Raw genomic sequence first — 71643 nt, forward strand, 5'->3', positions numbered from 1 at the left:
TAATTTCAGATATTATTGCTGAGCTGTTGAAAATGCACAGGGTCTGAAAAATAAATAAATTTGGTAACTGATTATGAGGTTAGAAAATCACTTTACACAGTTAATTTTGGAAGTGAGGACTGCTTGTAGTTTCTCTCATTCTTGTTTTCCTCACTACTGCTGTAGTTGTAGGACAAAAAAAATCCTTGTGCTCCCATGTTCAAAGCCTCACAACTAAAACTCTCTGCTGTCCTCCATGCCTACTTAACAAAATGTATTCATTTTTTCTGAAGAAATTGCCTTGTTGGACAGGAAAGTGGAAAAGGCGCAATAAAGTAAAAAAAAAATCAAAGAAACGAAGAGTGAGAATAGCAAGAATGTGAACCTGCTTCTTGGAACATCCATAGGAATTGCTTCAGGAATTAACCTCTGTAGTTAACAGGCATACTTGGACATTTCACTCAATAGTGCCTATGTTATTCTTTAAAATTGTTTTGGTTTGAGGGTAAGTTTCAGCTTAGGAGCTCTAATATTTAAATGCTTTGAGTGTTGCAGATGCTACACCAGCAATACAGTCCTGAAGCAGCCTGCAAAAGCATCAGGAGAGCTGAAGACCCTGCTAGCCACCAGCTGCCAGTTCAGGCCTTGAAGTTGGCATTTGTGCACAAAAGCAGCGTTTCCAACCCAAGTGTCTGTGAGAGCAGGGCAAGAGAGAGCCCCTGGGCACTGCACAGCTGGTGCAGCTCAGTTCTGGACTTTCACAAGCATTTTCCTTTCCATCAGCCAATGTCCGAGCAAAGCCTCTGGGGGTAGGAGAAGTCTTGACCACATCTGTCACTTTGAAAGCAGTATTTTGGGTAGCTCTCAGCTCTGTTTTCTCTCTGGGGACAAAGCTTGCATTTTCTAAGAAGAGTCTAAAATTGAAACTAGCCTTCAAGAGGCCATGGAAAATAACAAGAAAATGCACTAATTTCTAGTCCAAGTCTGGGCTTGCACTTGCAGGTATGAGCTGTGTTTATATGACAGTCCCCTCAACCCATTTCCCTCCTACTTTAGAAATCTGTCTTTGCCAGCTATTTCCTTTCCTTTCACTGTTGCATATTTACAGGGTTCTTTCACCAATTCTTTTCATTCTTCCCTGCTACTGTTTACTTGTACATTTGATAACAAAATGCTTCTTAGGATTCCTCTTGGACACTCTCTCCTCTTTATGACCATTGGTTTCCACCTAACAGTGCTGTTTCATGACCTGTGTATTTTCTCTGGTGAAAGCAGCTGCTTCTGGCTGTGATTTCTCAAAGCACTGGGTATGTACGTGACCATCAGATTTTACTCTCAATTCTAGGGGCTGAGGCTTTGTTTGATTTCCATTCCATCCCTGGGAGCCATGACATCATCTCCATGGTATTCTGAAATTATACCCAATGGTCCTGTTTTTTTCCTCTCAGACTTTATTAAAGAAATCTGTGATGGTACTAAGTGTGTTCTACGTGTCTTTAGTGATTTATTCTCAATGGGGTTTTTTTTTTCAGCTTTGCAATTACACTTTCTATCTTTCAGTACAAGTGTTACCATTAAGCTGTACTGGATCTGAGGTGAGATTTGATCTGTTGAGGACCTCTTTTGAAATGCTTATTTAAACTGTTTTCTACCTTAAACCTACAGCTGTGATAGATTAGCTATTTTTTCCATCTTCTTTTTCCATTAGCCAAATTTCTTGAACTAGTTTATTGAAAAACCAAATCTGAAGATAGATGTACTTGCAGGATCATCCCAGTCATGGCATTGCTCATTTCCAGCTAATGTGGTGAGATGATCAGCAGCAGTGGTGCTGCTTCTTGGAGGAGTGAGCAGAGGCTGTTCATGGATGTGTGCAGTAATGTGGTCATGCTGTCTGCATTCACAACATATTTGTTCTCTGGTGCGCCTGGAAGAGGTGGGAGGAAAAAGTACATAATGAGTAATTTCCCAGCAACTGGAGGATCGTTTTTGTTTCTCCATCAATTACATAATTACATTTTTAGTTCTCAGCTGCTGCTTTCATGAGCCTCTACATTGCAGAAGTTCCTTCAGACCAAAGACCCAGTCCTTTTATTTGGTTTGCTCTTCATCTCTGCTGTCTGTGCAGTCTGATCCAGAAAGAATGAGCTCTTCCAATTCACCATAAAGACATCTGGGAGAATAATGCAGGTTCTGGTTCGTGCCCTGGGTTCCAAATAACAGCACACACTTAGAGCCGTAGTAGCCCAGGTCAAGTTTCCCCTTTCTTTCCCCCTTTTTTTCCTGTTCTCTGTAGGTCCAAAAAAGAACATCTGTTAAGTCCATAGAGACATTTAGGATAAAAAATGAGGTGTCTATTTGATGGTTATATATGTGGAACTCAAATACATGAATCTTACTTTCACCACTAATTTTTGTTTTGGATTATGCCTTTGGTCTTCAAATAGTATTTCCAAGGTGTAAATCTACACTGATTCCAATAGGTTGACATCTGCTTTTAAAATTTTATGGCATTTATGCAGCTTTTAAACATTTATGGCATTGAATATGCTTTGTATGTCACTTTTTATCATTTATGGTATTGAATATGCTTTGTATGTCACTTTTAAACATTTATGGTATTGAATATGCTTTTTTATGCCACTTTTAAACATTTTTGGTATTTACTTGAATATGCTTTGTATCACTGTAAGAAAAAGAGTGAAGGTGGACCAGTACACTTTTTCATCACCGAGCTTGCCTGCAGTGATTTTTTTTTTTGCTATTATTTAATGGAAAAAAAATGTAGCAGTCTTGTGTGCTTTGATTAGACAAACGAACCAAGTCAGCTGCGGTGATGGAGGTTTTGACGGACGCGTCCTTCTCAAGCAGAGCGATGGGCAGCGCGCTCCCGATGCCATCAGGGCACACCGGCGGAACGGTCGCGTCGCTTCTATGGGCTCACGGCGTGGCGGCTTCAGGTACTCACCCTCTCCCAACAAAACCACACGTTTGGGAATGCGTTTATAGACACATAATGGCCAGTGAAAGCGCTGAGCAAGTGTCTGGCGGGGCAGGCGAGCGTAGCCGCTGGCACAGCAAGCAGCACCGGGCGGGCACGGCCGAGCCCCGCTCCCATCCCCATCGCCGGGGCCGCGCCTGTGCAGCGCCCGCGGCGGGGCCGAGGCGGGGCTTGGCCGCTCGCCCCTCCCCGGCGGCGGCACCGTGACCGACAGCGGCTCCTGTAGCGCCGCCGGTGCCCCGGCCCTCCCACCGCCGGATAAAGCCCGGCGCGGGGGGAGCGCCCGCGGCTGCCGCCCGCCGCGGAGCAGGAGCTGGAGCGGTGTGTGCCCGCCGCCGTCCCCAGGAGCCTTACCCCGCTCCTTATCCACGCCCGCCCCTCTCCCCGCTGCCGGGGGCTGCTGGCGCGGCCAGGCCGGCGGTGCGGAGGGCGAAGATGGCGAGGAGCGGTGCCCGGTGGCCGCGGCTGCTGCTGCCGGCGCTGCTGGCCCTGGCGCTGCCCGCGGCGGCGGAGCGGAGCCCCGGGCCCGCAGGTGAGCGCGGTGCGGGGGCCGGGATGCGGAGCGGGGGTGGGTTGGGTTGGGATGCGGTGCGGGGGCTGGCATGCGGTGGCCGTGCCCGTGGGAGGTGTGTGCGGGCGGCGGGGATGCGCTGCTGGCCGTGCGGCATCGGTCCCTTTGTGCCTGGCGGCTCGGCAACATCCGCCAGGAAGGGAACGCTGGGACCCGCCGCTTGGCCGGGTTATTTTGGTATTTATTTATTTATTTATTTATTCCCCACCGGCCCGTCCCTGCCCCGCACGGTAACGCGGAGCGGCTCGGCGCTGCGGGAAGGCGCCGCCGGGTTGTTGTCGAGACGAACCGCTCGGCTGAAAGTGTCTTAACCCGCCCAGGAGTTCGTAGATGCCTAATTCCACTTAAGGAAAAAAACAAAAAAAAAAAAACCAAAAAAAAAAAAAACAAAAAAAACCAAAAAAAAAAACCAAAAAAAGGATTCCTTAAGGGGAATTGAGACTCCTAAACTTTCTCATTGCCAGCTCCCCCGCCCTTTTTCTTCCATCTCCACGAGACAAGGTGTTGATGAACATATTTTTCCAGTGCTCGGAAAAGAAATAGCATCAGTCACTACTTCTCTGAACTTGAGCAAGCGCTGATGAGGTTTCTTACTTAGTGTAAAAGTCATGCAGAGACTCCAGTGCCCCTGCAGAGCATTCCCTGCCTTTCACTCGTGTAGTGGTGTTTGCTTCAAGAAGCCAGGATGTAGAAAGGAATTTTATCTTCAGCATGTAAAATAATATATACAGGAAATTCCCTCAGATGGAGGGGTCCAAACACATGTATGTCCAACAATATGCCAAAACCTCTTTTTGGCTCTAATACTGTTTAGAGTCTGTACTTCTGATTTCTATTCTAGGCATACAAAGGTATTTCATCCCACTGCATTATTATAACATGAAATCCAAAATAATTTCATTTCTTGGCTTGTTTTCTCAAGAGTTATCAAGTTATTTTTAATATCTAGCTTAATTTCTTCTGGGCTGAACAAGGAGGCTTTTTTGTTTGAGCAGCAAGTTTTGTTGGCTGGTTCTAACTTTGATATTAAAACTGCTACTTTAGCTGATAAGTAGTATAAAAAGTTAAAATAATTAAAAAAAAAAAAAAACCTGTTGAAGAATACCAGACCATTTGAAGAAGTTCTAACTTCCAGTTTTTGTAATACTTGGCTACTTTTGGCCATTCAGAGTATTTCTCTGAAGGCTACGGTTTGGTTGCTGTGTGTTGGGGGGTGTGAGCATTGCCCTTCAGCCTTTGCTGCCCCTCGGAATGCACCCCTGGGGACAGGTTTGAGCAACAAGTTGAGCTCCTATTTTCAGGGCAGTGAAATTGTAAGTTGAACTTCTTTGGAAATTAGTTATGGCAAACAGTTATCCCCCCAAACATATCTGTTCAAATAATGTTTGGTTTTAACTGCACTTTAAATGTGGGCTCTCAGGCTGGTGTAAACTAATAGCTGGCATGGTAAGGATTCTTCTTTAATCCTTCTGCTTTTCAAATGTGTGCAAGGCAGAGTCTCTATTCCAGACAGCAATGTATGATTCAGCAGCCCAAAAATAGACTGCTTTGTCTGTATCAATAATAAAAATTATTCTACACAAGTTACAGTGCAAGAAAGTACTGGTGGGTTTATATAAGGTATTCATGCAGGAAGATCTTAATTCTTTTTAATTTAGACACGAGCAGCCTGAGTTGTAGCAATCTCTGCTGAACTGAAACCACTCTGAGAGCAGTTTCTTGACCTCAGACACTGCCTGCTGTGTTACTTGTTTTTATTCCAGTTTTAACCCTTAAATGTTTTCCCTAAGTCTGTGCTGAATTACTTGAAGAAGTAATACAGTAAACAGACGTTATGGTGCCTCTATTTCTAGAAATCTGTCTTTCAATTTCTAGTCTATTGATACTTTGTACAATTCAGTGTAAAACAGCCGGTGAAGGTGCAATTTATATGTCAGTTTTTACTGCAGTCCATTAGTGTTGCTTACTTGTAACTAAAGCTCTAACAAGACTGTCTGGAACCAGCTGCCAAGCTGCATATTTATTTCTTAATCAGACCTTCCTCAGAAAGGCTTGGAAAAGTGATTTTGGGAGAGCTGCCTGTTGCACAGCACTGCTTACAGGGAGCAATCAGTGCGGCCCTGTGGCAAAGCGTGTTTGCAGAAATCCCTCTGCTCCTTCCTTGGCCGCAGGGTTATGTTTCAGGCAGTCACAGAGAAGAGCACTGTTGAGCTCTGAAACACTGGCTCCTGTGTGCTGGAGATGCAAAAGTTTCTGTGTTGAAACATCAGCGCTGAAATATTTTCATTGCAGCACACTTGCTGCTCGCAGATTGCTTATTGTGACACGCAGAAAGTCAGTGGGAACGACGTTTGTGATTGTGTGAGAGGCAGACACTCTCTTGGCAGCAGATGTAAATGATGTTCTCACCTAGGATGTTTTATCAATCAGCTGTTTGCAGGAAAATGCCTTTGCAGCCTGTGAGTCTGTTCCCCGGCGCGGCTGTGGCGGCTCGGCCGGGCCGCGCTGAGGCCTCGGGGCCCAGGTTGTGATGGTGGCTGTCAGGCAGGGGTTGAAATGGGCCCCATGGTTTGTGGCTGTCTGTGTGCCCTCCCAAAGCAGGACGGGTGGCCTGGGGGGCTCCAGCAGTGTGGGTGGCTTCCCAGAGCAGCTGGGCTGGGAGGTGTGATGGCTCAGCTGGCTGTGGAGCCCTGAGCCACTGGGCTCTCCTCCACCCCTGCATCCCCAAGTGCTGGTCACAGATGATTCAGGCAGTAACTGCTGGCTGGTGTAGCTCTGCAAGGAGTTACAGCCAGCATGTACTGCTTTTTGGGATACAGCATGTACTGCTGCCATTTCTGTTAATTTGGGCTCAGCCCGAGTGCTCTGAGTGACAGCGATCAATAGGCCTTTCCTTCTGGGTCACCTGGGATGCCCAAACAAGAAAACTTAGTCATTCAACCATCCTGATGTACTTATTAGAAGTACTGACAGACTCGGCATGCTTGGGGAAGGAGAGGCCATAAGCATAGCTCTCTGTGCCTGCCTCTGTCTCTCTGCCCTGTTTTCTGTCTCTTGTCTCTTTACTGGTGCTACTTCTGTCACCCCTTGTCACCACAGTACCTAGATCTGCTACATAAGCTTGTGTTGTGGAAAAACCTCCTCCAGATCTCTTGGGAGTTTTGTACCCTTTTTGTGAGAGCTGTATGAAAAAGCTGCTCCATAGAGGAGAAGGGGAAAAGCAGAGGGTGATGAAAGCAGAACTGACTGTGCAGTAGGCAGTGCTTGGGTTACCTGTGTCTGTGTCTACCATCACTGTGCACCACTTAGATGGGAATTACCTACTTATGGAGATACCTTTAGCTTCCAGCTTTGAAATAAATAGTGAATGACAAATGAAACAGTGTGTAGTGGAAGGTGTGGTGTTTGGAAGTTAGTTAAAAATAAGCAAACATTGCATTAGAAGTGCAGAGCAGTAAAGTTGTGCTTTCACCATGTATTTTTTCCTGAAAAATACTCATCCTTGAAGATACCCAAGGTTTGCAGTCTGGATTCTCTGCAGCACTTGGGTTAGAGGCTGCACAATGCCAGTCTCTTTAGCAAAAAATGAACGAAATAAACAAACAAAAAACCCTGTAGATTTATTTGGTCGGGCTTTTCTTTCTTTTCTTAGGTGAAGATAATAATTAAACTGTGGAATAATTAAGCTGTGGAATTGCTTAATTAATTAATCCAGGGTTGTATGTGTCATTGCTTTGCTCTGATATATGGTGGGGTTACTGCAACTTTGATTGTATAATGCATTTTCAGTTAAAGCAAGAAGTGAAGCTGTTGTGACCTTTATCATCAGCACTGGATGCTGTAAATTGCACTGAAGGGGCACAGGGAATGACCGCTATATTTATCTGAGCCAGGGGTGGTTTGTGTTAAATGTATTTCTGTCAAGCATCTAAACTAACATTATTTCTCAGGGTTTTCTTTAGGTTGGTGATATATTCTCAGGAGTTATCATTTATGGGCAAGTTTTTAGCTTTTTCCTTCACTGCTGCTTAGTTAAACATAAGTGACTTTGTCTTTTCATGGGGAAATGTTTAGTTTGTCTATTGAATTAGCACTATTGCACTGTGTAATCAAAAGCAGTATCTTTCCATTTGTGTAGAGCTGCCAGTCTGAATTACAAATTAATTGACACGCTGTTTAAGTGAATTCCCTTGTCATGGGGAGTAAGCATGGTTGCAGTAAGGGCAGTTTTGTTTTTGTTTGTAGTGGGGCTTTTTTATACTTTTTGTGGGACCAGTTGCAAACAGGTTGGAAAGGGAAGAATATTTTTGATCCCTCTTAATTTAAACAGTAGCAGGGTTCTCTCCAGCAAAAAATACAGCTTGACGAGACTAGCAGCAGGTTTGTGTCTCGTGTGTAGTAATGTAGCTCTAGAGAATAAATTATACTTAACTCTCAAGGAATACATGCTTGCAAGCACGGCCTGATACTACAAGTAGCTTTAGGATTAATAGAACTGCTTCTCGATTTTTTCTTTAGGTGCATTTGATTTTAAAAATATGGATTTTACTGGTGATAAGGAGACTAAATACATAAAGTTGCAGTTTTATCCCAAATATCTATTTTTGTAAGGAAAGAGCAAGCATTTTTTTAAAGCAGCGGTGTTTTTAATTAATAAAAACATACTGTAAGGAAACAAAGACAAAAAAATACTTAACAAAAATAGACTTGTTATTTAAGTGCCACTCCTCTGAGAATGAATTCTGTATCTGTGGTTCTGTGTTAATGTGCTGAATTAGCCCATTCTTGCTGAAATCAGCTGTGTAGAAACTAATTGACATCTGATAGCATTGCTCTTTTAATTTTTTCTTCTGTGTAAATTAAAAATAGATTAACTTTTTAAATTCACATAAATCTTTAATACAGTGTCTTTGTAAGTATTTTACTTAATTCTGCCTTACTTCACTGTAAAGCCATTGTGTTGGGTCAGAACCAGGCCCATAACTTTAATACTCGAAGCTGCTGGGTGAAATGTATGATGCTAAAAACACCTTTAAGTATACATCATACATGCCATGTTGTTGTGTCTTGTGTCTCAAGCAGGACAGAATTTTTATTTCACAGTTTGAAGGACTGAGTTGTGCAGGACAAGGCACAAGTGTGGAGTTTGAATTTCTGGTTCACACAGAAAAGGGAACTTTGAAAAGTATAGGATTTTTTAAAATTATTTCTGAGATAGTGTCACTTGTGTGTGAAGAATTTTGTGTCCAGTGTTCGGACGCAGGGCCAGATGTGGAGCTGTAGGGCAGCTTTTTCAAATGAACTGACTGATCTGGGTGGTAGCATCTGCTCACAACATGAACCGCAGCGCAGGCACGAAGGACAGCGAGGGACAGCTGTGGGTGTTCAGGATGGCCCCACTTCCAGACTTCCAGCTCAGTTCCTCTCTGTTTTCTTTTTTTTAAAGACTAGTTGAAGGAGAAACTATGATTGCAAATCTTAACTGCCGAGTTTCATCGATGGATTGATTAACTGTCAAAAGATTGACTTCAGAATGCCTGGTGCTGTGTGCGACCGCTTCTGTTTAAACAGCTGGGTTTGTTAAACAACAGTCCAAGAAGGAACATGCTCTTCTGCAGATACATATTTATGAGGGAGACAAGAGAGGGCAAGGCTGCAAAAAAGCAGAAGCTGAGTAAACTTTCTCACTTAGCCAGCTGATGCTAATTGTGTCCTGCTCTCAGCTGCACAGCCCTGATGACAGTTTATAGTGTGCTGTCCAAGCTGTGCGCTCAGGCAAGACACAGCCTGTGCCATGACTCCATCCACTCCCTCTCAAGATGCTTGTGGTTTCATTTCTATTTGGGCACCCATAAACAGCTGCAACCTGATCTGTTCCCCATTTGTCAGGAAGTTAGGCAGCTAGGAGTTCCTTCATGCATAGCAATGATGTCATTTACAAACAGTGGATTTTAATTTTTTTCTTAGTTTGGGAGCTAAGGAACACATCTTATCTTTGCTTTACTGCAGAATAGCTGACTCAGTATGCAGAGTCTCATCCAAGTCCTCTGAAGCTGATGGAAAAGCACTTTACTGCTGCTTGTATTTGGCTTTGTTTAACTATCAAAACAAGGAAATCTTGCATTAGAGTGAGTGCAGGCCTGAGCACTGGCCAGTGCTGCACTCGGGGCTGACGTGCGTGATTGATGAGTGCACATACAGTTCTTAATGAGCTCTTGTTGACTATATATTCAATACTACTGAATTAAAAGAAAGTAAGTTAAGAGCTGAGATATAATCAGATAATCAGCTTTCAAATGTTTCCTGAAATCAGTCAGTTGTATATTGGGAGTTCCTGCTAACCTTTGAAAGTGCGTGTAGGTAGGGATAGAAATACACAGCTGTGATTTGTGTGTCACAAATTTTTATTTAGTTGGTTTTGAACTGGCTCTGTTCAACATTTGATCATTTTAATGTAACTGTTTTAGCTGCTGTTTTGGTGTGACATCAGAAGCACCAGTGAAAGACAGCAGTGAGCAGCAGCTCCGTACACTTGCCATTTGAGTCACTCTGCACGGGAGAGGAAAGTGGCTGTTCACACCACTGCGTGCTGTGAATTACAGCCTGAGGGAATTTCAGTTTGTAGAAAAAAAAAAAAGGGAAAAAAACCCTCCATAGTATCCTGTCCAGGGGCTGTGTGTCTGTGTGTTAGCAAGTGCTAATCTAACATAGATTCCCTACTGTGAGAAAATTGAGAGCAGCTCCTGCTTAGTGCAAGGATGCGTTTTTGCTAGCTCAGCTTCTCTGTTCCTGTGGAATGCATGAGAAGAGGGAGAGCCCTGTAACAGGCAGCAGTACTGTGGCTGGGGAAGTTGCAACAGTACAGTTATTTGAAACTGGGAAATGATACCTTGTATATTTCTTTCCCTAGAGAGCTCCTGAAAGCTTCTTGCCTTTATTAGGCCTATTCCCTATCTTGGGACAGTGTTGGGAGCTTCAACACCAGCTGCTATTGCTCAGTAACCTCAGCAAGATTTACAGATAACGTGGAAGAGCACAGGAAGGATTATCCATAGACAGCCCATGCATTGAGCGATCCTGATAAATGCCAATAATAATCATAAACACCAATTGTGGCTATAAACTGTTTGCAACAGCTTAAAGACAGAAGTACCTTAGAAGAACCTCCTAAGTTTTTGGAAATTACAAAGGTAATGTTTGTGCACTATCTGTATTTTGCAGTAAGACCTGTATGCATAGAAGTGCAGTGATTAAAGGGAAGTTTGTCATAGAGAGGAAAACAGATTCTGAGGTCTGTACAGTAAGGTCAGTTTCTTCAAATTCTGGTCTTTAAAGACATTCCTAGAAAACCTCCTCTCTCACACCAGAATTGTATTGGTATAGAAAATCAGTATGTACTAGGTGTTTGGCAATCCATGATTGCTCTTAACTTGCTATATTTTAATTCTAATTTTATAATTTATTTTAACTTGTACCACTTTCTGATCTCTCATGAGCTTTTCAAGCATATTTTGTCTCTCATCCAAGGATAGTTTTTAGCACCAATCCAACCATACTACTGAACTGCAGAGAATCCAATCTTATTATGTGATCATGGCTATGGTTAGTGGGACTTTAAAGCCAGTCTGCCTCTTGGGGAAGCAGTGAAGTGTGGGATGAGTGGAGGCATGCAGCAGTGTTCTGAACTGAGCACTGTATAAAGATCAGATTAAAAAAACTTCAGGACTCCCAAGTATGAAGTAGTATTGTTTTATGCCCCAGTCATCTTTCCCCCTCCTGCAGTGTAATGCACATTTATTTCCTGAGAAAAGAAGATGATCATGTTTGCTATTTCAGCACATTGTTGTGTTTCTAAAGAATCCTAAGGGGGAAAATAAACAGCTGTTGGATGGCTCTGTCTTTTCTCTCTTTATGCCAAAAGTTTTATTTGACCAGAAACTCTTCTGTTGGCTTACTGCTTTATTTGAGCACATGTACATCACAAGCTCTCACTGGATGTGTATATGCAAATATACACATATAGTTTGTGTTTTTCTCATTGGGTACTTAAGATCTTTGTTTGCTGCTGGATTACAGTAACCAAGCACGTGTCTGTAGGTATAACTTATAATCATGGTTACATTGTATATGATGGGTTTTTCCCATCTCCAGCTGTTTGACATCTTTTCAGAGTATGCGGATTTTCTAATATTTTGACACAGAATCCTAAGTTTAGGCAAAAACTCCTATTCACAATGGAAAATCTAAATTCCTTTTTGTGAAGTCTAATATTGCCTTCGTCAGTGATAAGTGTAAGATTGTGTTATGCTGAAAGATCTGGATTTTGAAAGAGCTCTGCGGTATTTTGGCTGTCTTAATGGTTCTTGGGGTTTTGGGCATACGGTCTGAGCCCATATAAATGGGGAAATTGCTGTTGGCACCATGGTGATTCTCTAGTTATCTGCAGAGCCTCAGCTTGCCATGAAAGCATGTGGAGGATTGGATTTTGTGCTCTTTAAGTTCAAGAGGAATCCATACTGAAAACATTTTTCAGTTGTGTTGAGCTTTAGTGCATTTTTCCAATGATAGAGAAGCATGCTTCTGTGAGGTGTCAAGGCATGCTGAATCAAGCCCCTGCTTTGCTTGGAGTTTGTTTGAGGTTTTTTCCTTCCTTTTTTTTTCTTTTTCGTTTTTTGGTTTTTTTGTGGGAAACTATATTCTGTTGGTTTCCCACATTACCAGAGATTCAGAAGACATAGTAGATAATTACACAGCTTTATCAATGAGCTTGGATGCATCCATGTGCTTCTTCCAGGTTTCTGTTCTGCCTATGCTTTAGTGCTACCTGACGTTTTTTTTCCATTTTGTGTGGGTGTTTTTTTTCCTTAAACCAGTAGAAGTATTCCTAGTATCCTTCCAGTTTCTAAGCTTTTTCTATGATATCTAGCAACTAATTTATTAGCTTGCTGTTGATTTATTTTGCATATTGTAATAACTGACTTTGGGTATCAGTCCTTCAATTAAATGAGCAATCATTCCTGTGTTGAGCAGCTCAGGGTGGGATGAAATCTGAAAACAGGGAAGTAAGCTGTTTAATGTAGACACTAAAATATGGATAAAAATGTATTACAAGTACCAAACATCATTTGTTTACTATTATAAGCCACTAGTTTTAAAGATAGGATAGATTTTAATGTCATAATGTGGTACCCTGAACAGATGTCCTTTGATCTTGCAGCTCACTTCTACTCCAGAGGTCTGTAGTAGAATCCAAGGACTAAATGTCAGCTTCTGTGTGGCTGTGAGCAATATCCTCAGTTTTGGCTGCTCTGAAGCTACTATACCAGTGCCCACAACCCCTGGTAGAAATTATGTAGTAATCTCTGAGAGTGTTCATTCAAGATAAATAAGAACCATGTGGGTGTGTGAGGAATGGCTGTAGTTCTTTGCGTGCTTCTTTGCCAGGATACGAGGAGAAAGGTCACCGCTACTTAAAGCAGTCCTGCCACAGCAATTCCTGGCTTAGACCTTGCCAGGCAATTCACTGAAGGCAAAGCCTCTGGTTTATTGATCTTCTTGCTGGAAATAAATATTTATGATGCAGTCAGGTCCCTGAAGGTAGCAGAAAAATCAGGCTAGAAGAGTGAGTTGTTTTGATAAACTTTCACTGGATTTCCTAACGCGCTGCATGTGCTCCGTGTGCACTGTTGTTGTCTTTCACAACTTGTGTGCTGTAGGGTTTCTAATTTGCATGTAAAAATGAATTCTGTTAGTCACTGGATATACTTTTCTTGGCTAAACTCGTGCCCTCTCAGGCTTGTTTTCAAAACAGAGCAGCTGTTTTGTGGGCGTAACTATCGGAAATCTGTCTGACACAATTTCGTCCTAGTAACCGAACGCATACCTGGCATGGAGCGCTTGGGAGATTTTTTTTTCATGCCTTCCTGTTGAACTTCAGCATAGGGTTTACATTTCCTTTTTACACAAACTGACTTGTGGAGATAAATGCCAAGCTCAGCAATGCCCTGGGTGAGTGCCAGGGTGCCCCTGGCAGGCTGTGTGCGGGGGAGCCGTCAGCCCGCACCCTCTGTGGCATCTCAGCACCCTGCCAGTGGGAACCAGGGCACCACCTGCTTGTTCCTGGTCTCATGGAAGCTGTCCTAATGGCTCTTGGGATTGTGAGCGTACAGGCTGAGTCCATATAAATGGGGAAGTTGCATTTGGCACCACTGGTGTTTCTCTAGTTATCTGCAGAGCTCCAGCTTGTTTGAAAGCATGTGGAAAAATTGAGTTTTGTGCTCTTGAAGTTTGTGCACTTTGAGGATGCTGTTCCTGTTGGAAGACACTCCCAAGATTGTATTTGTCCCTGTGTGGGGTGCATGGTCAGGGCTGAACTGCAGCCTGTGTGTAAGGTCACACAGCAGAGCTCCTTGGGGTGGATGCCTCGATGGAAGGCAGGGCTTTGTGGAGGGGAGGGTGGAGCAGGAATGGTGTCTGGCTGCAGCTGGAATTCCTTGTGGGGATTTTGCTGTTCTCTCACTGGGGAGTACCAGGCTGCAGTGGCAGCTTGGGGTCAGTAATCGCAGGCATCCCTCCGCTGCTGTGCCTGGGTCTTCACTGCCCAGCTCGAGACAGGGATGCTGCTGGGGGCTCACTCAGCCTCTCCCTGCTCTGGGGCAGCCCTGAGCCTCTGCACCCACAGGGCATCCTAGGGCCAAACTGCTCTGTGCCCAGGGACACTGTGGGTGGCAGCAGCTGAAATAGCTGAGCACATCCTGAAATGGAGATGACACTTGGGTAAACTTGCTGCCTTGGGAATGTTTCGCTTCACATTGACACTCCTGAGAGATCATGGAAGTCACTGTATCCATGTGCTAAACACAACTGGGATAAGTGTTCCAAGAAATTATTGTACCTAAAGGTAGTAAGCAAGGAATAGATTTTTTTTGGAAGTGAATGAAGTTGAAAAAGTTGAAAAAAAGTTGAAAAAAGCAGAAGTACTTAGTGGTCAGAAGCATTCTCTTCACTCACTTTCCCTGGAAGAAACAAACATCTCCCATGCTATGTTTAGTGGAAATTTGCCAGTGAAACTGTGCAAGTTATCACATCTAAATATAGTCACAGCAACCTACAGGAACTAGGTTAATATTTTTATTAGCTGGAGGAGGATGTTTCTGCTTTTCTCATTTGGTTATTAATACCCTCTATAATGTGCCAAGGTAACTATCATTTACTGCAGTTTCCATTGTCTCTCTATTTATACTATATATAGAATAAAAGCATGTTTCTCTGCTCTTTGGTCAGACACAGCTTAAAAAAAGAACAAACCACCACAAAACCCAAACAAACCAAAACAAAAGAGGCCCCAATGAAGACTAAGTAATCTAGAAAGAAAACTCTAATTCTAAGGGGATTTCAAATGCTATAATTACAGTTCTGCTGCACTTAAAAATTATTTAAGTACCACCTGCACTTAAAAGTCAGTGGTACAACAAAGACATAAAGCCTCGTCAACTCCTTCAAGTCTAATTAAAAAAAAGACCATGGGTAAGCATGCTATAAGGAAAACATTTCCCATGTAAATAGTACCTTTAAAATAGCTTTCTTTTGTTCTGTGACTGTTTGCAAACCCCAATCTGGCAGCCCATTTAGATTGCTTCATTGTCTGGTGGTGCAGTACAGGCTCTTTTACCATTTCATATCAGCATAAACTGTTTGCCTGCTCAGCTTTCTTCATTTTGTATTGTTCAGGCTGAAATCCCTTATGATTTAGTACATTATTCTCTTTAACCTCCTGTTCCACAAAAGTCAAGTAACATACCAGCCTCCATAGTGAATCTTGAAATACATGAATAATGTGTATTCCATTAAGAGAGAGTAACAATATCACATAAAGAACAGTAGATTATTTTTTGCTTGCCAAACCGTACTTGTATGTTAGTTTAAACTTTCTTTGACTTAGTAACTGTGGAAGCAATCTGCAGCCCACATTCTGTCATTTCCATCATGTTGTCAAGTACAGATTTTTGAGATCTTTGCTGTTAGCATTTCTTAGTAATGTGTAGGTGTGAAATTCTTCAAACCAAATTCCATGGTTAGAGTCAGTGAGCTGGTCACCTAGGAAACTTTTAATAATGGATCCAGTTGGCTTGATGATGCAATTCTGGTATGATCAGATTTTTCCAGTTCCCTGTAATTTGAAAATGTAGTGCTTGAACAAAAAACAGTCTTAATTTCCTTCATAGAGGAAAATTCTCCTCTGCCTTCAGTTCTGTTTTAGTCACAGTCTAAGATACAATGGTCTTTGTTCATTTTGTGGTGATTTCAGTAGAATTACTTGAAATTCCATGATCTTTGTAATAAGCTGTTTGAAAGGTTTTGAGCCATTATTGCTCTGTTTCTGTCTCTTTGTGAGTCCATGTGAACTCATTGCACTGTGAGGTCCTCCTGTCCTTTTGAGATGTATTTGGGGGATTTTCTTCTGATTTTTTGCTACAAAAGTCCGCTAGCACTTAAGAGGGGGGAAAAAGGTGGAGCAAATTATCTTCCAAATGTGACTTTCCAAAATTTTTGGATTTTCAAGTTGAGTTGATGGAAGAATTTACAATATTTCTAGTTTCTTCTTTGCATGTTGTATTGCAGGAGCGTCTGGTTTGGGAGAGCTGGCAGTTGAAATTATCTCTAGGACCTTTGAGGAAAAGGATTGTGTCTTGCCCCCCTGCTCACAGACATGCCTCCCAGACACCCCCACCCAAGGAAAAAAATAAAGAAAAGAAAAAAGGCAATAGCAGGATGTGAGAGAAATCCACAAAATTGTGTGTAGTGGGGAGGGCAGGTAGAGATGTCATCTGCAGCTGAGGAACTTGGGCAGTGCCAGATAAAGCTGGAGGAGCCCTGCTCAAGGCACAGGCTGCTTTTGGTGGTGTAGGCACTGGGCACAGGGTGCTGTCACTGCTTAAAGGTCACACCTGTTCAAGCAGTGTCTGGGGAAGAGCAAGGTCACAAAGCAAATCAGGTGTTCTGCAATTTGCAGAAACACCACCTGAGTCAGGAACACCCTTAAACTGAGACCAATATCACATGTGCTCGTCTTATCCCTGCTGTACCCCACGTACACCATGGAGCTGCTGGTGAGGATGGAGCAGCCAGAGCACTGTCACACCTGGCAGGATGCTCTGGAGGTGACCTGGTGACCAGGGCTGAATCTGAGCCATATTGCAGTGGAAACAGTACGAGTGCCACCTGAGACTTTTCTGCAGAGTTTGTCTGCTGTGGGTACTTCAGACAGACTTGAATTTCATTAGAGCAGATGGTTTTATGCTGCTCTACAAACTGTCTGCATTCTGACAGGTATTTCTGCCTGAGTCAATGCACTCGAAGTATTGGCTGCAGAGCATTGCATGAGTGAGTTGCAAGGTGCATTTCTTCTATAACGTGGGAACTGGGTCATCATCGCTTGTGTTAACTTTTGCTGTTGTCACATAAAACAAAATGGGGAGTGGGGAGTGGTTTGAATACACTCAGGATGATGTCCTGGCTGTCTGAGGGCTGCTGAGCCTGTGGTGGTGGATGAGGCTGAAGAGTTAATAGGAATGTTTTCCATAGCAGACCCTTCTTGCACATGTTACTGGATTAAGGAAGGTAAATCCAGAAGATGTTTTTTTGGCAAGTAATGCAGTAACAGGCACTCTGTCTGGAATACTCATCATAGGTGATTAGTTTTATTTTATTGTAAGGATTGATCTCATGGGCTCTGGTTAGAGCACAGCTATTGCTTGAACTTGGCCTGAATTGGGGAAGCTGCAATGTACTCTGACATCCAGGCTGGTCTGATTAAATACTTGATTTTAGGTAGGGGTAAAACCTTCTCATAGCTTCAAATTATTTACTTTCATTATGCAGCATATTGCATAGGTTTCTAAACGTTGTTCAGTAGTTTAATTGGGAAGCTATTTAGAGGAAATTCATGACCCCATTTGAACTGTGCTAAAAGCTCTGGAATGTGAGGAGGAAATTGGTTGCATGGTCACTTGCCTGTGTGCAATAAGAGGGCAAAATTAGCAGTGCTGTAATGTACCTATGCTCTGAATGAAAAAACCAATCAAACAAACTCCTTGCTCTTCTGTCTCTGCCCAAGGACTTAAAAGCACTAAATGCTGTTTGTTGAGGGTTTGGTTTCATTGGTTGGGTTTTTTGACTTGTTTTCATTAAGAGTATGCACTGCTGGCTTTCAGGGGAGCTCCTGGGGTTGGGTGAAGTTCTCTTACTACCACTCAGCTGTGTGGTAAGCAGTAACAGGATTAGCTCAGACTGAAAAGTAGCCAGTTATTTTTGTTTTGAAGATTTCTTCCTGTCCAGTAGTCACACTATCTTTGTTTTTGTGTCTTGAACTAGTTGTTTACAGAGTAGATAGACTTGCTTTCTCTTCCAGAGGATAATTTTAAATACAGCACCTTGCCCATAGCAGTTTTTGTTTGGTAAGGTCTCACACCTGTACTGTGGCAGCATAATTGCCTTCTGTCTTTGAATGAGGTGCAGAAAGTCATAGAGCTCCCTGAGCTAGTGCTGCTGTTCGTTGCATTTTATGTCACAAACTCTGCCCTGAAAGCATATTAATACATGTTCTTTCCTTTCCTTCCTCAGATAAACTTCTGGTCTTTACTGTAGCAACTAAAGAAACCGATGGCTTTCACCGCTTCATGCGAACTGCCAAGCACTTCAACTACACAGTAAAGGTATTGTGTGTGTTCTGTACCAAATGTTTGTGCTGTCCATGCTGTGAAACAGAACCAGTAAATGGTAGCTGACCTTGCCTTAGCTTCATTGAGTGCTGGGACAGAGGGAACAGCAGCAGAGCTGGGGGGCAGGAGGGGCACTTGCTGCTCTCCCTGTTGCTCACCTGCTGATGCTCCTCTGAACCACCGTGGGAGGGAGGTGCTCCCTCTGCCTTAGGAGCTGCTTCAGGGGTTTGCAGCTATCATGGTCAGCATCCTCCTCACTCACAGGTTCTGGCACATTTTATCACAGAGCCTTGTTTTTCAGTGTGGCTGATTTTGTTTGTATGAACACTTCTGGGAGCTGTACTGCACTCAAGGGTTTTGGATCTCTTTCCTTAAGCAAGGCTGGAGCACTGCTGCAAGGAAGGAGGGAGGCTCACAACTGAAAATGTCTCTGTGTTTCCCAGGAGCCTGTAATTTCTGAGAGGACAACGTGTCTCTATCTTTCTTTCCAGCCTTTTCTGCCTTGCTCCACGCCTCTGTATGTCACGTACTTAGGTTGGCCTCTGCATGACCTTGGGAAAAAGGGAGGGCACTAACCTTCTAAACTTTCCCCAAAATTGGTTCTGCCAAGAGAAAATCCAGGAATTCAGATGCTGTTATGAAATTTTTCTTCTTACTTACCACAGTGCCTGCACTATAAATAGGAAATTATTTGGGTCTTTGACATCTACCACTGAATTTAGAGGACTGAGAGAACCTTCCCTGATATGATAAAGCTGTAGTAGAGCACCTGAGCAGCCTGAGCTCTGGATACATCTTTTAGCTTTGCAGGTTTTTCCAAAACATCATGCAATGTAGTTCTTCCAGGCTTTATATGTTCCAGAAACTTTATGTTCAAAATACATGAAGAGCTTTTTTTTACCCCTTTTTTTGACATGTAATCTGCTATGCTTGGCCGGGGAGGAGTTTTATGTTTAGCTCAGTTTTAGCAGTGAGCTGTGTACTGGAAAACCTATCTTTTCCTTTTTGTACAAAAAATTTGCAATTTGAATTAGTTATACCATGACCCACCCAGATCTTTTGTGCCTCCTGTTCCTAAAGGCATGTTATGGAATTTTAAAGGTCTCATTCAGAATGTTTTTCTAATACAGATTTTGAAACAATCCTTAGCTTTTTTTTCTATTTTTTTTTCCTGAAGGAGACACATTTGAGTAAATGGCAGTAGCAGGCAGTTGCTTGATTCTTATTTGGTGAAGAAATGTCTCTCTCATGTTTTTGCAGTGATGTCATGGTGCTGAATGTTGCTTCAGACACGGAGAACCTACGATGCTGGAAGTGCTGGCTTGCTATGCTTTAATGTGTTGCTTCTGCTTTAGCATCTGTTTTCAATAAGGATCTGCTTTAAAAAAGCCTCATGGGTTTGAGTACTAGCAAAAAGTGTTTTTTTTCCCCTCTTATTGCAGGTTCTTGGAAAAGGTGAAGAATGGAAAGGTGGTGAGCTGCCCAACTCCATTGGCGGAGGGCAGAAGGTTCGGCTGCTGAAGGAGGGCATTGAAAGCTATGCTGACCAAGAGGACCTGGTTGTACTGTTTGTGGAATGGTGAGCAGACCTGGCTTCTTGTCCTTGTGTTTTACTCTGGGTAGACATGCAAAAGTAGCTCCTGTGACATGCTGAAAGTTTCATGATGCTTTTGTTCTTCACTGTTTTATTTGAGAGAGTTGGCATCTTTCTTCATTCATAAAAATAGTGGATTGCTTTTGGAGCAATTGTTACTTTTTAGTGGATTTACAGATGTAAGAGTTCTGCTGCCTCCAGGGGGTAAAAAAATGTTGCTGGGAGCTGACAGGCTTTTAGGCAAGCATTTGTCCTCTCCCTGCTGAGCTGCAGTGAGAGCAGGATGTGGCTGCAGGCTGGGAGTGTGGATGGGAGGGGAGCAAAAGCAGCTCCAGAAATAGAGAGTCCAGTCGGGACCAGCGGCATTATCTTGTTCCATGAAGTAACAGTGATATGGAGGAAGCTGGAAAATGGCTCCCTGAGGAAAGCATTTAACAGGATACTGTCTGTGTGTTAGAGAGCTGAAACAAGACTTGGTGTCAGATGTAGCCTGGTGCCTGTGCTCTCTATGTGATGGAACGTGGAGAGACAGCTGCTGCAGGTGCCAGATTATAGCTCACAGCACAGCTATGCTTGAACATCCTCCCTGCAGGCCAGATAGGCTTCTCCTGTCACTGAAAGCATAGAGCTCAAATGTGCTCAAAACACACATTCTCTGTGGCTTCCCTCTGCTTTTTCTCTTCCTCTTATTTTCCTCCTGTGGCAGCAGCATGGCCAGAGTAGCTCAGAATCCAGCTTGCAGCAGACACCAGGCCCTTCCACACTGCTAACCAGGGCAGGGTCAGAGCTCTGAAATAATCACTGGAGGAAGGTGTGGGACCATGTCTGGAATTGGGGACAGGGAGCTCCAGTGGTGACAGGCAGCCTTGGAGAGGGGAGCTGAGAGTGAGCTTGGAGAGAGTCGTCGATGAGTTCACCCCTGCTGCTGTACCATGCTGGAATGTCTGCCCCAGAATTCTCTTTCAGCTTTTAACCTGCTTTATGTATTTAACACTTGACAGTTGAAAAAACTTAGGGGCAATTTTTCAAGGCTTGGCAGATTTTGCACAGCAGACATCACCACAAGGCAAAGTGGCTGGACACTGGCAATTTATGGAAAGTTAATTTGTTTTGCACAAGTTAACACTTTGGGAAAGTTGGAGTAGCCATTAAATTGGTGGTAAATTCAAATACATTACTTAATTTTCTGTTCCTAGTTTACCTCTTGTGATGAATAACAGAAATACCTAGAAAGCAAAAAATCTAAATAATTGTCACTAATTTATAAATAAGCATTATAAGGGATGCTTATTATGCTGAATATTTTTTAAGCATGCTTAGGTCTGTGGAAGTTACCTAATTTGAAGATACACATCCAGTTTTTGAATTTCTTTTTTTATTGACTTGTTCAATTTTGCATTTCCTAAATGAAAAACGAATCTTTCTAAAAGTAAATACATTGTTTGTTTGTTCATAGTGTTGTCCTACTAATCATACAAGAACTGAAACTTTTAAAGGTTAATTTCAAAGACTTTTTTTGTGCTAAAGCTCAGATAAAACAAGCATTTCCCAAATGTTTTCTACTTACATCGAATTTCTTTGTTTCTGAATTTATTATCCTAATTCATAACAATTTTCTTCCTGTGTGGTAAAATATGTAAATTTATTCTCACATTGGTACAGAGGTCTAGCTCGAATCTCTCTCCACCATAATTTGCTCTCTGGAGGGGCAGGCTGTCTGCTGGCACGGATGAGAGAGTACAGAGGACCATGTGTGTCGAAGTGCAACAGCCATAATCTTTCTTCCCATGAAAAATCACAGGATTTAAGGCCTCCCAAGTCCCTGAAGTCCAAAATCCGGAGTACATATTTGTTTAAAGCTGGTGGAACTGATTCCAGACAGGAGAGAAAAAACCAGTTTGCTGATTCTAGCATTATATTTTAATTCTAACGAGCTTTTGCATTTCCAGAAATCCTGGTTTGCAATTTAAACACTGATCAATGTGGCAGTAAGTTTGGAAAGGACAAATGTCACGAACTTCCTTTCTTCTTCAAGTGTTTTTTATTATATTCATTGTGAAGCATTTGGAATATTAATCTTGGGGGGGGAAGGAAATGTCTGGTTTCCTTACTGTAACTAGGAAAGTAATTTCTAGGGAGCTGTTTACTTAACAAACTTAGTTTCTTAGTTTGGGGGTTTTTTTCAGCAGTTTTTTATATGGCTCAGAATTCTGGAAATAGTTTGAGCTTCTTCTGTGGACAGCTTGTGCCTATGTGTAGATAGCAAAATGCCTGCAGATGGAACAATATTTAAATTAGGCTTGTTTTTGCTTGAGCCAGCTTCTGGTTTGTTTTGGACCATTTCAGATTGAACTGGCTAATGGCCAGTGTAGACTGAATAAATTGGTTGGTGCTGTGACTGTTCATCCAGAACTCTCACAGATATCTCTTTGTATCGTGGAAGAATTTTGAAGCCTCTCAGTTTGTTCTTTGTTTTGTCGTTTTTTTTTTTCACATTCATCAGAAACTAAGGGATAATTATATTTTCTATGTGTCTCAAAATGGTTAAGGTGTGGTCCTGGTGGGGACACAGTCTAAGTGACAAAATAGCTTTGTGTCTGTTTTGTGACATTGCTAGTCACTAGTAGGCACTGTCTTGTGTTTTGAGCTCTCACCCTGCAGCTCCATTAGTAGCAAGTTCTGATTGTTGAAGTTGAGGATGCAGAACTTGCATGGTCAGTTCTAGAGCAGCTGAGTGTCTGCTGCAGTTTCCCTGTGTGGCTGGGAGTGCAGGGTGCATAGCCAGGATGCTTTGCTGCTGCAAAAGAGAGGGAAGGAGGAATGGATTCCAGTCCCAAGCATCTGGGAGCTTCAGGAAATGGGATTAGGTTGTGGAAACTTTGGTGGTTTTTTTTTTTTTTTTTTCTTTTTTTTTTCTTCTTGCTTTCTACTTAATTTGAGGGATTTATGAAGAATAAATAAAAGAGTCTGAGCTGTTCCTGCTTGCCAGGGAAACCTTCTTTTTCCTGGATACGTCCACACTGTTTTTCCCTGGCAAATTTTGAAGTCTTGTTTAAAGTAAGTGATTGTGTCATCCCTAATAACAGTAAAAACTGTCAAGGATAGTCTTGGGGCCTGTTTTGTGATGGCTTCAGTGGTGTAGACCTGAAGTGAATCCCCCCTTACAACAGGAGATGGGGTCTGAATAGGCCAAATGTTACCTGACAGAGCAGGTAAACAAGGCAAATGATGCATTTACAGGTGTAAAGGAGTTTTCCTTTCCATGGAGAGAAAAGTGGGAGCCTCCTAAAGCAGCTGATGAGGGTGCTGTCAGCAAGGTGGAGGTCCTGCCCAGGGAGAGGTGTGGTGGCATTAAGTCACCTCTTGACAAGAGAGCCTTGACCATTAATGGCAAGTGTGGGTTCCAGCTGGGTTAATAGAGCTGCACGATATCCATTGCAGGCTAGCAGCTCAGCTCTGGGTTCAGGATTATAAACGCTGCTCTATTAAGTAGCATATCCCCTTTCACAAGCAGAGCCTGTGGCTGGCCCAGCCTGTTGCTCAATTTGGCTTTCTTTCACAGGATGACAGTCCTTGGAAGCAATGTTCCAGGGTGTTGGGCTCCTTCCTGCAGCTGTAAGCCCTAGCAGCAGCAGCACTACCCTGCTCACAGAGGAGAAGCACAGCCTGCCATGAGCTGTGAAGTTAAAGGCTCAGACAGATCTCTTTTTGTCTGTCTGCAATGTGTCTCCTGTTTCTTGTGTGTTCTACAGCCTGGGTCTGGCATTGAGACGGGCTGCAGAAATTGAATGGAAAAGGGAGTGAAATGTATTCCTGTAAATTTGGGCAGAAACAGGCATATTTTGTGAAACTGGGGAAGGTCCAAAATGTACAATTTCTTTCATGTCTTCTTCTGCCAAAGTTGCAGAAAAACATAACAGAGTTTTCAGAAAACCACTTACTTATATAGACTACATAACACAGTTCCTCTCCAGGGTTCATACTTTGCTTTGTGGTGAAAATATTTTCTTACATTTGCAAGACAGCTGTTGTTCAGTTCTCTTAGGCCAATTTCATGAAATCCTCTTTGAAGAAATGACATCTTGAATAATTTCAGAACTGTAATAAAGGAGTACCATAAGTCAGTAATGGTTGATCTGTTGGTGCTATTGCTGGGTAATCCATTGCAATGCAACATATTCTGTGTACTGGAGGTGGGAATGCTGCTGTCCTAGTTAGCCCAGGTAAAAGGCTTGCTAGAAAAGTCTAGGTCAAGGTTAGAGCTTGGTTTTGGGTAGCTGTACTGTTACTTTTCCTGTTATCAGGGCTAGTGATTTACAATTTTTAAGGTATATGTGTAGGGCAAGAATATCCCTGTGTTCAGATGAAGAAGCTGCAGGGCTGAGATGCTGCCATTGAAATATTTTGCTGCTTCTATGAGAGACTAATCTATGATGTGATTCCAATTTCACTGTGACATTCTTCATGCTGTGTAAAGTGAGCCTTGAAGTCATTGGCGCAGGTCACCCAGAGCAGCTGTGGATGCCCAATCCCTGCAAATTCTGAGTCCAGGCCAGATTGGGTGGGGCTTTGAGCAGGCTGGTCTAGTGTGTGGCATCCCTGCCCATGGTGGGGGCATTGGTTTGTTTGCTTGGTGGTGTTCCCAGCCCCCTGTGCCCACCAGGCATTGATTTAGATTTGGCTCAGCCACAAGAAACCACCAGGCTTGGGATGCTCCATTCTTACAGGACCTTGGCCAAACCCAGGCAGGATTCATTCTGGTTTGGCACACTGTTGGCCTTTGGCTGTGTCTAACAGCCAAAGATGAGCCCCCCGTCTTTAGGCCTTTATCCTCAATAGGAATTGCGACTCAAAGGCAGGTAAAGTTTTTCATAAATAGATATTGTATACTTTGAGCCTTTTAAGGCTTTAACACAATAAAGAGGTTGAAGGAGAAATCTGTGCCTTGTTAGGATGCAATACACTTTTTATGGGCAACTAGACTTCATTGAGATCTAAGAGCTGTTGTGTTTAGGAGCAAGATCATCTAGATTTTCTCAGTGAAAGTCATCTAAGTCATCTTTCAGTCCTACTTTTTATCTGTTAAAGTTTGATATTTTTAATTGTTGTTCTTAAAAAACATAAGCAAAATAGGAAAATCAATTTCAGGCAAACAAAATGTGAAGAAAAACAAATGTCCAAAATGTGTAAGACTAAAAAGCAGGAGGAGAAACTACTTTGGAGAAGTAGTACTGATTGAAGTATCGCTCCTAGAAGGGCATACAATTTTTACATAGTGGTTAAATATGATATAATTAAGTTATTTTTCAGAATGAAAGGGCTGATTGATTTTTAAATTTGAATAGTACAGTTTTGAACACAGTAACATTAAAATGAAACCAACCTAACAGATGTATTTTCTTTCCTTTTAAGCTTTGATGTTATCTTTGCTGGGGGCCCTGAAGAGCTGCTAAAGAAATTTCAGGAAACAAATCACAAGGTGGTGTTTGCAGCAGATGGACTGATTTGGCCAGATAAAAGGCTGGCTGACAAATATCCTGTTGTCCGGAGTGGGAAACGATTCCTGAACTCAGGAGGCAAGTGGGATCCTCAAACACTTGAACTTGAGCATGACCCATCTCTGTTATCTGTTCTGTGTGCTTGTTGCATGTGGAGTTGTTCCTGAATTACCCAAGTACAAATCTGATGGCTGGATATGCTGTCATCTTCCTCCCCTCCCCACCTGAATAGCTCCTCTTCTGTGCTCAGGCATAGTTTTCATTCAAATTTGCACGGTGTGTGTTTGGCAATAACTTGTAAAAAGCCGATAAATATGGTCAGGGTCTAGCCAGCAGCTGTGCATGGCAGTGCAGTGCTGTGCAGGGATGACCCCATTGCTGCAGGAACGATGCAGAGCACAAGCCCAGCAGAGCAGCACGTGCTGTTTATAGCCTGGTCACAGCATTCCCAAACTCTGGAGCTCTCTGCACGCAGGGTGGATGTGCTGGCAGCTCTGCCTGGCCTGGCAGCATGGCTTACACAGCTCCTTCTACAGGGAGTGGGAGCTGCTCCTGTAATCTCAATGACAGATGAATTCTGGAATCCTCCTTTAAATGCCAGCTTTGCTAATAATTTAGCACTTGATTAATACACGCACTGATTCAAACACTGTGCTGTGCAGAAACTATTGAGTGTTTCATTTCTGGGGCACCCTTCTCCAGTGTGCAGATCTGGTTCTTTCCCTCACCTATCTGTCCTATCTTTTTTGTTATTTTGGTGTATGTTTGTTTTGAGTTGAATTCTCATTATATTTCTGGCAGTATTAGCTTCAGGCATTTCTGCCAGTAAGAACTGATTGATGACAAGAAAGCTTTTTCCACAAATGGGCTTCTTGGGAAAGTGATAGTCTGATATCATGCTTTGGCCTTCTCAGAACTATCCTGGGCAGATCTGATTTATTTTTTTCCTTAAAATACCATTAGTATAAAAATAGCCAGTAATTATTAACTGGAACTAGCCAATAAGTATTAATTGGAACTTTTTGAAACAGACCTGTTACATGCCTCAGGAAGAAGATTGGATTTTGAGCAAGTTTTGTAAATTTCCTACTTTTTCTTTACTGACAGCACTCAGAATGAAGTCCCTGGTTGCTGAACAGCATTGCAGGGTAGTGTTTTTTATGGAAATAACCTCTGTGTGTGATGTTGCAGGATTTATTGGTTATGCTCCATCCATAAATCGTATTGTGCAGCAATGGAATCTGCAGGATAATGATGATGACCAGCTGTTTTACACCAAAATCTATGTTGACCCATTGGCAAGGGTAGGTAGTAACTCGCTTTATTTTTTCTTTCTGCTTGAAGTAACATGCTGCTCCTCATAAAACACCAGGAGATGAAAAGAGAAGGAATGCTGTCTATACTGGAGTGCCATGTTGAGAGTTGTTTGTTCTCCTGAGGTTTCTACTGCTGGAATGATGCACAGGCTCCCAAAGGGTCATGACTTGATATATTATTTCAGGCTGCCTTCAGCCCCAGGCAGGTTGTGCTTCATTGTTAGAAATAGCAGCTCTGAGGTATATGATCAGACACATTTATCTCAATGAGGGTCCCATGTACTTGGCAGTTTGATGGCCAGAGAATGTGGCATTTTGCCGGGGTGTCACTGAACTACTTGCTGATCCAGTGTTTTATACTTTGGCTTGCTGCCACTTCAGATCCTGCCTTCAGCTTTCTGTGCAAATAAGTTCAATAAAGCTGCATTGTAAATTTTGGGTGAAGATCTTTGCATCTTAACTTAACAAAGTTCTCTGCTGAGTTGCAGCATTGAAGCATGATAGGTGTTAGAGGTGTGTCCCTAAGGCTGCAAAAAGGGGGATAAGGGAAGCTGACAATATATTGATGCAAAAAGACTTTAGAAGCTGATATAGAAGAATTTGGGAAAGGATTTTGGGAATTTGTATGCTTAAGGCAGATGCAAAGTTTTTGAAATATATACATGTTTTTTTCTGGCATAACTTAATGGAAAATCAGGCCTGTTTGGATAAAGATTCAGAAAAAGAATATTTCTGTTGGAAGGGACCTGCAGTGATCATCTAGTCTGACTGGCTGACCAATATGGGCCTGACCAAAAGCTAAGGTGTGTTGCTAAGCTCATTGCCAAAATGCTTTTTAAGCACTAGAGAGGCTGGAGGTTTTGACAACCTCTCGAGGAACGGACCCAGGGTTTGACCACCCTGTTCATAAAGAAATGCTTCCTAATGTCCAGGCTGAACCTTCCCTGGTGCAGCTTTGAGCCATCCCCGCCAGCTCAGCACCTCCCTGTCCCCTTGCCCTGCTCAGGAAGCTGCAGGGAGCACAGAGGGGCCCCTCAGGCTGCTCCTCTAAATGAGACAAACCTCAGCTGCTCCTCATGGGAAATTCCCTCCAGCCTCTAATGACTGAGTTGCTTACGTGCAAGTTCAGTCAGATGCCAGGTATGCAATTGAAGAGACAGGGTGTAGAGATATTAAAGCTGATTCTGCATCCAAGTCAGAAGTAACATAATTGGTTGTCTAAATGGATTGTCTTCTAGACCAGAGCTGTGTATCTGTGCAGAGCACTGCTGCACCATAATTCAAAACTCTTCCATGGTGCTTGCTGTACATCACCTCTGATTCTCTCTGTAGTAATAATGTGCCTAATGCTGTGGAATGTGTAAGAAGATCTTGGAAGACCAAAAAAAAAGGACATCATCTGTTTTTAAGCATGTTTGAAATGTTACATACTTGAATCAGCATTTTAAAAATGGTAAAACATGGTATTTAAGTAAGCTAGGATTAGTAATACAACATTAGGAACATGTTTTAAAACCACCAGTGTTTTCTATCCTGACATGATACTTAAATTTGACTTTTATATTTTTGTGACTCTGAAACACAGCATCTTTTGTTTCTTGGCCAAGACTAGTTAATTTTTTTTTATGACACAAATTTTCTTTGGCGTATACTGCAAAATTGCAGTTCCTGTGGAGAGTTATGACCTTTATCCTTCAAGTTTAAAGTTTCTGCATATGCAAAATAATTGCTATAGAACTGCACAACTTGGGAATACAGACAAATATAGCAGTCTGAAGAACACATTTTCCCTGATTCCTTGCTGCCACTGTGGTATAATTGCAGTGTGGCTGTAAAAACATTGGCTTTTAGAACGCCTCAACAGCTTTGGTGCTTTGATTTCAGGAGCGCATTAACATCACTTTGGACCACAAATGTGCAATTTTCCAGACCCTAAATGGAGCTGTTGGTAAGTGTATGATTGGCACCTTGTGTTTTTCATTAACTGTTATTAACACTTCTTCTTCTGCTTAACCATGAGTGTAGTTCTTTAAACATGTGCTTATTTTAAGGGAGTATTTGGATGGGTAAAGCTGATCACCAGATTAGTTACAGGTCTTTGGGGTTGATTGTGAATTGAATGCTCTCATTGTAAAATATTTGATTTAAAATGGAAAAAAATAGTTTTAAATAAATGAAGTTGGCAGTAAATATAGAGTTAAGGATAACTTTTCTATTTGCCTTTCCAAAACTTAATTACAGGAGTAAGATTGGTAATTAAAATTGCATTTTAGATGTTCTCAGGCAAACAGCTATACATAATGAAATTGAATAATGTAGAATTCCCTTTATTTAACTGTCATGAATTTAAATGGAAAAATGCATCTGTGCAAACTTCCTTTCTTACATCTGACCTTTAATTTTGGAACAACTTTCCTGTAGTCAGATCATATCTGAAATAACTGATTTCTCAATAAATAGCAATACTGAAGCTACTGATGAGAAACTATGAAGTTTGATGTCACTTTTCTTATCATAAGGAGCTTAGAATTCAAGATCTAGTTAGAAAAAGTCAACAAAAGCTTCTAAATAAATAATACTGACAATGATAGCAACAGCAAGATATATTGTATCATCAAGGACTTAAAAACTCTGAAATTTTGGCTTTTTTATGAACTTACTGACCTGCTTTGTTGATTTTCAGATGAAGTCCTTTTGAAATTTGAAGAAGGAAAAGTAAGAGCAAGGAATTCAGTGTATGACACCCTACCAGTCACCATTCACGGAAATGGTCCAACTAAAGTGAGTGACAGTTTGGTTTTATTTTCATGTAAAGCCAAAACATCCATGAAGGTAAAAATTAAAATGGTAGGAGTATGAAACAGTCATAGCACACCACCAGTGCACATTTCCATTTATTGTTATTAGGAATTGAGAGGATAAAAGCCCCCTTTGAATTCATGTTATTCTGCTGTCACTTGATATTACTGCTGAAACAACTAATTTTGCTCCCAAATTCATCACAGCGTGGGGTGTTAGAAGCAAGTAAGCTTTTGTTAATTTTTTCACTAAAACAGAGCTGTTCTTGAAGCCAGTGAAGAATGTCCATCTGGTTATTAAATCAGAATAACAGGGGCAGGATAATCTAGCCAAGAGTGATGGGCTGGGACATAAAACAGTAACACATCTGTTCCTACCCTAGACCCAGGTGTGTGTATACACATATATAAAAAATACATTGCATTAAGGCAGAAGAAAAGTCTCTTTTGCCATTGCCTTCAGTGTCACTGATCACTGCTGTCACTGTGCCCATGGCTTGTCAGCTTTGGGCAGGTGGTAGAGCCCTGTCTGCCCTGTGAAATAGCTGTTTTGACAGGTTTTGTTCATGTGTGAGGATTCAGTGGTTCAGAGGTCCCTGCACGGTTTCTCAGGGAAATGGCTGTGTTTGGTAATGTGGCAGCTGCATCTCTTTGTTCTGTGCAAAGAAGTGTACAGATGGATCATTTACAGTAGTGTCTGTTGGATGAAGGATTGGGCACGACTACTTTCTGATTTCTTCTGAATAAATGTCCCTAACTGTAGCTCCTTATTTTCAGAAAAATGCCTTTCAGGAAAATGAAGTAAAGTTTGAAACTCACTAATATCCCAGGGACTGCTTCTTCTTTATTTTTATACTTGTATTTTGATTTTGGAATCAGTGAATATAATGATGCCTTTATCTGTTTGCCTTATAACTACTCAGTAGGGGTGAAATGTATCACCAGTTCCTTCAATTTTTGCCTCAATTAAATCCTCAAATTCTGTCATCACTGGCTTTGCTGACATGTTGCCAATAAAAGGAAAAGCTCTGTATTTTACAGTTGGGCAAACAGCACAGGAACTTCTTATATTAATCCAAGAGTTATGCTACATTAAAAAAAAAACAAAACTCCACCTCTGCCTGTAGTGATGTTTTAAAAACAAAGATGAAAATTTTGCTATGCCTCACTTTGTCAGTGTGGTTAAATTCTTCTGTTTTAAACCCAGGATGGAATCAAAGGGGCAAAAGTATATTGGGCAAAAAGTTTTCTCTAGTTTCTATATAAACTAGCATAAAAAAAATCCCAGAATTCACTCCCAATAGTTAAAATTATTTTATTCATGAGATACTCCTGCTTTGTACTTAATCTCTCTAATCTGCAGGTTAGTAAATTGCACTGGTTGCACTTCTCGAAATGTGTACCAAATAATTTTTACATTGTGATGTGTAATACTTTTATTTTTCACCTCAAATGCATGTAATTTTTGAGATACTTATTTTTGTAGACTTCATGGTACATATGTAATCTGTTTTTTCAATAAAAAGAATGAGAGAGAATTTTTTTATGTATGTTTCTTGTCAGTTGCCTTTAGCTACAAGTGATTAAATGTGTAAACCTGAATTGTTTGAAATGTACAGATCATCCTTTGCATGCATCTTTCATTAATTTAAATTCTTCATTTATGTGTCAGATTCACCTGAATTATTTGGGAAACTATATTCCCAACGCTTGGACCCGGGAAACTGGCTGCACTGTTTGTGATCTGGACTTACTGGACCTGTCAGCAGTCAAGGTAAGAGCCCTCTGCACTGGAGCAAGGCCCTTTGGGGGCAGCTGAGAGGTGCTCAGTGATTCCTGAGGCCAAGTGGCTTCTTCATGCAATGTGTTTTACTGCTTTCAGGAGTATATTTATACAGGTGTTTTAATACAGGTTTGCACAGTGTTACTGAAGATGATGCCATACCCAAAAGACCTCCAGATCTTCACCTCTGTTCACTGAGGGTGAATGAGCAATTTTTGAATTGTGCAAGGTTCTAAAGAACAATTAGAATTTTGGAAGAAGTAGAAAAACTCCAGATATTTCAGATTTTTTGACCTACAAAATAGTCAGATGTCGCTATAGGACACGAAACAACACGAGGGCACACACTACTGCTCTCAAGGTGAAGAAAAAGGAAGTTTATTTTCTGACTCCAACATTTATAGTTTTCCAAAAGTGACAGTGGATTGGAGGGTGACAGTGCCACCTCTCCAATGACACTGGACAAACCAACAGTCCATCAAATTTCTCCTCCTCCATAAAAGAATGCAAAGCAATAAGTTATTTACAGAAAGTGTGTGAGAAAGTTTGTTACAAGAATGTAAACATTAGAAGGCTTAGAAAATCTCAAAAAATCAGAGTGACAGCCAAAATGCATCATTTGAGCAACTTGAGTTGCAAATAGAGTTTAATAGTCAACTATCATGCTTACAATTACTATTTTCTGAGATTAAACAGTCTAAAACTGCTTTGACTTGTAGAGGAAAATGCAAATATTTGTATTATGTAAGCAAATGTGTTTCTGTAGAAGAAGATCTGGATCTCAGTACCGTTTTCAGCATTCTTGTAGGACAAATACACCCATACACATGGCACGTGTGTGTATCCAGTACTTGGCAGCTTTGGCTCTTCCACTCCAAGCATGTTGTCTTTCATGTCTCTGTAAATATTTCAGCTTGTACACAGTAAATTTGAGGCAGAGTAAATACTGACCTCTACCATGTGGAATTGTAAGACTTGGACGAAAAAGTAAATTCTGATTATGTCTAACAGGATCTTTCCAGCAGATGTTTCATTTCTGTTCTGTATTGAAGACTTGAATGAGAACAGGTCTTTGGAAGAGCATGTTAAGGACAGCATGAAAGAAATACTGGCTTGTTATCTTTGTAATGAAAGGAAAAAGTGAAACAATTTCTGGGCAATAAGTAGCTAATGGACTGGAGTATAAACTAAAAAAGTTTTTGCTGGAATTTTAATAACTTTCAGATTCTTTCTCTGTTTTTAAATTTTATTTTCTCTTTTAAGATAAACATTTGAATGGTGTTATAATTAGATAGATAGTGTATGCACTCCCATCATAAATTTTACCTGAGGAAAAGATGTCAAAGATTTTTTTCCAGTGGTGCTGGTAATTATGATGTGGTTTTGGAGCAGTTAAATCTGAAAGCCAGTAAGGGGGATGCAATGATTTACTGGAAAGCTTCCTATAGTTTCTATACATCTGCTTGGAATGTGTCTTCTTTACTGTAGTACATTCTTTGGACTCCATGCCTCACTCACTCTGCCAGAAGAAATAACAAGGCTTTTCCTTGGCCTCAGGGGAGGTGTTTACTTCAGGCATTTCTAAGTACCAGCAGGATTTCATTTTCTGAACGTGCTCTCTGTTCAGGCCAGTCTGGTTGCTACTTAACAAGAAATTTTCAGTGAAAAGAGCAGTTCCTGTTCTGTGCCTCTGATGATTTTCTCCATATTGTTTTATTTAACTGTCTGCATTTATACATTCATATCTTCTGAGGATTTTGCTTTTTTTTTGGGATTGCCTATAAAGGAGCTCAGAGGTACATATGCAAGGTCTTTGCTCAGTCCTTGTCCTTTTGACAGAAACAGGATCTCCTGGGCTGCAATCCTGACTGAGTTGTGGAAAAATCCAGTAACTTCTCTCTTCTGGTAATGTCAGCAGCCTGTGCCACCCCCAAATTAACCACCTGTTCAGGTAGAAGCAGCATAATGGAAAACAAGTTGAAGAGGGCAACTGGACTCAATAAGTGCAAATTGTTGCTACTTTTTTAAGGATTTTGGTTTTTTTTTTTTGTTTTTTTTTTTGGTTTTTTTTTGTTTTGTTTTTTTTTCTGAAACCTAAATTAAGTTTGTTGCCCAACTTAACCTCCCTAGAAATGCTTTTAAACTCTAAAGCTTCTTACTGGTGTGGAGACTTTCCAGTGTGGCTGAAAAGGATGATCTCACTCCTCATTTCACTGGCAACTCTTGTGGCAAGAGGTCCTGGACTTTGTTCTGTGCAGTTGTACTGAGACATTGTCCTGTGTTTCTTCCAAAAATTGTCTTACACTCAACTACTGTTTATTAAAAAGTAAACTTTTAAAGTCAAATACATGACCTCACTGAAATGAGAAAATCTATCAGAGAAAATGCAACATCTGGGTGCAAACTGGGTATTCCCAAAGTGGTTTTGCTGAGAGGCAACTTCTGATTTCACATACTCAAAATGCTCATTGTGACCTAGATTCAGATTATGCAGTGACAACTCTTTGTGGCAAACCAAGGTCTGAATTGATGACCTCTGTGCTTTGAGGAGATGGAGTTTACAGGAATTTTTCCCCCTAATTTCTTGAACACCATTGTGCTTTGGTCACTCTGAGATTTCAGTGTGGAGCCAAGCAGTTCACATTTCAGTGTAACGAAGCAGTGTCAGTAATTCCTCATTGTCCCTATAGCCTTTGCACACCCAGCCTGAACCTCTTTCTGTTTCCCCTGGAGAACAAGGGGAGAATGACTCTGAGTTAGGAAAATTCAAAGTACAGAGGCTGCAGCAGTTGTAGCTCAGTGTGCCCAGCTTAGCCTGGGCAGCTTTCCTTGTCCCTGGCCATCAGTGGCACCTGGCACTGTCGCATTTCCTGAAAAATCCCTTCGCCAGGATTTCTTCTCCTGGGAAGGCGAGAAGCCTCAGAGCAAAACCAGCATTATCTCATTTGATTCTCCCTGTTTTGCTGCTTGGGAATGTGGCTGGAGATTGTTTACCAACAGGTGCATGTTTGATTGGTTTCATGTGAATTGTTTTGACTTAATGACCAATCACCATCAGCTGTGTTGGACTCTGAGGCGTCAGTTGCGAGTTTTTATTATTCATTCTTATTAAGCCTGTATCCTTTTTCTTTAGTATAGTTGTAGTATAGCATTAATGTAATAGATATAATATAACAACTATAATTAATATAATATAATTAATACAATATAAAACATATATATGTTGTCTATTATGTTATATATTGTATATTATGTTTTATATTATAACATATAATATACAATATATAACATAATGTATAATATATTATGTTCTATATTATATTATATATTATGTCATATATTATATGATATATAGTAGCATAAAATAATAAATCAGCCTTCTGAGAACATGGATTCTCATCTCTCACCTTGTCCTGGGGACCCTCTCAAACTCAAAGGCACCAGTGCCTGTGCCAGCCTCAGCAGTGCCACCAGAGAGGGGCACAGGTGCTTTGTGGAGACACAGCAGTGCTTTGCTGATTGTTCTGCAGTTTTTGGGGTGTCTGTGTGGCTGTGCTTCCCCAGCAGTCCTTATGAGGTTTGCAGCTGTGAGCAGGAGGGGTCAGGGCAAGCACTGGGTGTTTCTGGGTTCCCATGTAGACACTGTGAAACCTCAGCATGTGTTGATGCTTTATCCAGACGCTTCTCAAGTGGGTGTTGGCCTGTTTAAAGAGCTAGCTGGCAGCCTTTTGTGCTCATATAAGGTTTCTCTCTGAGCCTTGTAATGGATTAGACTTTTATAGTAATTGTCTGGTTTAGAGATGGAAATAATTTTTAGTCAGTGTATTTCTTTGTGTAGGAGTTGAGGCCTTTGAAGGTTAATTTTTTTTATCTTGCATACTGCAGTAATACATTTCAGGAGTAAAAAAAGTGCTGTGTTTCTTTTAGTGGTCATGATCTCATGATTTCTATCAAGCACATACAAAGCAGCCAAATACCATCAAAAGATGTGAGTTCACTTTAAAATAAGGGCCATGAAAGTTCACTATTCTTGGATGTAAGGAGAGCAGCTCTGTTAGTTTGTTAAAGATCTCTCTAAAATCAGTGAGTAGGGAAGGAATGCAGGGCCCAGTTAAAATGAATGGGGAGAAATAGTGCATATACATTTCTAGAAGGGTATTGCAGTCTTTGGCTTAAGGCACAGCTGAGTAAAATATTTAGTGGTATTTATTCTTTGACTATTTTTAAAAAACTGCTCTCCTCTATATTTTCCTGCAAATGTAATCTGTGTCTGTTCCTTTAAAAAAAAAGAATTTGCCATTCTGTTCTAGATGTATTTCCTTAAATGATTCTTTTGCTGTTTTAGTGGAGTTTTTTTTAAAGTAATAATTTTAAAATCATATTCCATTTTTTTCTACTTCCAGTGTGTGTTTCATACTAATATTAAATCTATTATCTTTGCTTATTTTGTGAAGCCAGTGGAAATAAATGGGGTGCATAGCACTTCTGAGCACACTGGCTTTGATTGTTTGAAAGCTGTGTGGACTAAGTTTACTACATGACGTTAGTTGCTCTTTACTATAAATAATCTTAGAAAAGAGGCAAGTCTTATTGGTTGTATCAAAATATCATTTTTTTTAGGAATATCCAAGAGTAAAAATTGGTGTTTTCATTGAACAACCCACTCCTTTCCTAACTAAATTTTTAGACAGACTGTTGACTCTGGACTACCCACGGGAGGCACTCAGTATCTTCGTTCATAATAATGTAAGTATGACTTTATCATTGTACAAAGTTTCAATTTTGGAAATTATGCAATGAATCAGAGTGTGGAGTACATGGATTTGATATAAGAACAGAGTTAAAATGCATAGGAAGAGATAATCCTTCAGATTGTAGTATGCAGAGCTGGAAAAATTAAATGAAGTTGTGTCAGGACTTACTGAAGTCTATTTAAAGAAATTGCTTAGATTATTTAACTAATAAAAAAATGTGTTTTGAAGTGTGTGCTTCTGGAGGAAGTATTGACTGACATAAAACAATAGAGTAAAATAAGAACAGAACAGTTCCAGCTGGAAGGGGCCTGCAGTGACCATCTGGGCCAACTGCTGACCATTGCTCAGGACTGAGCAACAGTGACACCAAATTGCTAACAATTGTCACCAAATTATTAACAACTGATAGTTGACATGGGACCTTGCTTTCATCTTGCTGATATCCCAGTGAAATTTTTGATATTTTTGTTTCTGTTGGCACTCCTGCTGGGTCCATGGAAAGATTGGTGTGTTCAGATGTATTTTGACTGGGACTGCAGATAAGTTGTTTTTGAACACTCCCTGCTAATTGCCTAATGATCTGGCATTGCTGATAATTCCCCAGTGACTCCAGTCAGTGTTGCTGTTTTGGGCAGCCTGGTCCAATGGAAGATGTCCCTGCCCAAGGCAGGGGGGGTTGGAAGGAGATGATATTTAAAGTCCCTTCCAATCCAAATAATTCTGTGATTTTAATGTGTGAGATGTCAAATGTGTGCAATTATTTTGGAAAAAAAAATGAGGCTGGAAGAGAAATGGGAGTAAAATTTAGTTGTACCCCTTTTCAGTGTGCATGAATTGCTGTTGATATGATAGCAAAAAGGGGATCAGTAAGAGAAATAGAGCTTATCTCTAAAGTGTTCATTGTGGTTTTGTAAGGGGATTTTGAGGGTATAAATGTGATGGGCACATGGGAATTGCAGGCTGTGTTGGTTTTGTAGCTTCAGCCAAAAGTTTTGTGGTGTTTGAAATGAACATAAAGACTGAACAGCTTTTTATTATAGAGGGGGAAAATCCCTACCCAATATTTCAATTATTCTAATGGCAGCCATAGTAGGCAAAAGCTACAACGAGGGCACTGGTTTGGAAGGACTGTGTGCAGCTGAGAGCTCTTAAATAGAGATAAATAGAAAGGTAAGGAGGAGGGTAAATAGGAATGAAAGGAACAATCAGTGGGACTGCATTTTAAAGAAACAATGGCTGTGCCTGTACAGTTTGGTACAGGTTCAGCTCCCTCTCTAAAGTGATTCTGCAGGGGCATAAAAAACTCCTGCATGCCACTGAGATTGTAGGGTGGGTTTTAAAGACTGTAACATAAATATCCTGAAAAATACTGCATATATAGTTTGTGAATTTTGCATTGTTGTACAGCTTTGATTAATACTGCTGATGTGTGGGATTATTTTCCTAAAGTTTTGGACAGAGGAGGTTCATTTTAATGACAGATATCCTGGAATATCTTCAAACACTGTTTGGCATCTGTTTCTTTAGGACAGAATACAGTGTGTTCTTGGACACTGTGTTTATGATTCATCCTTATTGGTGACTTGCATTTGCAATAAAAAATGTTTACATGATTACAGGAGGTTTACCATGAAAAGCACATCAAGAAATTCTGGGAAAAAGCCAAGAACATTATCAGAAGTATTAAAATTGTTGGACCTGAGGAAAACCTGAGTCAAGCAGAAGCCAGGAACATGGGAATGTAGGTTCTAATTTATAAATCTGTTGTACTGATGCATACACTCACATTTTTCCATCTTGCCATGTGTGTTATTTTGTACCTTTAATGTTTGCATCTTCACTTGTGAAAATGGGAGTTTTTGTGGTAGAAAAGATCTAGATATAAGACATGAATTGTCAAGTGTTTTATGGTTTCTGTCTAATATAAAAAGTTGTTGATCATTTTGAAAAAATCTCTCTGGTTTGGGCTATTTCAATAGTCTGTCATCTTCTCTTGTGATGATGGCCTAGACAAGGCATAGTATTTTTTTTTTTATTTTCCAGCTACCTTACTGCAGATTTTTTTTCATTTTTGCACTGGATATGCTTTTAACAATTGCTCTTTGTCCTAGTGCTTACTCTTTATTCTTTTTTCTTAAGTGACATTATATTTAAGTAAGCATATGGTTAAAGCTTGACCTGGATATGAGGGTGACTGAATTCTCTTTCCTCCTGTGGTTCAAAGAGGCAGGAATATCCTTCAGAAGGGCTCAAGCAGAAGTTTCTCACAAAGGCAACTGACTTTATCTTATATTTGGTCTTGCTTTTTTAATTATTCTTACTAGAGTATTGAAAACTTTAGCTTTTAAACCTGGCACTTTCTGTGCCCAAAGTTGAGCCTTGGAGTTTGTGTCCCTGCCTGTCACAGGGTCCCTTCAGTGCTGCAGCTGGCTCCTGCACAGTGGCTTGTGGCTCTCCCAGCGCATCAGCCACATGATGATGGAGTTGAATTCTCAGCCCAGGATCCCACCAGGATCAGGAGCACCTTGCTGTGGCCCTGCTGCAGGATTCATTCCATGATCGCACTTGGACTCGCTCTTCTGCCAGATCTTCCCTGAGTGTCAGAGCACAGGAGTGAATTTCAAAAGGCCATTTCTGCTCAGAGGTTGAGCATAGGCTGTTCATAGGCTCAGCTGAAAGAATGAAGGTCTTGAGTCTCTGTGGTGTTCTTGGAAGTTGGTTTGAATGGAGCTTTGTTGTGCTGAAGGCTGATCCCTGGCTGAGGTCCACAGCTCTCCCCTCGCCTTTCTAGGAAATGCTGCAGATGGCCAGTGGTAGTCTAAGCACCCATTCACATGTTTATAAATCACTCTTTCTCTGCTTCCAGTACTCTCTAAAGCAGATGTACACCCATGAAAAACTTTTTTTGGTGAATGTTATGTGTAACTGAGGTGGAGTTTCTGGAGTTGCCTTTTCCTTTTTGTTGTTATATGGACAACATGAGGCAGAATCTTCAGTGTCATCAATGTCTATAGTATTACTAAATCTCACCCAAAGACCTGGAAACCTGTCATCTTTACACTTGAAACACTGGAGTGGCATTTCCATATCTTTCTTTTTTTTTGGCCTTTGTGTATAAGGTATGAGTTCTTACAGTTAGTTCTTTTTTTCTTGAAGGAAAAATCATCTTTGTTTTTGCCTTAGTTGCAGATGAGATTTCCGCCAGCTGTTGCAGAATTTGTTATGACAGAAAACATGAAAAGCAATTAAATATGTTCAAGTAATAATGGAAAGTTGGGAAATATTCACTTCTGAGCTTTTATTTATTAAAAGTATGTTTTCCATAATATTATTTCTCCTGGTGCTTACAGCCTTCAGGATTTCTCTTTTGGAATAGTTGGTTCTTTTTTGTTCCTCCCTCAAAAAGATTGGTAACAGAACAGGGTAGGAATTTTCCAAAACTTTATAAAAAATGTCGTTTATCTCAGCTTTTAAGTGGGAATGTGCACATTGTGGCTGTCTAGAGAGATGCAAAATGTAATCCTAAATGGCAGGAGATGTCACCCAGGCTTTTGGTTGCAGACTTGTATCTGGAACACCTTTTCTTTCAGAGGTCTGTCAAATGATTTAAGTGTTCTCCCTCTGGCTTGCAGTCCATATTTGGAATAGTATTTCCAAACTGAGACGTCTGAAAATGATAACTTGTAATTAATCAAGTTCAAACTATGTCTAAAAAAAAAGAGAAGAAGGTTCAATGGCAGAGAAATTGGGAGGGCAGTTTGTCTCTGTCACAACCAAGCAGACCCTTGGACTATCTCAGTGGAAGGTGTGATGAAGGGAAGAGCTGTGACATTCTCCCATTTTCAGATGAGGTCACTGTTCCAGATGGATTGTGGTTTGTAAACTCAGTCAGACATCACTCTGATTGCAAAATACTTTAAACTGCTGAGCTTCACACTGCCAACCAAAACTCTTGGCTTTCTTCTGAATTGTTGTTAATTGCTGCATTGAAATTGCTCTAAGTGATGTACAAGGATACAGCTTTCTTTTCAACATTTGGTCTTACTTCAGAGTGGAATGGAAACCAAGGAGATTGAAGGGTTTAGCCTTTGAATGTAGATAAGGAAGCATTTTATACCTTTTACACATGAACTTTGCCAGAAAACAATTTCCACTGTTCCTGGGAGTGACCTGGATATGCATACAAATAGTTTCACATATAATCTGGAGTTTCTACCTTTGGAGAGGTTAGCATGTACTGCAGGAATGTAATACTCTAAACCAGAGTATTCCATGAGGATAGAAAGGGTTACATTTATTTCCTTAGGCAAAGCTACTGGGCAACACTGAAAGCCTGAAGAGAAGATGCATTAATTTCTGGAGAGTGTGCTTGCTTTATTAATTCTGCCTGAATCTTTTATCACTTTGTTTCCTCCATGTGAAACCTGTAGTGTTTTGGGGAGATTTTTTTTTTAGTTAACCTCAAGTGCCAAGGATCACCAAATGGCAAAACTTCATGCTTGCAGCATAATTCTTGCAGCATTTTCAGATACAAGCCATCATGTCAGATGTGAAGGATAAGTTCTGCCATGTGGTGATACAGTCCAACACTGTAGAGAAACAAACAGGAGGAAAAAATAAGTCAGAATAGTAACCTTGAAATTTCCTGACTGTTTAGGACAGGAATGCTTTTAGAGAGTTCTCAATTGAGTACTGAATGACTGAGTGTGACTTAGACCAAAAGTTTTAATTTAGTATTTTGTGGTTTGGATTGTTATGTGAATGAGGCACAGGAGGGTTTCTAACACTAAGCACAGAGACCAGTTGGAATAGCATTTTCTGGGTCTGGATTTAAAAGGGATGGGGGGCAGAAAAAAAGGCAAAAGTTAAAGAACAATGCATTTTGCTATTATGTAATTAATTTTCTAGGTATATTTGCCTATAACTAAATATAAATTTGTTCCACTTCATCACATTTTTATAATTAAAATTAATTCTCTTCATGTTTTTGTTAGCAGCAGAGGGTTTACCTGCGTTTGGGGCAGTGCTGGCAAGTATTGTGGCTGGGATCAAGTCTGGTCTCAGGTCTATTTTCCTCACTAGAATGAGGATAAATAAGCTGAATGGTTTTTGGAAAAAATTTTACATCTAATGCCAAGTGCAGTATAAAAGGTATCAAATCAAGTGGAACTTGAACTAAAGCACTGATTATAGATATTTTAAAACAAGAATTAAGATAATGTTTCAAGCTGTTATGGTGGAATTAAAATAGGGAAAATAGACAAATTTAATAATGCCACCTGCATTATAGGAAGCTATTTCTGTAGTATTGACTTGAGGAAATTGTTCCACCTTCTCTAAAAGTATATTTGATTACTTATAATCTCCTATTATTCTGATGGCATAGGAAAGCTGAATTCACTATACCAAGTTTTGGCCTAGCAAGTCCACCCTACCAGAAACATACAAACATAGTCTGTGTATTTTTCATATTTACAGTAGAATGTGTTTTCTTTGTCTTTCTCTTGAAGGCATGGGAATTTGTGCAGTTTATTCTTCTGAGATCAAATTCACAACTGATAGAAATAGTGTATGGAGACATTCAGTTACTTTCTCCAGTATAAATTCACTGCCTTTGCATTTGGTTTATATTTCTCTTTACCAACTTTGTTGTTCTTGTAGGTCAAAAAGACAAAGAAGACATCTTTAAATATATGTTTCCTTATAAAGGTTTATAAGTTTTTGTCTTACACTGTCCATAAGGTTTCAATTATCATTCAGATTGCATCTGTGAAATCTTTTTCCAAAGACAGCATTACAGCCAGTTGCTAGAGGAGCTTACTAAATAAGGTCATACTTCACTGTTAAGTGATTGAACTGATACCCAGCTATGTAAATTAATGGCATGTTCCCCCTGCCCCGTTTTCTATTAGGGCACTCTATAGAAGGCATTACTGGACTTGGTAAAAGCTAGAGGCCACTTAGTTAATTAAAAGGAAAATATAAGGCATCTAATCCATGTATTTTAATCTTCTAGTTAATGAAACTACTGAAGTCTAAAGATACCTTCCTTTACAATACTGTGCTGCAGAGGACTTTTAATGCATTGAATCAGTTCAGTACTTGCTTGTAGATTGGGTTTTTTTAAAATCTTTGTGTTTGTTTTGTTGGTGATTTTTTTTCTGTCCATGTGGACACTATTATTAACATGAGTTAATAATTCTTTTTTGTCTTTTTAGGGACCTTTGTCGCCAGGATAAAACGTGTGAATATTACTTCAGCATAGATGCAGATGTTGTCCTGACAAACCCAAAAACTTTAAGAATACTGATAGAACAGAACAGGTATAGTAAATCTCCTATTTTGTAGAATTTCCTCTAAATTGAAAGGATTCTCCTGGGGTCTGTCCAGAGAAAATATGATCCTGTTTATTTTTGCAGAGTTAAATTCTCTTTGTTTACTTGTGGTATTTCATTGCCATAGTTCATAACAGGCTTGGGGGCCAACAATTCACAAAGCATTTTGTTCCTGTCAAACAGCAATTCCTGATGTGAATTTCAATTTCAGATTTTCATATTTTCTTATTCAATCTGTCACTTCACAGGAAGATAATTGCTCCACTAGTAACTCGCCACGGGAAGCTTTGGTCCAATTTCTGGGGTGCTCTGAGCCCTGATGGTTACTATGCTCGATCAGAAGATTATGTGGACATTGTCCAAGGGAACAGAGTGTAAGTAACTGAAAACTAATTCTTAAAGTCAGGGCATCCAGTGGTTATTAGCAACATATTGCATGAAGATATACGAGTACGGTATTACTCCTGGAGAGATGAGGTTAGGTATATTTTTTTGTGTTTTCTGTTTCATAGAAATACACTTGTTTGCTCCCACTCACAGCTTGAAAAAAAGCCAAGTGTTTAATGTGAAGAGCTGGTGTCAGGTCTGGACACAGCCATTATTGGTACCTGTCTGATGGTGTCTGGTTGCTCACCAGTGCACAGTACAGAAAAAGGCAAGATAAACAAAAAGCAAACCCAAAACTCTACATCCCTGCAACCTCAGGCAAAAGGAATGGTTGTTGTATTCATTAAATGACTTTGTCATCTCCTTGGGGCAAATGCTTAATCAATGGAACAGCTATAACTTCTTTGTGTGTTTTGTCCTGTATATGATGTCATGTGTGTCTTAAGGAGCTCTTCAGCAATACTCGTGTCAAGGATAAGCTTTTGGGTTTATCCCTCCCCTGAAATTAATGTGATGTCCAGTTGTTCTAAGCTTCACTGTTCCATATGGTGATGCTTTTCTTTGCCCTGGAAGAACAAAAGGGTCTGAAACAGACTGCTTGAATAGGGCTGGCTTGTTTTCAGTCCTACTGTTCTACAAGATGTGCTTGTGGCACTGAGAGGGGGGAAATCTGCAGCGGGAGCATTTTGAAAGCAATGCTTTTGTGTTGAAATTGGCTCAACTCACATAAATACATGGCCTACTGTGGTCTGTGGGTGTTTGTGTGAGGAGGTCAGACCAGCTGTGTGGAGTCTCAGTGAAGTCTTTAAACTCATTTAAAAATCTGGTTTGGAGTTACTTTCTCCATCTGGTATTGTAAAATAATATTAACAGAGTTTGACTGATGGCCCTAACTATGGAAACATGAAGTACATGTGTAGTTAAAATTCCATAGAGAATTTGACCTTGCAATATTTTTATAACAGTATTTCATGAAAATTGAATTACTGCCTACGCCTACTTTTGAGATGTCCAGATGTAGTTTTCCAAGTGTCTTGGGAACCTTTCAACTTCTCCTTGCAACTTGCTTAGTCTTGTCAGCAAATACAGAGATGCTGATTTGATAGAATAGGCAACAAATTAGTTTTCATAGCATTAAACTATTTTTGTGTTCGTTTTTCTTTTTTCAACAGAGGAGTATGGAATATCCCTTACATGGCTAATATATACTTGATTAAGGGACAGACTCTGAGGTCTGAGATGAAAGAAAAGAACTATTTCATGCGTGATAAGCTGGATCCTGATATGGCACTCTGCAGGAATGCCAGGGAGATGGTAAGGTGTATCTGAAACAGCTTGCTTACAAATACACACATTTCTTTGTGTCCTGCTGTACTCATAGGCTGCTTCACTTGATTGATCTTGGATATTATGTTTTACTTCTAATTCAAAGTACTGGCCAATTTTTGTGTGATAAAACCCTTCAGGTGTATTTTTCAAATTGTTGAGAACAGAGGTTTTTTCAAGGCCAATGCACTGATGCAATGACTGCATGGTGTTTTCTAGTTAAATTCCCTGAAAATTTCTGTTGAAGTTAAAATATCTTTCTCCTTGGCACAACCTCAGTAGAGGAAAGAGAGCTCACCTGCTCTGCTGTGTATGACTTAAAATTTACCAGTGCACTTCGATCATCTCTATTGTGCACATTTTTATACAGTGTGAAACTTCCAGCAGACTAAGTTGGAATATTTTGCCATTTTTTATAAGTAGATATATATTGAAACTAATAATGGACAGTGATAAAAACCTAGGTGATTTAAGAAATTGTAGGAATTTTCTTAGAGAGCAGGAAATACTCATTAATTTTTCTAGATAGATTAAAACTGTATCAGATAAATGCTACTTGTGTTAACCTGGGAGAAATGAGAGAACTTATTTGTACTGTAAAGTTATGAATCTGTAAATCCATATTTCTACTGATATTTACACTAGTTTCAGCACAGAGACAAATAAGACCTAAACCAGACCTATTTCCAGACACTGTAGCATTGAAAAATATTTTTGCTGAATTGAACAAGAAAAGTTGGCAAGTATTAATTTTTTTATTCCCTCATAACAAGGCATGATCTCCTCTGTTTGTGCTGATTCTTCAGAACATCCCCGTCCAGTCCTGTTGTGTCCAAACCTCCTCAGCATCAGTTCCTGCAGAACCTGTGCTTTCCATGTGCTCATTAACTTAATCTGACTGGCTCATGAGAAAATTGCTTCCTCTTTTCCTCTGTCAGTCTGGGCTGTAGGAGGGTTTGGAACGTGCTTGGTTTTGTACTGCAGCAGATAAGAAGGGGCTGGTGGAAACAGCTTTGACATGTGTATGAAGAGCTTTGCTTGGAGATGCATGTTGGTCAGCTTTGGTCAAAGGCTGCTATTTCCCTGATGTACCTGTGGAAACCTAAAACTAGTTGGGAAAAGGGAAAGAGATTGTGTCAGAAAACTGATGTGATGATTCTCCTTCATTTTAGACTTTACAAAGGGAAAAAGACTCCCCTTCTTCGGAAACATTCCATATGCTCAGAGCCCCAAAGGTGTTGCTTTATTTGTTTTTTATTCATTAGTTATTATTACATGCCGTATCACTCTACCACAGGAAGATACTTCTCTGTCCACTTCCTCTGATGAAACACTGCTCTGGCTTTCTCTTCAATCTGCTGAGGTTCAGGTTTTTGCCAGGACAGGTTTTTCATGCCAGCTGAAAGCATCTCAGAGGGGCTCTTGGTTTCCTCAGGGGTGTTCCTCGGTGGTTCTGAGGTCAAGGTGTGCTGACGCTGCTTCTGTAGCTAAAATGGGTGGAGCAGTTCTAGGTAGGAGTGAGACTCAGATCACTTGTAGGTCTGCCAGGCCCCCTCTGTGACCACATTGTCACTTTAAGCTGGTTTTTTTTCACCCAGGCCCTCCTTATTCTCCCTGCTGCAGCTATTTTATGATTTCATAAGTGCCCAGAACCGGGCATGTTTAACATAATCATTATCTTTCTAACAGTTTAACTCTTTTTCAGACAAAAACATAGAAGTACCAAAGTACTCAAATGGTAATGCCTTCATCTGCTGCAAATCCAAAAGTCACAAATATGTCAGAAAAAAAGTTTTAGTCTGAAAAACCTTAAACTAAAAAAGTTTAGAATCTAAGTTTCTTTTAGAAACTTAGAACCTAAGTTTCTTTTCAAAATACTATTTTTCATAGAACCTAAGTTTCTTTTAAAAATTCTATTTTCTGCTACTACTTCTAATCAAGAGAGTTCTGTTAATACCTTCTATTAATAGCTTGATAATACAGCTGTATCTTACGTGATATCTTCCATATAATTACATGAACAGACTTCAGAGTGCTCAGCTGTTTTGGATGCTGATCTGAATATTCTTGTGTGCTGTATTTGCCAATATCTTTTTATTTCAGGCCAGTTCGCCAGACGGATCATGTAGTGAATACTCTGAAATAAGTTTCTTGTTCTGACTTTCATGAACCCTTTGATTGTTAGCTTATTCTTTCAGATTTTAATTTGAAACTAAACCCTAGATGTTGATTTTCTTGTGTTGTGAGCATTTTCAGTTTGAGTTCAGATTCTTTCAGTGTGTTCTGCTTAAGTTTTCTGGAAAGCAAATCGACCAATCACTCCTCTGCTTTTTCCTTTCTATAACTCTGCATATATTCTCAACAATATATGTTTTGGTTTAATGTGTTTGGAAAATAAATGTAGGTAAATGCTTGTAAACAAGAAGTTATGAAGAGTAGTTGGTGATTACAGTCAACCATTTGAAAATTAGGATGCTAAAAATTAACAGCACTTTTACAATATATGTGTGTGCAAATATGTGGTTATATTTTATAAAAGCACAATCATGAAAACCTTTTTAAAGCTTTGCTGAGATGGACAGTTTTGCTAATGATGCTTTCTCTAATTGGTATAGGGTGTTTTCATGTACATTACCAACAGACATGAATTTGGAAGACTTCTTTCTACAGCCAACTACAATACTTCCCACTACAACAATGACCTCTGGCAGATCTTTGAGAATCCTGTGGTATGCATCTAATGATTGCTAAAAAGTTATTTCATTTAAAAAAAAATAATTTATATATTATAACGGACTTGAAATTTAAAGGCTTTATGTGGAGAACTTTTGTTTACTGTGTGCTAAATATTGATCATGTGCTAAAAGGTGTTCTTACCCATCCCCGCAAATGACAATATATCATATCAGTAAGCCAGCTGGTCACCAGAGCATGAAATTGGAGATGTGGCCCTGAGGTAACAGGTTTCATGATTTTTGACATGATAGGAATGAGTTTGTTTATGAGAATAAAAAAAAAATTTGAATTTTTTCAGGTGCTTTCATTAGAGCAAATGAATAGAATAGAAATTATTTTTTATCACTTACAAATATCGTTGTTCTGCTGTAATGTTTTTAAACAATTTTTTTTTTAGGATTGGAAGGAAACTTACATAAATCCAAACTACTCAAAGATCTTCACTGATAACATAGTAGAGCAGGTGAGTAAAAGTAGTTTTTTGAAATTTGTGTGAGTGATTTGCATGCAGTAAATACTTCCATGCAAATACTGTTTTGGTCTGTGACCAAACAGTTTTTTAATGTTTTGGATTAGAACTGAATTTCTGCCATTTGATATAGGCTGCTTGCTTTATGCAGCTGATCTGGACAGAGCACTTGTGTTGGATGATCAGCTGTGACAATTGGGGACAGTGATTTAATGAACATTAAAGCCTGTCTAAAATGCTGGGATAAGTTTTCTCTGTGTAAAGCAATATTCTGTTTTAAGCTGTTCTCCCATATTAACCTGAAATGTGGAGGACCAGGGTTGTTATTTAGAACCATAAGGCACAGAAGGTGTGGGCGCTCTGACACACTCTTAGTGCTGGGTCAGGGCTTAGAATGTAGCTCAAAGTTTTTGCTTTTGTGAGAATGTGCTTGAGAATCAAGTTTCTAATTGTTTGGGGTTTTCTTGTAGCCCTGTCCAGATGTGTTTTGGTTTCCCATATTTTCCGACACTGCCTGTGATGAATTAGTAGAAGAAATGGAACATTTTGGGCAATGGTCTGGTGGAAAACACCAAGTAAGTGTCAGCCTATATAAACATAATCTTAATGAGTGATCTTAACTACTTTTACAACAGTAAGTCACAGTGTCCTGCAACAAAGCAACATCCCAACAATTGCCAATGGTCTGAAACATCTGCTTTGTGGTAAGAAGTGCTTAGTTTAGTCTACCTTGTAGCTGCTTCTTCAGTAGATTTAGAGGCATTCTTCAATTAATGTTGTGGGGCTGACCCAGGCTGGATGCCAGGCACCCACCAAAGTTACTCTGTCACTGCCCTCAGCTGGACAGGAGAGAGAAAGTGATAAACATTTTACTAGAGAAATAAGGACGGGGAGAGATCATTCAATGGCCAACACAGGGCAAAACAGACTCGGTTTGAGGAAATCAGTTTACTTTCTGCTCTGGTTCAATTGGTAATACAATGAGCAATGAAACAACATTTTAAAAACACCTTTTCCCCACTTATCCCCTTTCTGAAAGGCACTGCCACCACAGAGGTGCTGTCTCTGTCACTGCTGGGCTCAGCCTTGGCAGTGGCAGGTGTGGCTGGCATTGGCTCCACAGGGGAAGTTTCCAGCAGCTTCTCACAGAGGCCACCCCTGCAGCCCCCCTGCTGCCCAAGCTGTGCCACATAAACCCTGTGCAGACTTGGAATCAGCACATTAGACACCAACAGTGGTGCAGCTCTGTAGCAGACACCTGACAGTTACCCAAGGCTGAATTTGGGTAGCTGTTGATAGCTGTTCAGACAAGTTTTACTCATTTACCTCTTAAGTACTGATTTGTCAGACTTGTCCCCCTAAGGAGTTACCTGAAAATGTTATGAGCTATTGTGTCAATGTTCTCAGAGAATTCAAGGTATCTGTTAACTACCACTAAAATCAGAGGAATGCTTCTCTTATTCACAAATGTGGTACCATGAGAAACTATAGTCATAATTGTTATGTAGGTAGGAGCGTCTGGAAAGAATTTTAACATACTTTTATCTTCAAATTATTTCATCATATATTACCCTGTCAAGCTGAGGCCTGCAGTCTCTTGATCTTATAGAATTTCAGTTGCATCTGCAGCTCAATAAATAAAACTTATTATCCCAAGAAGCCCTTTTATTTACAGGTGACACATCTGAATATTGGCTTATCCTATAAAAACTTTGAGTTTTTGCTCTCAGCACGCTTTTTTCCTTGGCAGTTAGCTGTGGAATTTGCTGTACAGACAGCCCCTGAAACGTTGCTTTGTTGCAGTTCTGTGATAATGCAGATTTCAAATAAATATTTGTTGAAATGTCAGAAAAATTCCATGTTCCTGTTTCCAAGCTATTTGTGGTGTTTTCACTAGGACAGCCGCATTTCTGGAGGTTATGAAAATGTCCCAACCGATGACATTCACATGAAGCAGATAGGACTGGATAATGAATGGCTGCATTTCATACGAGAGTTCATTGCCCCAGTCACACTAAAAGTCTTTGCTGGCTACTATACCAAGGTATGGGTTAAAAGCTTTTGCATAAATTACTCCATGGTGTGACTAAATTTAAGTATTTTAATGAATACACCTCTTTGGTTTGGTTGGGGAGTTTATATATGGCATAGCAGTAGTTAAAGGTGAATGTTGTTGATGTTTTATTTTAACTCCGCTTTAAACAAACTCCCAGGAATCCTGTGTGTGTCTTGGCAGTTCACAGCTTGAGGTCTGCCTGTGTTTTGTTGCAGGGCTATGCTCTGCTGAACTTTGTTGTGAAATACAGCCCTGACAGACAGCGGTCACTCAGACCTCACCACGACTCCTCCACGTTCACCATCAACATCGCCCTCAACAAAGTAGGAGAAGACTTCCAGGTGAGTTACTGCCTTAAAAATGTTGTTCTTGGAGTATCTAATATTAGACACAAACACATATAGAGACCCAGCTGAGAAGGAAAAGATTCACATCACAAATTGAGATACATTATGCCTTGTGGTTTTTTGACAAGTGCTGAATTTGCTCAACTCCAGGATCCAGAACTGTTGATGCAGGCAGGCTTAATTGATCAAACTGGTTTCAGATGGTGGGAGAGAAGGGGTTTGAAGAAAAACTTAGGAGATGTTTGTCATTTCATTTTTAACATTTCTGAAATGCTTCATTTCTGTACAGTGAAAACCAGTTTTTCAAAAGAGTTTAAATAGTGCCAAGTTGCCTCAAGTGACTTCTTTTCTGTAGAATTTTTCTTAATGGTTCTTTTTTAGATCAGCCACAGAATGAAATTTTTTAACTCTTGTGTCTGTTCACGTTTTTTCTGAGCTAAATTATTTTCTGGTCTGATATTGATTCAAATAAAACAATCCCCAGAGTGTGGAGCTAGGCAGAGCAGTGGCAATAATATCCAGCTTTTACTTACAGAGAAATTTAACCTTTTGTGTTTATAAGCCTTTATCATTCATAGCACTTAACACCAATAAATGTGCTTGGCACACGTACTATTTTAAAAAGCACGCATTCAATTTGAAATCAGCAGCCAGATTAATTAATTTAAGAATTGTTTAAATGCTGTCCTGGGTAGGGGTGCAGTCCTGAAAAAAGGCCTGTGAACACAATTTGCTTCTCTCTGGTAGAATCTATAGTGAAGTTATTGAAGATCTGTTTGTCAGATTTGTTGCTTGAATGAGTTGCTATCCAGTGAATGCTAAAGGAAGACAAGGGGAAATCTGATTGCAAATGCTTGTTTGTTAATTAATGCTCTAAAGATGGTGTCATGTAAACAACCTTGCTAAGGGATGATAAAAAGGAATTTATTAAAGCACAAGATAAATGTTTGTGGTTTATTCTGTTTGTGTTTTTACTACAGGGAGGTGGATGTAAATTCCTTAGGTACAACTGCTCCATTGAGTCCCCCAGGAAAGGATGGAGCTTCATGCACCCAGGAAGACTTACACATTTACACGAAGGACTTCCAATCTTGAATGGCACAAGATACATTGCAGTATCGTTTATTGATCCTTAATTTTATTTTTCTTTGTCCTCTTCAACAGCAGTGTTCTTTACATAAACATTTATTTATAGATCTCTTCTGGAAGATGGTGATAAAAGAAACTAAGTTACTGTTACTACACAGCAGAGGTACTTTGGGCTAAAAGGAGGAAAACCAGAAAATGTTCTAATATTGTTGGAGATTTCTTGATATCTGCTCTGAGCCTTGAGTCCCAAAGTAAACATGTCCTGCTTGTTTTTCCATTCTGCTGTCCTAAAGAGTGGGTAAGGAGAGAAAATGGAAAAGCACAGTGAACCCATTTCTTCATTGAAAAAAGCCCAAACCCCAAGGAATGCTAAATACAAAATCATCGGAGAAATTGATCGTGGTTTTCAGTCAGTTAAGTGACACAGCTAAAGTTTGGTGGTCTGTATATTTGGTGCCAACCAAAGAAAGGAAAATCACAGCATAAAAACAAAATCAAATTAATCTTGTTTACAGTTGTTTCTGGTAAGCAATAATTCCATATGCTGGTTTATACCGAAGGGAAAACGTCTCTGTATTCGTTGTCAATAGTGAAATCACACCCTTAGAAGAAAAAATAAATTAATTGCAGAGATGGAACAAGGATTAAATCCTTTATCTAAGGAGGAAATGTTTTATCATTTGTTCTGAGAACTTATCCTATTGAAAGCTTACTTTTCTTCAGCAAGTGACCTTTGTTTAAAGTGAGTTATTTTTCTAAATGTGTAGTTGCACCCAATGGATACTGGAAATTTGTTGCTTATTTTCAGAACGCTGGTAAATTTTAATAGGATGTTTTATAGGGACAGTTTTCTACTCTTAAAATTACTTGAATTTTGTATCAGGAAAATGAAATGGTGGCAGTCTCTTTTAAAGCTAAGGGTCTTAACTTGACATTTATTTTGAAGAAATTGGTTTAAAATATTCCTACTGTATCTACTGTTTGTAATTTAAAGAAACTTGAAGCTGACTGTCTCAAAGTCTACCGTGCCAAAATGCACGACATGTTGGAAAACCTTGAGAAAAATAAAGGGTAATTTTAAATTAATGAAGCAGCTGTTACTTGATGTATCAGGTAGTTTCTTTGCATTTGTGACTGTTCTTAAAATACTGATTTACTGACAAATATTTTCAAATGATCTGTAGATGGGAGATGGGCATGTCAGATTTTGGGTTGTTTGCTACTGGAGTTATTTCAGTGAGTTCCTCTGTACCAAGCCTTGCATTAGACTTTGAGAACAACCCCAGCAGGAGTGATGGTTCCTGGGTTTGTTTTTATATGGAGGCTGTTTGATAAACTAAACCGTACTTCACTTTTTAACTGTGTATCTTTGGAGAAGCTTTATATCACATTTTCTGAACAGAAACTTTATTTGCAGCTGACAGGATTAGGAGAGAGTTTCAAAGATTTGTCTTTCACTGAAAATAACCACATCTGCTTATGTCCCTGTTCTGCAGTTTTGAGGAATGAGTTTTAGCCATATTTAAAGTTATGCTGAAGCAAATACATCAAAGTGAGTTAACCCCAATAATACGTTAAAATGGGCTAGTTTGAAAAAGAATGGCTTTTGACAGGAAATTTTTTGCTTTCTTTCAATTTCTCTTTACACTGTCAACTTTTTTGCTTTTCAGGCTAATATTTGGGGGTTGCTATCCCTCAGCTTTGTTTCCTGCTGTGGAACAGCTGTCTCAGTGTCTCTCTACTGCCTGTGCTTAGACAAACCTTACAGATAAGAAAGTTTTCAAGTCTTCAGAATGAAACCAGCCTTTGTTAGTAATCTTTTTTTGAGCATTTGTCTGTGGTCTCTTAGGCTAACCTAGAACAGAATAATATTTTTTTACCATTGGATCAGTTAACTGTTTATTGTTTTGAGGAGATTTCTTGGAAAAAAAATCACAGAAATAAAGTCCTCCAGCACAGGGGAGTTTCTGGATTTCTGCAGAATTTTTCCTCCCCACTATAACTTGTATTTTAGTTGTGCATTCTGTGATTGTCAGCAAAATTTATCTTTTTTGTGTGTATTTTGCCTGAAGAAAACCCTGAGGGCTTTAATTACTGCTATATTTTTGTGTTTGCAACTCTTAGTTCACTCTGTCACGTAGTGACAAGTAATTCTGTGTTTACTGTGCTGCACATTTGTTGGAAGGGAAAATGTGATTGCCATGTTTGAGTTACTAATGTTCTCTTATTTCTTCTTTCAATAAAGTATTTGCAAAGGGTGGCAGCTGCCTTTCAAATGGACAGCAACAGGTATGGAGGTGTTCTCATTAACTTCTTGGGACCTCACACAGGCCAGGAAAAGAATTTTTTTCTGAACAGCTCACCTGAATTAGTTCTGAAAGCTTTGCCCTGCTGTTGGAATGTGAGGATATGAAATCACATAGACTAAACAGAAGTGCCACTATTAGAAGATATGTTTTGTTACTTTTAAAAGCCCTTAGACTCTCATATCTCTTTAGCAAAGTTTGTTTTGGGGCATAGAGGATACAGCAGCAGCCTCAATTCCAGCAGTGTATGAGAAACCTCAGGAGTACAGGGACATAAGGGTGCTCTGCAACAGATGAGGCATTTGTAAAGTATTTTGTTTGTTCTGCTTTCATCAGACTTCACTTTTCACTGTTAAGTGCTTGGAGAGACTGTAATGTGGGTAAGACAACAGTGTATAGGCAATAGATTTCTGAAGTCTTTTGCTTAAAAATACTGAATATATCTTAGTTTTATTTCGTATTTGAGCTGTTCCAGCTGTACTCCTAAGAAATGTTCAGTGCTTTTGGTTGTGTTTTACACATTTAATCTTCTTTAACATCACTGTTCAACAAGTAATTCCAATATCTATTTGGCAGTTCATTTTCTTGTTCCCAGAGGATTACTGTATCATGCTTACTGGGAGCGGGTAGGAGTAAGACTGACAAGCCCCAAAAGAATAGGTTTTTTCAGTGAGGCAATAATAATGAAACCTATTTGATTGTACCTGTTTCTTTATAATGACTTTTCCCCCACATCTGCTGTATTCATGGGCTAAATGCTAATTCAGTGCAGTGCTTCCACAGCAGCTTCTCTTTTGCAGCGATAGAAATATTAAAGAGACAGAAAATCTAGTAAGGACCCTTGTACTTCTTTCCTCCCACGTGTGTGTAACCAGTTTTGCTTTTGTTTCTCTGCTTGAAAGAACTGGTTTAGATTTTTCTCTTCAGCCACTGCAATGAGCTTTTTGAAGAACTTCAGTTTTATCTGATTTATTTCTGATGTGGTCTTCAGTGGATTCAGTTCTGGAATGAGTGAGTATTTTTTTGAATTTGCCTCTGTGAATTCTCACTTTCTTGCATGGCAGAGTAAGCTGCTCTGCTATTTTTGAGAGTGGAAGAGAAGACAATATCTGTCTCAGCAGCCCCTATGACTGAGGTGTCAAATAAATTACTTGACTATTACTTTTTGGGGGTATTTTTTTTTTGATTCCACAGCAGACTATGAATTGGAGAGCAGAGATTGCACAAAATGCATTTGTAGAATTGATATTGGTAGTTCTTAGAGGTGAGATTTACACTAGTAGTGTTTACTGCAGAGTTGGAAGAATAAATAATTAATTTATGACTGCCAGGATTTTGTTGTACCTAGATGGTGGAAATGCCACTTTAATGACTTTCTAACACAAATACTTTCTGTATCTTAATGTAAGAAGTTGGAATCTAATAAAGCAGATAGTCTTGCTCAGCAGTGCTGAAGAAGCTAGGTCAAAACCTTAAATAGAAATGGAAAGAGAAGCTTTTATTTTCTTCAGTGAAATATTTGGCACTTTGTCTCTTTTTTTTTTTTTTCTTCCTCACTTCTGTGTGTAATTCTCTTCCTATTTGACATATGGGTCAAAGCTGTATAAGTGCATCCCACTTAGAGGGTGGTGGCTGCATTTTATTGTATTTCAGTGCTAGGGGGAGAGCAGAGTGAGGAAGGGATGGGTGGAAGTTCAGAATTCACCCCACACAATTCCTTCCTTCTGCAGCTGTTTGCACAGAGCTGTTCCTACTAACAAGAAACTAACAACTAACAGGAGGAGAAGCTCTTGATATCCTGGCATGATGCAAAAGCTGTTAAATGCAGGATCATCTTTTTCTCCTGGCAATTTATTGCTACTGGAAAGTGAGTTTTCTGGATGAAGCTTCACTTCACAAGAGCTGTTTTGGCTGTGTTAAAGCAATGCCCCTCAGGATTATTTTGCACAAGGATCAAATGTAAGATCAGCTCTCTGATAAAATCATATTAATCTCAGGTTCTTTAATAGAGTGTGGCAGCAGTTCAAAAGTAGGATTTCAGTCAGCATGATTACAGTCTGTGCTGGCATCAGCGCAGCTGCAGAAGCAGCGAAGCTGAGAGCCTGGCCAGCAAGGAGAGTCTTGGCCTGGGGTGATGCTGTGCTGCTTAGACAGTGGAGAAAACTGGGATTTCTTGAAAAAAGCTGCTTATGTTCTGGGTCCTGTGCATGCCTTTGTACTTGCCTGCTCCACTTGCTTCTGTTTTATGGCTGTTGAATGTCTGAGTGCCTGAGGTTGGCAAGGGAGATGTTCAGTCATATATAACAGACTCAGGAACTGGTCTGCTGGCCTCAAGCCAGAGTTCTCCAATTTCCCAGAATTTTGCTTAGCTCTGAGAGGAGTTGCTCAACTACCAGTGACTGTACGACTTTGTTTCTGCAGTCTGTTGAGAGAGAGGAGCAGAGAAGGAAGGAAGGGAGCAGAATACATTTATTAGAAGCTACTTCCTTGCTGCAGTGTCTGTAGTGTAGGCAGGGCACGAAAGCATTGCATTTTCAGAGCCTGAGTTGGAATGACAGTCAGTGTGAGCAGTAATGTAAGCCCTTGAGATGATTTACCATATTTAATAGTTTAAAACATCAGGACCTACCCTTCAGAGTGGGCTTTGCTGACACTTGAGGCTTTAAGTTTCCTCATGCATGGGTCACTGGTCTCTCACGGTGTACGGTCATCACTGTGTGTGAAGAGCAGCTTTGCAGCCTTGCAGTTCTCCACTTCTCCATGTCTCTATCAGCAGGACTAGCAGAATAACTGCTCAGGTATTTGTTCCTTAAAGCAAATTGCTGACTGGTAACAATTGTCACTCTTCTGTAAGGGAAAGGTTCAACTTCAGAGTGTTCAACTTGTGATGTTAATATTTGGATGATAGTCTTTCTCCATCTCTTGTGGTAGCAGTCAGGATGGACAGATGGAATTAGTGAGGGTACCAGAGAGAGTAAACTTCATCCTGCTCTGATCCCACAGTAAGCACACTGATTAAAGAGAAATCTAGGGTTTACTGCTAGAGTTTGATCCAAGTTAGCTGCCCCAGGATGTGTATAAAGAGCTTAGAGAAAATGGAGTGTGCTTTTTAAGGATTACGTCCTCTCATGTTTTAGCTCCTAAATTATATCAAGTCTCTGAGCTTATGAGAGATGAAGATTTTGGGGAGTTAACTTGCTTTTTCCTCAGAGACTTCTAACATGGACACGGAAAGAAGTGTATTACACTTATTTCTGTAAGAAGTGCTTTCTAAAGCAAGGTACTCCAGCATGAAGTAAATGAGAAGCTGGGGCAGGGAGTATTAAGTGTAAGCCACTAGAAGCTGGATTTATCTTTAGCAGGGCTGGGAGAATGGACGAGTGGGCGGGCACAGAGTGCAACAATGGACTTCTGGCACAGCCAAATTTAGAGACTCATCATCTCTGAATCACTTTTGTACACTGTGATTCACCCAGGGAGCTATTTCAAGCATTTGGTCATTGTCTAAAACATGTACCATGTAAAGTAGGTTAGGTCCTAGTATATAAAATAGTGATTTGCTGTAGAATTTCTAGATCCAGCTGTCACACATTTATCTTTGCTATGCCATCAGGAATTGTAAACTGGAGATTTTGATAGAGTTGCTTGAAAATAGAGGAAATTATCAGTTCTTATACTTCAATCACATGTGTTAATCTGCATGAGAGCATTTTGCCCACATGTGTTATGAACTTTTAGTTCTCTTAGCCTCCTTGCCTGTGTTCCCATCACTCAGGCATACAGTGCACGTCTCTCCATCCAAGCTGTGCCCCCTCCACATCCCATGTGTTTGCCAGATGTCAGCTTTCCAGGGACAGAAAACAAACATGGGTGGCCGGTGGCTTGTGCATCAATGGAGGCAGGAGCAAGGCAGACAGAGACAAGGGATCTTTATTCTCAAGTGTTCTTGAAGTGTAAATTTTTAAACTGCTTCTTCAGAGCTCTACAGAGCTGTGCTCTGCGAACAAGCACAGATGAGGTTTCCTGGTTTTCTGTGAGTGGTCTGTGCAGCCAGTGGGATGAGATGGACACAGAGCAGTTTCTGAGCTCGCACAGGCGAGCCCTTCATCCTGCGCTTGTGGCTCTTGGAGCAGGTGACCTGTGCCATGTTTCACTGCTGTGGTCTGCCTTTGGTGAGGGTTTTTTAGCCTTCATCTCATTATCTCTCAGTGTATGTGTATGAACACAAACCTATGCTTCATTTTTTTCCTATAGCCTAGCTGTAGCCTGGCCTTGTTCTGCAAATAGGTGTTTTTTCATTGTGCAGCTCATACTGAAAAAAATTATTCAATTTTTCTGAAAATTAGGGCACATAGGAGAGTACACAGGGATGGCTTCATTTTTCTTTAAATATTACTGAAAAAGGGGGATATGAATATGAACTTCACATGAATTAATTGATCCATGTTAGTTGTTCAAATAACAAAAGTAACAAAAATGAGCTGTTTTTTAGCTTGAACATAGTGGTATGGAAAATGCTGTTTTCCAGCATTAGGTAGACATAATCTGCCTGAAGTTACACAAACAGGAAAGTCTGAATGGACATCCCAGTATGTTTCCAGAATAGCTGTGCAGGTGTTCTTGAAATGTTTTTTGAGCAAATAAATGGATCGGTTCTTGGCAAGCTGTTTCCATTTTTATTTACTTTTAGTATCAAGGCAACAAAAGTACATTAATGTACTGCTATAGCAGCATTCGAATGCTGGGAATCAAAAGCTCAAAATAAATAAATACAGATTATATTGCAGAGGAGAGAAAACCTTTGCAGCCATTGAGACAACAAAAATATTCCCTGCATGGAGGATTTTATGACCAGAACCCTGAGATGAGCAAAGTCATCAAAATACCACAGCCTGAAGACAATTTTTTTTTCCTTTGGCATAATTTTAACTCTCTTTAAAATAGCTTCTAGTTGCAGACTTTATTCTTGAAGGGTCTTTTCTTCATGTACAACCAAAATGAGAGATTTCATTAAAACATATGTACTCAGAAATAAAGGCAAACCACCAACCTAGTCAAGGTTCCTTATCTCAGATGCCCCCAAATGCAATGCTCAATACCTGCCCACCCTCATGCTTGGCATTAAAATTCCAGGGTAAGTTCTGCTGAGCTAGCAGGCAGAAAGGAGTCAAGTACAGGGACAGGTGTATTTTTGATGGGTTTCACGCAGTACTGACACTGATTGCATCTGTGAGTGAAGGTTGTTAATTTAAGGGTTAATTTCAGCTAGAACAAGCTTTTGCACACAGCTTCAGCGTGTCCTCAGCTTGTGGGTATGTAAAAACAGGTAAGAAGTTTGCAAAATACTTGGGCCTAATGTGCTAATTTATCTATTTCCTGCAAAGCAGGAGGTGTGATTTGATAGTGAGACCACAGAGGCCAAGGGTTGAGAGAGCCTGGGTCCACAATTCTGGTGTCTTGGACAAGCTTCGTGGGATAAGTATCTCAAATATAAATTTTGCTTCTGTTTAATTCTTTTACAAATATTCCCATCTGCTTTTGCCCTTTTGTTTTTGATGTGCTTATCTCCAAGCTGAAGATTTTATGTGCAGCATACTGTATTGTAGTGCTGCTTCTTTGCCTCAAAGGCAAGCCAAGGAAGCTCTTTTGGACTGAATATCTTCAACAGAAAATCTGCTCATGACAAAAACTTACAGCAAAGTTTACTAGATTTTTATCTTTTCCCTTTTAAATGTCTAAGAAGTGATGAGTGTTTGTTGCTAATGATAAGAATGTTTTCCTCTAACTACTGAAGCTTGCAGATTTTTTTAAAAAAACCCTACTAAAGAAAACTGATTTGGGATTCAGTTTCATTTTTAAAAGGAAAGAAATAAGTTTGTGAGTTTGATTTTTTGAGTTTGTGTTTGTTGGGATTTTTTTCTTTAATAATGGAACCAAGTAGATGTATACAAAGCGAAGTTATAAATCTTAATCCATAGGAAATGAGTTTAGAAAAAGTGCAAGGCAGTGGAATTGAGTGAGCAAGTGACACCATTGCATATCATGGTCTATCCTTCATGCAAAAAATAACATTAAATGTCTTATTTCAATCCACTTGCCAAGCTGTAATGGAGAGTGAAATATATTGGTCATGTCAGAAGTTAACAGATCCTTGGTTGTCTTCCATTTTCTGTTCTAAGCTGAATTCCCCGTAGGCATCTCTGCTGTCGTTTCTCACATTTTGCCGGTTGAAAAAATAATAATTATTTATAAGGCCACTAATTGGAACCCCCACATTCTCCCACCCCAACTTTAGTTCACTCTTTGTTCCCTTGCCAACAGTTGTTAGACAAATTTAATCATTAATTTTTGCCTTTATTGTGCTGCTTTTCCTGTGTGTTGCTGGTGCAGTGTCTTGTGGTCTGAGCAGAGCGCTGCTCAGCCAGGGCACTTCTCCATCCCTTGTGCCAGCTCCTTTCTTGAACCCAGTGTTTTCCTAAACGCCTGTGGTCCACTGGTAAAGTGATTACAGAGATGCCTGCAGTCCTTCCTCACTGTTTTATGGAACATTTCACTGCTTCTCTTTGATTCCTGGAAGTTGGTTGAAGACACAAAGCTTCTTTCTGTGCTCCCACCTGGCTTGAGTTCAGCATGCTGATAGCCCTGTGCACAAAGTGAACCTTGATAAAGAGAATATTCTTCCTTTTCATCTAGCTTTCCAACTGCCTAAGTTTTGAATTATGAATGTTTTTTTGTATAGTGGACTGGTGTGGGAAAGGAGAAAACAGTCCAACAGCACAGCCAATACCACTGGCAATAAAAATGCTACTTAAATGTGAAGCATGGTTTCTTCATGGTATGCTTCTCCAGGCTCCAGTTCCTCTCTTCATCCCCGCTTTGGTTCAGAAATAAATATATTCAAACCAAATGCCAAAATAGAACTTTCCTTTTTAGACTGGCTGTAAGTTCAGTACTGTCTGAAGACTTGCATAGATTGTGGACTAACAGCTTTGCATACTGTCAATTTTGTATTTATCATTCAGGAAATTATTTGAAGGTGTGCTAAAACTCTTTGAACTGAACTGCTGCCCTCTGCAAGCTGGAGTGCATTATGTTTTGGTTAAATGATAACACATGAAACTCAAAGAAGGCCCTCTGAATATGTAAAGTTGCTTTTTGTGCTCATTTTCATGAGAAGTGGGGCAGAAGGCTACTAGAATTCTCATATTCACTAAACTTAAACCAAGAATAATAACAGCATGAAAAAAATGTTTATAATTTAGGAGTGAGTTTTGGATAGACCTACAATAGCCTCCTGTCTGCTAAGCTTCTGGTAGTTTATTCTGCTATCTTGGGTATGTATTGCATAAATATACCACAAAAACCTTATTTGATTTATTTGGTGGTTACTTCAGGCTGCTTACAGGAATAATCTTTAAAACTCTGATAAATAGAGACTAAATAACCATAATTTTGAAACAATTAAAGTGTATGAACAATGAAATAATGAGATCTGTTTTGGGGCCATGCCTGCAAAATGCTGGATTTCTGCACATTTGACTTAAGCTTATTGGAAATGACTTTTCTCAATTTCATTTCATGATCTGTGTGTTCTATAAACTCTCTTCTGTAATTTGCTGGGGAGGTCAAAATATTTGAACCAGTTAATAAATGTATGAGCAGAGCAGAGACAGTGAAAGGAAAAAAAGGCTTTGTCTTATCCATGTACTTTTTCTCTGGTGAGTAGAAGTTGCAAATAAAGTAGTGCCTTTACCCTGTCTGCCATCCTGAAGCCACAATTGTACAGATGCTTGTTAAAACCAGGATGGGGTTTGGATAATAGAAATTAGGACAGAAATAAAAGCTGCAAAAACACTTCCAACATAAAACTTAAGGTACAATCATAGGAGTCAAGTCAAGCAATATGGTCATATTTGTGCAGTGTGCATTTGTCCACATGCACCTAAAAATGTCATGAATAATACTTGCATACCCACATTTCTAGGTGGAAGTTGCAATTTACAACCTGGGAGAGGATGAAATAGCGTCTGGTAACAGAGCAGCGCTCACACAGCCTTTCATCTGAGTGCGTCAAAGCTTTTGATGGGAAAATTGTGGCTCAGAATTGATTTGTTCATTCCATTTGGCAGCAAATCTGGGAAGAGGCTGCAGAGTCTCAGTTTCCAGCCCTGGCCTTGGCCCCTGGGTGAGTGACTCAGTTGCCAGGCGAGCGGCCGTGGCTGCTGCGAGCGCTTCCCGGCATTGCAATGGGGCTGGGGCAGGAGGGGCTCCGAGCAGGGACAGCAGACACAGCCTCTGCCAGCTCCTCTGCACAGCAAGGAAACACAGACAAAACTTTCCCAACCAGCTGATGTTTGGTGCGGGATCTCTTTCCTGGTGCTATTCTGTTGCTTCTAAAAATGTCTTCTGGTATGAGCCCAAAATCAGCCGGACTGCGGGAGCCAAGAGCGGCAGCAGAGCCAAAGAGATGCCGTGGGAGCATCTCTTCCCTTCCCTGGGCAGCAGAGAGCCTGAACCTCCCTGCTCTGTGCTCAGCCTCTCCTGTACCTGCTCTACCTTCTAATGAAATGCTACCTCTGACTCTCATGTTCATGTGTTTGCCAGATGTCAGCTTTCCAGAGACAGGAAACAAGCATGGGTGGCTGATGGCTTTTGCATCAATGGAGGCAGGAGCAAGGCAGACAGAGACAAGGGATCTTTATTCTCAAGTGTTCTTGAAGTGTAAATTTTTAAACTGCTTCTTCAGAGCTCTACAGAGCTGTGCTCTGCAAACAAGCACAGATGAGGTTTCCTGGTTTTCTGTGAGTGGTCTGTGCAGCCAGTGGGATGAGATGGACACAGAGCAGTTTCTGAGCTCGCACAGGCGAGCCCTTCATCCTGCGCTTGTGGCTCTTGGAGCAGGTGACCTGTGCCATGTTTCACTGCTGTGGTCTGTCTTTGGCAAGGGCTTCTGTAAATTGAATGTTAATATACAGAGGTTGTGTTAATACATGATGGGGCTAATTATTTGGTTAATGTTTTCCTAGATGGTGGTTCAATGTGCCACTTCCATGTGGTGTATAGTGGTGAGTATGAAGTTACCTGGAGGAGTGTGGCACCTTTACCAAGCCTTTCTGCTAATTATTTGGATAAGAAAAAATAACTGTTACCTCCAGAAGTAAAATGTCATCATGTTTCTTTGAAATTATTTACTGTTCCAAATATTTTCCTTACCAAAACACTCAAATATTTCAGGTGACCACTGACATACATGTTTAGTTGTACATTGTTTAGCCATGTCAAAAAAAAAATATAGAACTTAAAACTATGTTAAAAAAATGTACAGACCCGTGTCTTGAAGTTTCTTAACAAGAGGCAGGTGAATAGAGCAATTTTCATCAGCTCTAATTTGATGGATTTTTCTACTCAGTCAAGTCAGAAAAATTGAAATGGAAACTTTGTATACTTCAGTGAATGCATTAACCAATTATTGGGGTTTGTAAGCTTCTATGAAAAATACAAAAAGGAAAAAATTATGTATATTTTACACCTTAAACCTGTAAAAAGCTTGGGCTATTATATTTTCTGAGTATTCATTGTGAATTTAGTTTCTTTACCTGCTCTGGAATGAAAGATCTTGAGCTGCTGACTAATAGAATGTGAAATCTTTGTGTTACCTCATAAGTTCTCTGTTGGCAAAGTTCAGTTGTTTCAATGTAACTTTATTGTCAAAGGAAGTTATTATCAGAAAAGGCAATTTCTTTGTGAGTAATGCCGGTTTGAATTTTCTGGATTGGTTTTTGATTTTATGGGTGTGGTGGGTCAGAGAATACAACAGCAATTTTTTTCTTACTTGAGATTGTTGATGTCATCTGTGTGAGCTGATAAGTTACAGCTTTGAGCCTTTTCATGCTGTGGGATTTCCTTTCTAGATATGGGGAGAGCATTTTCTAAACAAAATAGCTGGAAAATAAGGGAATTCTTAAACTGGCCTTAAAGACTAATCCAGAAAAAAAATCCTTATCTTGTTTGGTGGCTACATAATGTTTTGCTCCTTTAAATGCACTAAAGGAGCACATGAAGGGTTAAGAACCTTTTTTCCTATAAGAATGGAAAACGTAGCAAGTATCTTTATTTATCATGGGACTTCTGTGGTTGGCAGTTATGAGTCAGGTTAAATCAGACTGATGGGGCAAGGGGGAAAGGACAACTTTCTTTACAGAGAAAGCAGGGTGCTGAAAGAGGAAGGTGCATGGAGTGTCTCTTGTGCCACGTGTCAGCCCTGCTTCGCTGCTGCGGTGCTGCACACCCTGGCTATCCTACAGCCCTTTGCAGCCACAGCTGGGCTGTCAGCTGGAGAGGTCGTGCTGTGTTTATCCTGAGAGGTCATTCTTGGCCAGGGATCAATACAGATCTGGCAGTCCCAGAGAGTTGTGAAAGGATGAAGCAGGGCTGGAGAGCTTTCGTCCCTTCACTGGAAATTTGGAGATGTGGAGTGGGTTCACTCTGTGTTTTGGGCTGTGGGTGGGTGCAGGGAAACCTCTTTGTTTTATGACTTGCTTTCCATCGACAGCCATGCTCGCTGCAGGAGCACAGGAGGGGGTGTGGATGCAAATTTGGGGCTGCTGTGCCACTGCCAGGGCACCTGCTCCCTCTATCACCCGTTCAGCTTCGCTGGGCTCGGGTGACAAGCCTGGGAAGCAGCAACAGAAATGTCCTGCTGCCATTTTTAGTCCTGACTGACATTTATAGCATCAGGCACAGAAGATGTCCCTCAGCTCTGAGTGAATGAGGCTCTAAATCAAGAGCTGTATGGCTGCTAATAAAGCAGCTGCTTACTCATCAGATCTTGCATCCTCAGGAATTCTTCACATCTCTGGTCAGGTTTCATTTTGTAGATGTATGGAATGTATACATCCATCAAGGAAGATGCTATTAAGGACAAATAAATGTGTGTAGTATATTTTATTTGAATTGTCCTTTGGATGGAGGTGCTTTCAGAAATGGCTTTTTAACTGGAAGACTGTTTCAGAGCTGAAGTGATTCAGAGGAAGAATAAAGCCTGTGAAACTCACCTCAAGCAGGAGTGGAAATTTGTCTCTTGCTCCATTATATAATTCAACAGTAGGTTAGAGGTGCTTTCAGCTGCAGAACGAGGTCCTCTAGAAGCAGCTTGTACAGATAGCAGCTTTTTCCATGTCCTGACTCTAATGGCTGTTGGCTCCTGCGTTTGCAGCCATGAGGAGGAAGCTCAGCTTGAAGGCTGTGCCAAAGCTCATCCCTGAGGACAGAGACCACGAGCCCTGGCTGCTGCCAGGCTCTCCCCACAGCACTGGGAGCCTCAGCCTCCTGCAGGGAGGCATTGGGAGCTGGGAAATGCAAACCAGGCCTTGGGGGCTTTTGGCACCATCCATCACTGTCTCTTTTTATAAGACACCATACCTGGGTTTTGCTGTCCCTCACTTCCCCCCTCCCAGAACAGAATAAATATTTGTCCTGAATCTCTCTCTATCTCCTAGTATTTGGAAATCTGCTCTGAAGGTGTGAGGGTATAAGAACTGGATAGGGAATAAAGAGGACTGTTTCTGTTAAAGCTGCTGCAGAAGAGAAGAGAAAAGTAACTTTAAATTTTTTTTTATTCCCTCTTCCTCCTCCTCAGAAGCCAAATCCAGCAAAATTACCATTTCAGGAAATGCACAGATTTGCTTTAAAAATTTCCTTCTGCTTAAATGTATTTTCTTTGCTGGCTCATCTCTGGAATTCATCTGCCTTCATTGTGTCAGCAGTCACTATAGTCTAAGCACTAGTGTAAAATTTTCCAGGAGATTTTATTAATTTGACTCCTTGTGTTATGCTGATGCCTAATCCATGGATTGATCGTGGCAAGAAAGATTTCAGAAATTTGACTTTCCAGTGCATGGTAATTTCTGCTTTAAACTTGGAGATGGTTAAGGGAAAATGGTGGCTCCTTCAGGCTTTATTGGACAGATGTATATGAATGCTGATTATGCTATTTATTGTGTAGATCTCAACTGACTGCATGCTAATCAGCTTCTTTTTCCTTAGCTAGCCTGGAGTTGCTTTTCTAGCAGTTTCTACTTTCCTCATTCCTCGCCACGTATGTACTTTCTCTCCTCGTCTTTTATTCCGCACAGATGCTCTGTTGATGTTCTTTGAACACAGGCAGGGAAAAGCCCCTTGTCATAAATATTTTTTTTTTTTTTCACCCCTCTTTGGCAGTGAAGCATTTGGCCACGTCTTCATGTTCTCTTCCTACAAGTATTGCTTCCAGATGTTGTCTTGGTGCTTTTTTCTTGTTTGCATTTGGATTGTCACTTGATCATTAGCACTCTGTTTTTGAGAGGGAAGCCTTTGACTTGGTAGCAAGCAGACATGAACCCAAGCCACAACTGTCTGACCTCAGCTTCCTCCGTTTGAGGTTGTGTTTGGATTGAAGATGTTGGTTTGGCCTGTGGCAGCAGTCAGACCCAGCCACAAAGTGCATTTCTGGATCCGGAGGGGGATTTTACCAACGATCCAGGACTACACAGCTTATTGCTTTGTGTTAACTGTGCGTAGAGTCAAGTCCTGCTGGTAAAGATTGAACCCCTTTCCTTTTGTTTGGAGCACTGCCATGGACAGCTTGCATCTTCAGAGGGATTAAATAACCTGAAACTGTGCTTGATGTGGTTTTGTTCTTGAGGGCTGTAAATATCAGTATCATATATTAGTGAGACCAACTCTGCTCAATGACCCTGGCACAGACCTGAGCTGTGCTGCTCTGGTAAGAGGAATTGGAGCTCAGGTTCTTCTTGCAGCTGCCTCAAACACCTTTTCCTTTTCATTGCTCCTAGAAGAGTCTTGGGGAAGTCAACTTTGTTGGAGTGACAGATGTGACAAGGCTGGGGCTCTGCAGAGAGAATTGTTAATTACCAATGTAAGTATCAAACCAAGCTATGTTAACCTGTGTTCCTCATAGCTCTCACTGCTCATGAATTAAGCACAAGAAAAGGAGAATGCTCTTTTCTCACATAGCCCAGCTAATCCTGTCCTGTCTCCTGGCTATTGCTTCTGGCATGAAAAAGTCAAATATTAGCTTCCCAGTGTTTAAGTAGTGTCTGTGCTCTGTGTGTTTCCTACCTCCTGCTGGTGGGGAATTTGCTCCTTTACCCCATCCATAGGAAGTGGAAGATTAGCTGGAGACCAGCTTACCTGTATGCCATCCCCAAATCAATGCAGCCACAGCTCAGAATGCAGATACCCCCCAAATTTGGTCTGGCACAGAAATGAGGACCTGCAGCCCCAAAGTGACGAAACATGGGAAGAGTCACACAAGTGACAAAGACTATACTCTGTTATAACAAGGCTGTTCCAGACAAATTCACCCCAGCCTAGGCAAGGGAGTGAAAATTCATCAAATTTCAAGTAAAAATGGTTTGTCCGGAGTTCCTCAAGACTGAAGTTTCCCACTGTTAGGCAAAGGATGGGAAAAAAATTCACTCTACCATTAAAAGCTGCTGAAGAAATCGAAGATTTGCTTTTGTTCCAGCAAGCTTCATGTATCTCTTCCCCTCCCTTGGCTGGAAGAAAGCATAAATACCATCTTGTAAACTGTGGTTGATCTGGCAAGATGCAGATGTTTATTCCTATGGAACAATTTCTTATGCAGCAGACTTGTTCCAAAAGTAGTCCAGAAGTGATTAAATCTGGAGAACAATGTTGCATTTACAAGATCCACAGGAATTCAGCTCATCTGTGCTTGCTCCTTCTCAGCTGGAAAGAAGCAAATAATGCCCAGATTTCTCTCCCTGTGGTGAAGGTGTGAAGGAGCTCAAGGCTCTCCCTTTTTTCGGCCCACAGGAGGGCAACATCGAGCTGCAGCTGAAACAGGCACTGCCAGAGCAGGGGAACGGTTTGCTAATATAAGAATCAATGTATTGAAACGAATGAGCTAATTTAGAGGTATTATAGACTATGGCTATTTAGTGATATGTCAGTCTGCATCCTCGCTGGCTTTGGTTGTATTTGTGGTTCATCTGTAATTGCTATAAATTCCTTTTGCCATCTGTGGCCAACAACATATGATGTGAAGAATAAGACGAAGTTGTTTAGTAGGGTGTAGTCCAGTTTTGTTTTCTTCTTGCTTCTCTTGCCAAACTGTATAGCATAGTTAAATGTTGTGTTGAGGAAAATGGACTCCTAGGGTTACAATTTTAAGTAGTGGCATTATCTAAAAGCACCTGCATGTTAAAGGCTGTGCTGCACAGATTGCAGGCTGAGAAGTGCACGATTCTGATGGCATGAAGTTCAGTTATTTCAGCAACATATCAGCTTTGGTGTTTAATGCAGCTGGTTTGCACTTGCAGTAGCAGTGCAGCAAGGGTAATGGCACAAAGGGTTTGTTTTGCAATAACCTGCAGTCTCCATAAATGCTGATCACACTCTGGAGCGAGGTGCTTTGGGAGGCTGAGGAGCCTCACTCTAAGGGAGCTGAAATATGGAGCAGATCTGCCAGATCCTAAGAGGCTGGGAAACCAGATAAGACACAGCTTGGCACTCAGGCTTTCTGAGTCTCTGGCTACATGATATTTTCAGGTTCATAGGACTATAGAATTTGCTGTGTTGGAAAAGACCTGTCAGGATCATCGATTAACAGATGAGCAAAGGGAGAGAGGACTTGTGACTGCAAATGAGACTTCACAAACCTTTCTCCTGCTGTATCCCTTTGGCTTCCAAAGCTGGTTCTGCCAGGGGAATTACTTCAACTCTCAGGGTTTTTTCTCCAAGGGAACGTGGAGATGGAGGTTATGATATGCCAGGCACTAATAACATTTTTGTTTCTAACAGAATTGTCTGGAGGGATAAAAAAAGTAAAGTGACTTAGTGAAGGTGATGTCTTCTATTAGACCAACTTATCCACAGTCTGGGTGAGGGAGGTTTCAGGTTTTATATGGATGTTAGTGGTATGGTTAAGATATCTTCATTCAGGTGCTTTGGGGTTTTATATAGGCAGCATATTGCCAATTAAAACAAAATTTGTAGTTTGGAAACTCCCCCTTCCCCAGAAATATAAGCTAAAAGCATTATTGAAACTGAAAACCAGGAGTCTGTAACAAGGCATGGATTTTTGTGCCAAGTTCCGTGGTTCTGCAAATACTTGAATTTCCTTTTTAATCTTCAAATCAGGAAAGAATGACCTAGTCTTCTCCCCAGCCCTCTTTTCTCCTTTTATTTTTACCCCAGGAACTCCTGAAGTGTATTGGCATATACTAAAACAACATTGATAGGACATAATAGATGATGGATTGGTGTGTAAAGGATACCTTCTGGTATTTTATTACAAAAGCAATTGTTTGGATGTGTATCACTTCTACTTTAGGCAGAGGCAGTTATATGGTTTCATATAGCCACTAAGATTAACTCTCTGTGAATTGACATTTTGGGAAGCTATCAATCTTGCAAGGACTCAAAAAAAATCTCAAGTAGAAGAACAGGCTTGTGTCCATTTTACTCAGCATAAGAGAAAGACTGTACATCTTGACTTCACAGAGTTCAGAGCCAGTTTCCACCTCTGCAGTAGTGAAAATGTCTTGAAGCAGAGGTGTCCATTTTAGGTTGTTTAAATAACCTGTCAGAAGAGTAGGGTTGTCTGCATGGATAAGGGCATGATTGATGAGTGAGTGGAGAATAACTATTACCTTGATGTTTAATATTACAGGCTAGCAGGAACCAGAGACGGATGTTTTCATTACATTTGCTGTCTTCAAAAGATGGTAAATTAAGGGTGGTCCTGGGTAGCAAGGTGCTTTTCAAAAAGTGCAAGGGAACAGCACTGAAATTGATGTATTAGTCATTCCTCTCTTTGTCCTCTGAAAAATGAAAATGCTGCATGCTGGATTATGGAACTCTGCTGATGGTGCCATTTGTCATGAAAAACTGTGCTTGCTTTCTGCAGCACCTTTTTTAATAATTGATACCTACTCCAAGATCTAAACTCACAGTATTTGTGTAGTGACAGAAAATAAAACCTCCAATAGAGAGCCATAGATAATAAATTGACCTTTTCTTATGCTTTTTCTATTTTTGAGCAGAATTGTCATATCTGGAGAAAATGCTTATGAAAAACTTTTAAAAGTGAGCAGTCAATATAACTGGAAGCAGGAATTAAAAGGAGCATGTGATGCTACCATTTGGGGAGTTTATGTAGTCCTATGTATTCACTTTGTCTGATTAGTTCAAAACATCTGCATTGCTAAGGGAGAAACAGTGATTTAAAAAAAAAATAGATACAATAAAGGTAAGGAAAGAAGGCAGCTACTACTTAAAGTATCAGATTATCTGTTTTTTGAATATTTGTCAACATAATTGCCAAGAGCAATTCTCTGCCCTGGCTAATACACCAAAGCTGTTGGTGTAAAGCCTCAGAGCTGGTGTTTGGGTCCCCCTGGGCATTCCTCTAACCAATGGGAGCAGTGACAGAAGTCAGTTCTTGACTCCAGGATCACTTCTTTGGTGCCAAGCTCTTTTATCAAACAAGGGATCCATAAGCCTCTAAGCTGCAGTATCCTTTTTGCTAGACACAATCAATACCAGTGTCTCACAAACCCAGTGTCCTTGAAGAGCTGGAAAGGTCAAAGGCTGTTGATTTGAGCTGACAGGACCCTTTTCCCTTAGGAATTCTACAAGCAGAAGTACCTGACTTTAGAAAGCTGTCCTAGATTTTTTTGTTGTTGTTTCAAAAGTTGTTTTGGATAGTCCATATAACTAAGGATTTTTCTTTCATTTCTTCCTAAAAAGAACTTCCAAATTTGAGCAGAGGTGGAAAGCTTGAGTTCAGTGTATGGACAAACTGAGCAGCACCAACGCTGGCACTGAGCTCTGGCAGAGGTGCTCAGCTCTGTTTTGAAAGGGCCACCTCCAGGAGCACGAGGCAAGTTCAACAACATAATATTTTCCAGTTTTCTCTTGAGTGTTGATGATTTTCATACTGTTAAGATTTATTTCATAAAGCCAGAGAAGGAAATACCACCACCAAATGTCAGAACACTCTGTTTGCAGCCAGGTCTCCTTGGGTAAGGCTGGCTTGCATTTTCCACATTGCAGCTATCTCAGCTACAGCAAGCTGTTCTGACTGTCCTAACAGTGGAATGGTTTTCAGCAAACACTTCAAAAAAAACTAGAAAAGAACAAGCAGAGTGCATGGATTGCTAGCAGTTCTAAATGCATATTTGAGGAATTTACATTGAAATTTTTCTGGGATATATTTGGATGAAAGATAAAATCCTCATAGTATTAAACAGCAGAAAGTGCTGCATATTAGTTTTAGTTTAGTGGCAGGAAACTGGTAACCTTCCTTCTCAAAGGAAAAGTAATTTAAGTGTACATACAGGAAGAAACAGCTAATTCTGGTTATTTTATTAAAGGGCTAAACATCCATTTCTTGTATTTTAAGAATGAATGAATATTTATCCTGTTAATTTTCTTGGTAATCACACCTTCACTAAGTTTTCTCTCTGCTTGCTGCCTTCCACACAGATTTATATGGCACACATTCACCAGTGAATAGATTTTGGATAATCTTATTGATAGTGAAGTCTTATAACCACTCCCCTCTTTCATAAGGAATTTTCCACCTACTTTTTCAGCCTATAAAAATTAACTGCACAAACTTTCCTCATTAAAAATAATGGAATATCCCAATTTATCATTTCCCAGGAACATGGGGTTTTTCCTCTCTATATATTTTAAATATTAAAATATTAAGTGTATTTTTGCAGGGAACATACATTATGTAAAAGTATTTCTGCATTGAGGACATTAAAATCAATCTCTTCTTGCACATTAAAATCAGGTGTTGGCTGGTCTGCACTGCCTGCTGTTAAATATCTTTGTCTTTCTGTGCACAGACTTTGTGTCTTGAATGTAAGAGGTGTTTGACTTGTGATCCTTGACCATCACTGAATTCCCATACAACTGCTGGAGCAGTTTCCTTCTGATAGGAAAAATTATTCCAGAGAACTTTACAAACCTTCAATGAAGACATTACTAATGGATGTGATTTCATATTTCCTCCTATTTCAGGTCTAGACAAGGTGTGCATGTATGTGTAATAACAGTGAAAGCAGAAAAGCAAAGCCCAGGAGTGCAGAAGCACTCACACTTGGGTATTGTTGGAGAGTGGCCATTTTAACAGAGATAAATCAAAATCTTGCTGTAGCCTTAATTAACTACAAACCTTAACTAACTGTTAGGTCACATTTGCAGTTAAATGCCTTAGTATTGATTAGAAAACAAAGTAAATTAAGTATTAAAAAACCCTTTTCACAAAACCAAAATAGCCATGTATTTTTCTTGCTTTTTTTTTCCTTGTTCCTAGGATGTACTTAACCATTTTCACATCTAGCAATCTTGCCATGAGACAGGCGGGTGGAGTTTCCTACCTTCCAACATTTCTTTGCATGTGTTACTATTGCCTGCTGTGCTCTTTGCTGAAGAGAACATAAAGTTTCTGATGCTAAAGAGAATATTCAGAAACCTTTCTCAGAGTGTGCTTGCCAAAAGACACTCAGCATTCCTGAGTCTGCTTGAGAAAAAGGCTA

General features: G+C 40.3%; 1 protein-coding gene across 2 annotated transcripts; it reads left to right on the forward strand.

Moving 5' to 3' along the window:
• The first annotated feature begins 3217 nt into the window (after window positions 1-3217).
• Window positions 3218-51845, forward strand: PLOD2 (procollagen-lysine,2-oxoglutarate 5-dioxygenase 2). 2 transcript variants are annotated; one of them, XM_059479134.1, is made up of 20 exons: window positions 3218-3512; window positions 18174-18265; window positions 19714-19850; window positions 25278-25441; window positions 26555-26667; window positions 28564-28627; window positions 29363-29460; window positions 31150-31251; window positions 35881-36006; window positions 37634-37755; window positions 42233-42337; window positions 42598-42723; window positions 43909-44050; window positions 45235-45297; window positions 46678-46791; window positions 47196-47261; window positions 47738-47842; window positions 49165-49311; window positions 49539-49664; window positions 50651-51845. In XM_059479134.1, exons 1-20 carry the CDS (start codon window positions 3416-3418, stop codon window positions 50804-50806), a joined length of 2265 nt encoding a protein of 754 aa, XP_059335117.1. In that variant the 5' UTR covers window positions 3218-3415; the 3' UTR covers window positions 50807-51845. The 2 variants fall into 2 exon arrangements, with proteins under 2 accessions (XP_059335117.1, XP_059335119.1); XM_059479136.1 differs by lacking the exon at window positions 45235-45297.
• The last annotated feature ends 19798 nt before the right edge of the window (window positions 51846-71643 follow it).

This window comes from Ammospiza nelsoni, chromosome 10 (genome assembly GCF_027579445.1).
Source record: "Ammospiza nelsoni isolate bAmmNel1 chromosome 10, bAmmNel1.pri, whole genome shotgun sequence".
In the NCBI taxonomy this organism is placed as follows: domain Eukaryota; kingdom Metazoa; phylum Chordata; class Aves; order Passeriformes; family Passerellidae; genus Ammospiza; species Ammospiza nelsoni.

Bases quoted from the DNA above. Each gene is read 5' to 3' on its own strand.
- PLOD2 (XM_059479134.1), top strand. From the start codon at position 3,416: ATGGCGAGGAGCGGTGCCCGGTGGCCGCGGCTGCTGCTGCCGGCGCTG. The intron at 44,051-45,234 runs GTAAGGTGTATC...CCTTCATTTTAG, and splicing joins GCAGGAATGCCAGGGAGATG to ACTTTACAAAGGGAAAAAGA. The intron at 46,792-47,195 runs GTATGCATCTAA...TTTTTTTTTTAG, and splicing joins AGATCTTTGAGAATCCTGTG to GATTGGAAGGAAACTTACAT.